Raw genomic sequence first — 60,948 nt, 5'->3', positions numbered from 1 at the left:
GGTTCTACTAATGTTGAATTAATATTTCGTCTTGTGTCATAATTATGTGTCTGTAATACAAATTTATTACGATTTTTATGATAAAATTTTAACAGCGTATACTTATAAATTTGTTCAATATTAAATACATTAAATTCAGAATAAATTAATTTAGTCGGATAATCGAAACGTTTCTTCAAACAAATTTTAATTATTCGTTTTTGTAGTAAATTTAACGGACTAAGATCAATTTTTGTACTTCCACCCCAAACAATTATACCATATTGAATGACTGTGGTTATACTCACTCACTCACTCACTCACTCACTCACTCACTCACTCACTCACTCACTCACTCACTCACTCACTCACTCACTCACTCACTCACTCACTCACTCGTTCTTGTTTTCGTCAATTTGTATATTTCCCAGTCTTTCTCAATGTAGGCCTACTTATTTTAATTCACATATTTATTCAACCACTCATGCATTTGTTCTTATTTTCCTTCATTCATTAATTTATTCACCCATTCTTCAGTTCAGCCTTGTGTATTCAATCTATTTGTAAGTACACTCCTCAATTCGTCCTTATATTTAATTATTTATTTAGTCAACCACTCCTCTATTTGTTGCTATATATTTGCTGCGCTGTGCAATGCCGCTTCCACTGAACTTCAGCTAGCGTTGAAAAATAAAATGTATGGATTGTGTTAGATGAGGCTATACAGGCACAAAGTCTGCTTCAGGGTGGAATATTTCTCAAAATAGAAAATAACTGTAAATACCCGAATGGGGTGCATAAACATATATAATCTTTTATTTTCTCAGAATAACTTCAGGAATAAGATCTGTAGCTAAATGTAGGTGTATTATGGTGAATGACATAATATATTTGTATATACGTTTTTTAGTCAGTCTTTCAAAGGAGCGATGATATCAAATAGTCCGACAGAACATTTCGGATAAGATCTACGACAATCTAAACCAGATTTTCCACTTTTTTCGGCCAAGGAAAAGTCAGGATGAAGATTTTCATCTGCTGAAGAAGATGGTCTGGAAAAAAACATAAATCATATTCTTACAAATACTTTCTAAGTGTAAACACTTCTAAAAATATATTTGAAAATTTAATATAAAATATCCCTAATCCAAAACACAATAATATACTGTACATGAGATACTGAATTCTGAAGGTTAGAAGGTTGGCCCAAATCACTGATTTTTCGCCTTGGAGAGTCAGGTTAAAGTTTCAGTGAGCCAGAAATTAATGATTTACTTACGTAAATATGATATGCAAAATATCACCAAGAAGCCCGTTGTGACGTAGAGAGCTTTCAGACGCTTCACATATTGTTCTCAATAGACATTCTCTGCCTTGCAGTCCGTAGCTGTGAATAGAGTGAAGTGCAAAGAAATACATTAACCTTTCTTCCTAGGTCTAGTTTTATCTCGTCGTTTCATACCAAATTGAAGAACTCATTTCAAAAGTGACATAAATTCATGAAATATAAAACCTCAGAAATAACGTATTTTTAATTTCTTACACCGGTAACTAAATTCAGATATGATTGTGAATATAATATAGCTTCATTCTTTACTTGTATACACATCGTGACACTGTATTTTAAAAATCTCGTGTCATTGCAAATGATAATAATGTAAACTGGAGTTACGACCTTTTGGAACTAAATTATTTATCTAAATATGTTTTGAGTGACATTTATGAACAGAGAAACTAAATTTATACTAAACAGTAGAGAACTTAAAAACAATTCCCATTGTTAATTATCAAGTGATTTTTCGATGAAAATTAAGGCGACCTACAGAAAGTAACTCATAAACTAGAACAGATAATTTAGGGCATAAGTTTAAACATTTCTTCAGAGAAAAGAAAATTAAGGCTTTTAAAGAACGGAATCCCATTCGTCGAAAAATAATAGACTAATAAATGGAGATATATTCGAGTAAGTGACTGATTGTAACTATTTGTGCTACAAAGTATCCTTCAATCAGAATTAGGCTATGCCATATATTTTAAGATCGGAATATTTAAAGAAATTGTGTGGAAATAAAAGAACGACTTCAAAGAAAATTTTAGGCTATAAAACAATGGGTACTCCAATATTAACACACATTTGAAAACAGGACAATAAACAAATAAAATTATACTATAAAATAAAATAGAATCTATAGGCCTACAAAATACATTATTATGATCAATAGTTAGACATTCCTCGTTAGATGAAAAGGATGCACGTAAGTAGACGTAAAATATAATATATATATAATACTACATATTGATTACACACATTTAACACTTTGCATCAATTAGGAATATGGTTATATTAATAACTTGCTTGTGTTAAAATTTGTTAACTTCTACATCGGACAAAGTGGGAGATCATTTCAAATATGATACAAAGAACACATCGCAGCCTTAACCAAATCACACAATACCTCCAAATACGGAGAGCACATCACAAACATCAACCACACCTACAGCAACATTGAAACAGACATGGAAATCCTACATATTCCAACCGAAAATAATAAATTAAACACGAACAGAATGAAATAGACAGAGACACAAAAAACACATCCACAACACATCCTCAATACACAACTAGATTTCAGAAGACACATCATATTCGACTCCACACTACCAAACACAAACGCACCCCCAGCAAAACAACTGAATAAACCGGAAGAAGCAAGGATCACACTAGTTCTGATGATGTCTGATATAAAGCTGAAACTAGTAAACTAGATAATTTACAACTTAGTTTTCATTTTAACACGTGAAAGTTAATATAACTATATTCCTAACAAGGGAAGTATCACACCCAGCATGCCGAAATTTTTCTCGAAACTTTGGTGACATAACCGATGTCACGTGAAAAATATTAGTTGCCTGTTTCCACTGCAAGGCCCCGAAATAAACCCCGGAATTTTGCATGTAAGTAATAGGGAAGTGGGTACTAGTCGCTACTAGTTGGAATGGACAGCCCTTCCTGTGGGCAAGCCAGTGGCAATCAGCAGCGAACAGACGTACGTGAGTCAAGGTCAGTAATACAAGCGGACGACTACAGGGTTATAGGTCTCGCAAGCACGGAATACCGACGGAAGGAATGCGAATCAAACACTGCGATAAGGAAGAGCGGGCGACAGGAAAGGTCACGAGATAACTTTAATGATATTCAATCGATACCAGTCACTTCTGTCTCTTGTTTATACTTCATTGAGAAGATGGGACGCGAGAGAGTTTACTCCATTTCACACACGCACTCCACTCCGCTCGCCAGTGAGGCAGGGATGTCCAGCTGCGCCACGTTATCGTCTGGCCACAGAAGGATTCCAGCTTCGATTTCGGGGCCTTGCAGTGGAAACAGGCAGCTAATGTTTTGAACGTGGTCTTCTCGTAGCACATCGGTTATGTCACCAAAGTTTCGGCATGTGGAGTATGATACTTCACTTGTAAGTAATGATGTTACATTAGAAGAACTCTTCCCGATATGACCATATAGAAGGAATGGGGGAAAAAAGATTGCCAAAGATCTCAGCAACAATACTGACCAACACTGACTCAAAAGGTGAAGAGATACATTCTCTTCAAGTCTGAACAGTCCACCAGGCCTAAATCTGAAGTTGATAATGATGACTATTACACTCTTACTACGTCATACTACTTTTGACCAATAAAACGGTACGAAAGGACGTATTTCAACCAATCATGGCTGCTTATCGCACAATTTTATCGCGTCCCTAGCATTTGTTTAATTTTATCGCGTCCCTAGCATTTGTTTCTTTGTTTGCCAACATTTGAAACTGCGCTGGTCTGGACGTCAAAAAAAAAAAAAAAAAAAATATATATATATATATATATATATATATATAATTACAAACCACTCCAGTTGATGCACAGCAGTTTCAAATATGACTCGCATTGGCATTCAAGAACAAGAATTAATAAAAATCACTGATCATACCTATGCATCTTCTGAAATCCGATTTACAAATAAATGAAGAGCACCATTCGGAAATCCTGAATAAGTTGAATACACCATGCGGCCCTAAATCAACGAGTTCCACTTCTATTACGCACACGTCCAATATAACATCAATTGAACCACCAATCACATTCAAATTTGGAAATTGTACATTCAATAATTATTCCTTTTAAAATTATTCATGTTTATTTTTTATGTCATCGTCGTTAATTAAAACTTTTCTAACACTTGTGTATATTAGGTTATGTTATAGCTTATGCTATATGATATTATGGATAGTCACGTATCAGAGATTGTTTAATATTAAGATTTATTGAAAATCATCTGTCAAGCGACGTTGATTACTGGGATTCGGATAATTGAAGTGGAATGTTGCATTTTAATAAAAATGAAACTGAATCAACAAAGCCTTCTTGACTAGTAACATTGCCATCGTGTATAATAGATCGAAAACTTCTCGACGAGAGGGCATTGCTCACTACTGCCATCTAGCATGCATCTAGCGTAATATTTGTAATGTTGAGATGGTACAATAGTACATTTGAAGACAGTTGTATTTTCGTAAGTCAATTAATATTTTATTGTATTGGAGTACTTCGTTACTTCTAATCTTTATATACTTTCTTCTAATCATGTAATAGTCAATTAAATCCCACTCGAGTTTTGATTTTCTCTAGAAAAATCAAAACGTCTAGCTGAGATTACTGTTGAGAAACACAAACCTGTTAAATCTTTCCTCCGCAAACTGATACGCCCAACGTCTGTTAATTTGTTTCCCAGTCTTGGCCACCCCTGAGACTACGAAAGGAAGGACGAGCTCCGTGTAGTTGGACGGCAGTAGGTAGTTGGCTTCAACATTCCAAGACAAAGAGACGTCGTACTGGGAGTCTGGGAGCGGCATAGCGACGGCCAGATACAGCTGAAACGGCAAATGATCTTACTGCTATTATTACTACTGTTAATAATATTATTCTAATATATTATATTCAGTGAAACCTCGCTAATTCGGAGTTCACTAGTTCGTAGCGCGTATGGGTAAATCCAGAAATGCATATAGTGTTTTAATTGGGAGGCCGAAAGGAAAACGACCTTTGGGGGGCCGAGACGTAGATGGGAGGATAATATATAATTTGATTTAAGAGAGGTGGGACATGATTATAGAGACTGGATTAATCTTGTTCAGAATAGGGACCGATGGCGCTTCTGTGAGGGCGGCAATGAACCTCAGGGTTCCATAAAAGCCATTTTTAAGCAAGTATGCTTCCTTTCTGAGAGAAAAAAAATATTTTTTATGAAACATTTCATAGCGTATTTTGGGAAAACTTAATTACTTACTGGCTTTTAAGGAACCCGGAGGTTCATTGCCGCCCTCACATAAGCCAGCCATTGGTCCCTATTCTGAACAAGATTAATCCAGTCTCTATCATCACTAGTGGTTTGTGGAGCAAATGCTGCAAACTAAGTTCATTAGAAGTTCAAATTAATTTTTTTCAAATTTATTTCCAATGAAAAATACTAGACATTTCGGAAGTTATTTGCTTCCATAATAATGAAACATAGGTCTAACCCTCTGAATGGTTTTCTTCATGCTAAATACTTTTTATTTAACCTATACATCTTCAGTTCTTGAGTTCCAATGCGAAAACGCAAGTAACAATGTCAGAACGATCAGTCGGTTTTACATGTGGGAGTGAAGCAATAGCTATTTCAGGTTATTGTGGATTGTAGGTTAGAGTTATGAAAATATCCTCTCCTCTCCTCTCCTCTCCTCTCCTCTCCTCTCCTCTCCTCTCCTCTCCTCTCCTCTCCTCTCCTCTCCTCTCCTCTCCTCTCCTCTCAGCCCTCTGCCCTCTGCCCTCTGCCCTCATGCCCCCATGCCCTCTACCCTCATGCCCTCATGCCCTCTGCCCTCATGTCCTCTGCCCTCTGCACTCATGCTCTCTGCCCTCATGCCCTCTGCCATCATGCCCTCATGCCCTCTGCCCTCAAGCCCTTTGCCCTCATGTCCTCATTCCGTCATGCTCTCATGCCCTCTGCCCTCTGGCCTCACGCCCTCTGCCCTCACGCCCTCATGTCCTCATGCCCTCAAGCCCTTTGCCCTCATGTCCTCATGCCCTCATGCCCTCCGCCCTCATGCCCTCATGCCCTCTGACCTCTGCCCTCATGCCCTCTGACCTCTGCCCTCATGCCCTCTGACCTCTGCCCTCATGCCCTCTGCCCTCATGCCCTCATGTCCTCATGCCCTCTGCCCTCATGCCCTCAAGTCCCTTGCCCTCATACCCTCTGACCTCTGCCGTCATGCCTTCATGCCCTCTGCCCTGATGCCCTCTGCCCTTATGCACTCATGCGCTCTTCTCTTCTCTTCTCTTCTCTTCTCTTCTCTTCTCTTCTCTTCTCTTCTCTTCTCTTCTCTTCTCTTCTCTTCTCTTCTCTTCTCTTCTCTTCTCTTCTCTTCTCTTCTCCTTTCCTTTACATTTTCTTTTCTTCCTGTTTTCTTGTTTTTTGCGTTCTTTCTCCATTCGCTTGCTTTCTACGTGATTCTCAATCTCTACTACTGTATCTTAGATCCTTGTCATTGTCACAAGTTTCATATTCAATCTCTACATTGGCTTCAGTGTCATCATCTGAACTTTCATCTATGATATGCAGAGTAGTGTCGATCACCACGTAAGTTTTCATCTAGTGTTACTTTGTTAGATAAAACACAGTTAAAGGAATAAATAAACTGCACTAACAGAAAATTTTCTATTAATACTATTGATACGTAAATCTGACGTACACTTCCAAATAATTATATATCATAATAAGTTGGCCAAGTATGTAAGTTGCAACCTGCTGTCACGACTACTATAGTCAGCAACTGAAAGACGGAGGCTTAGCTAGAAGAAGGAGGTGCTCTCTTGGCGGGAAAAGTAGTGATGATCAATTGTTTATCCATTATACGTCAAAATTACGTACGGCAGAAGTTTTAAACAATGACATTACTTCCTTGTGAGCAGGAAGAAAACAACTGTTTGATCACAGTATAGAGATATGTTCTCTATACTGTGGTTTGATATCCACATATCTTATGTACAAGTAGTGTCAAGTTCATAACAATAACCTTAGTATCTCGTTATCATTATATTACTCCTCTTCAAATAATTATCTACAGTCAGATGGAAAGAAGTTTATGAGATTATAAGTTCTCGTGCATAAAATCGAAACTTCACGTTGATGTCGATGTTATAGGCATTCCTAATTTATAGTCTCAACAAATGTTGACGCAACATCCGTCGATCGACCACGCTGTTACTTAAGTTTTATAGTTTTCAGTAATATATATAGCCATTACTCAGTATATTATAGAACTGAAGATCTAATATAAAACCTTCTTTCTCTGCTTCTACTTACTTAAGGCCCCAAAAGATTTCACTTTCTTATCATCAGTATATCATTATGTGTTGCATTAACTATAATAATATTTCATTTTTAATGGTAATAATGTCACCGAACATTCTTAAGTTTTGTAGTTCTTAATATCGAATACACAGCTGTACTCGGAAAACTACAGACCAGAGAATCAGACCTGTAAATTATTTTTATACGTTACCAAAAATTTACACAAATGAAGATCGACATATTGGCATTATGATGTGAAAGAATCTGACCCATCTGAACTCTAAGTATGTCAGCAATCCTGTAGGTCATGGCCTTCGTGTAATAGTCTATTGTTTATTGTAGTGTGTGTATTGTTTTATTCTGAAATGCAATTAATTAGTTCTCAAAACTGACGATAGATGGATTTTGGAAAATAGGAAAATGATGTAGAAAAAAATTCACATTTCACTGAAAAATACTATTTTTATGAAAAACTTTGGGTTCCAAGCTTCAAAATGAGGGGTCATTTATTAAAATCCGTTCAGCCATTTTCCCGTAATTTTCATTACAAGTTCAAATTATATATATAGATATCCCACCTCCCTTAAATCCATTTTAATATTATCTTCCCATCTACGTCTCGGCCTCCCCAAAGGTCTTTCTTTCCTCCGGCATCCCAACTAACACTCTATATGCATTTCTGGATTCGCCCATACGTGCTACATGCCCTGCCCATCTCAAACATCTGGATTTAATGTTCCTAATTATGTCAGGTGAAGAATACAATGCATGCAGTTCTGTGTTGTGTAACTTTCTCCATTGTCCTGTAACTTCATCCCTCTTAGCCCCAAATATTTTCCTAACAACCTTTTCTCAAACACCCTTAATCTCTTTTCCTCTCTCGAAGTGAGAGTCCAAGTTCCACAACCATACAGAACAACCGGTAATATAACTGTTTTATAAATTCTGACTTTCAGATTTTTTGACAGCAGACTGGATGATAAAAGCTCCTCAACCGAATAGTAACAGGCATGTCCCATATTTATTCTGAGTTTAATTTCCTCCCGAGTGTCATTTATATTTGTTACTGTTTCTCCCAGTTATTTGAATTTTTCCACCTCTTTCAATTTTTATATTTCCATTTCGTACAATATTCTCGTCACGAGACATAATCATATACTTTGTCTTTTCGGGATTTATTTCCAAACCTATCTCTTTACTTGCTTCAAGTAAAATTCCCGTATTTTCCCTAATGGTTTGTGGATTTCCTCCTGACATATTCACGTCATCCGCATAGACAAGCAGATAATGTAACCCGTTCAATTGCAAACCCTGCCTGTTATCCTGAACTTTCCTAATGGCATACTCTAGAGCAAAGTTAAAAAGCAAAGATGATAGTGGATCTCCTTGCTTTAGCCCACAATGAATTGGAAACACATCTGACAGAAACTGACCTATACGGACTCTGCTGTACCTTTCACTGAGACACATTTTAGTTAATCGAATTAGTTTCTTGGGAATACCAAATTCAATAGGAATATCATATAAATCTTCTCTGTTAATCAAGTCATATGCCTTGAAAACTTTGGAAACCTTGGGAAAACTATACAATTAATTCCCAATATGTTTAGCCAGTTTAAGAGAGGAGTGTATTATGATGATAAATGATTGAAATAGTTTTAGTTTTGTCCTTTAAATGAGCAGAAATTTGATTGAAACCAATGGAAGTTTTCGATCTGTAAAGGAATTTTAAACTCTGCTGCACTTTGACAAGATTGTAAAGCTGCCTGGACAGATGCAGCTCGCTTATACAAGGACTGGGTGAGACAACGATACTGATTACTATTTTAAAAATTAAAATGTGAGGAATTGAGAAGAAGGGGATAAATAAAAGAGATCTAGACAATAAATTATTTTTAAAAAATATTTGAAATTTCTTGTCCTTGTTGTCATCATTATGACCAAAGCTCGGATCTTGGGGACTTGTGTGTCGTGTGCTTGAGTAAGGTTACAGGCATAACGTACACAAAGCTCACGCTTCAAGTGCTCAGGGACAGTCGTTTGTACTAAGAAAGTGGTCACATCGAATGGCAAGAAGACGAACGAATAAACTGTGTCACGTCGAAGCCAATGACATTAAGAGAATTACAGGTAAACGGTCTGTTTGAGGAATTAGAAAATACGTGTTATTCGAATGGGTGTTATGGAAGTTTGAAAATGCATTTCTTAAATTTTAGGTACAGAATTTCGTGGAGGAATTCTGAGGAGATACATTATTTTCTTCTAATGCAGAGTTTATATCTTGTAAGTTGTACCACACATAAACTAGAGCTGGAAACGGGCATTCATTGAAAGACATTGCAGTCCTTTAAATTGATGGAGAATTTGTCCATAGCCATGGATCAAGTCCCTAGTAGTGATACACTAATTGAAAACTATTTGCGAGAAAAATTTAGGATATACTTATCTTTCTCAGATACGAGATCTGCTGAAAATCGAACAGGAAACAGTGACAGTGAAATATTCAGTATTTTATTTAGGCCCAAGACTTTATAATAAAATTTCAAACCATTTTCCAAATTTGAAATTTTTTAAAATTGAAACTGTTAAAAAAGAATTTTGTAAAATTATCCATGATATATAATAGTAACAAATGTACTTTTTTTTACCTTTTATTTCTATCGACTATATTCATGTTTTTATTGAATATCACTGGCTTCTGTCGGATTGTCAATTTATATTAAATGTGTATTTTTCTCTCGTTTTCCCTTTCTTCTTTATTCTTGCCCTTGTGTTGTATTTATTGGTTTGAATTAAGTTAATTACTGTATTTAGTAAACTGTCCTTGTAAATTTTATGTTATATTATTCACTAAGACCACACCGTACACGAGCCTGACTCTTACGGTAGTGGCTAGAAACATTTTTATTTTATAAATGCAATTTGTACTCACTAGGTAGCTAGTTAAAATAAATAAAATAAAAAAATTAAAGTTTGCTCCCGTCACTTCATGTGACGTGGAAATAAGTTTCCTTCGTTTCAAATCATGTTTAACTAACAGACGAAGAATTTATGGGTTCGAAAATCTTCGAATGCATGTAGTCATACACTGTAATGAAATGTACAGAGCAGAACTATAAATTTGATGTATTTTGCATGTTTATTTATATACATGCTATAAAATTAGATGTTTCAACCTATCATAATATTATCATTATGTTGTTCCAGCCAGGAACCACTTTTATAGCAGACCTGACAGTACCTCCGTGCTGGAAGCGGGAGTTTGTTGACATTGAAGTCCGGTCGCTTAGCCACGTTCAAAGACACAAGTCCCCAACTTCCGAGCTTTGATTATGACTAACAAGGAGAGGACACGATCTGTATATCACAGAATTAAATCAGATTTTGTGACATGAAAGTACAAGACGTACTGTTTAAAGTCATACCTGGTATCGGTGGCCAATGACCTCTCGTTTTGAAAATATTGGCTATTGTTTGTGACAAACTTCCGTTAGGTGTCTAATAGGAAAACATTAGACTGTATAACGGCGTTGCTCATATGGTTGGATGCTGAGTTGTCATCCAGGCAACTTGAGTTCGAATCCTAATGCCTTCTCATTTTTTAAAGTTTAATATTATTATTATTATTATTATTATTATTATTATTATTATTATTATTATTATTTATTTTTTTTTATTCACTTTCAGTTGTCAGCTCCTATATTCAAAGCCATGTTGAAATATGCGTGGTATGCATCAAAATTAATAAACGAATGAGAAGTGTTTGTGAATGTGAATGATATCTGTTTCGCAGCAGAAGTGCGGAAAAATGTGTGTGACTGTGGACAACCTTCTTTCATTTGCTGTGCATGGTGCAGGAAATATGTATGTTTGTGTGTTTTTATGACATTTATCATAATGAATCGGGACACAATGAAGTGGAATAGTTGCTACAGAAACAGAACAGACACCAGTGACACATTTTACCTGCCTACATGAGCAGTATTTCATTGTTTATCCTTTACAATACAGTGATAGCTAATTATAATTTGTTTAAAACATGATGAAGCGTTCAATACATTGAGAAATATGATATAGGTATGTAAATAGATTACTGTGATCACAATATTAATCATTATTAAAAGAAAAAAAATAGAACCAGTTAACATTCGAACTTAGGTTTTCTGGATAAAAACTCAGCACCCAATCATATGAGCTACACTGTTACACAGTCTAATGCTTCCCTATTAGGCACCTAACGGAAGTATGTTACAAACAATAGCCAATATTTTCAAATGAGGGGTCATTGGCCACCCATACCAGGTATGACTTCAGACAGTACGTTTGTACTTTCATCTCACACAATCTTATTCCATTCGGTGATATACAGAGCGTGTCCTCTCCTTGTAAGTACAAAACACTTTATTATCAAGAATTCTTATTACGAGTATCTTTGTTGTATACAAACCCCCATCGTAGTTGGATCTGGAAATAGAACATAGCGGAGCTGTCGAGATAAGACAGACTTATCGACCTGACAGAAGCTTTGTCCTACGAGTTTCGATGCCAGAAGTATCATGGGCACCACTCTGAAACGAGAACCAGAAATGTTTCTTATTCTTAGTAGTCCATCATACGTGGCCCATTAAGTTTCACTACAAGCATGCAAATAATTAATTACCCTTAAGATATGTACAAGCGGAAAGAACATAAAATTTTGCTATTAACACACATTAGCTTAAGGAGAGAGGATGGTATATTTTGGTGAAAAATGAGTAAATTTAAAAAAAATCTTTAAACTACTCTGTTATATGTGTGGAATGCATAGCATAACATTTTGTGGGTATTTGTGCCCTTATCGGATGTTGAGTCGCCATTTTTAAACTTTCTGCGTTATGGATTTTTAAATCACTCGCCCACTTTTATTGTTGTTTCCGGTAAATTAAATTGTCAAAAAAAACTTTTTTTCCTTAAAATACCCTTTGAAATGTGTGGAATACATTGCATAATATTTTTTGGGTATTTGTGCCCTTATCGGTTGTTGAGACGTCATTTTTAAACTTCCTGCGCTATGGATTTTTAAATCACACGCCCGCTTTTATCGGTTTCCAGTAACTTAATTTTTTTTGTTACATTGCCAGACAAAACTGAATATAATTTCTGAACTATTAAAGATACATGCACGAAATTTAGGACACACATTCTTTAGACTATTAGGGAACTTTTCTCTGTAACAGAATTTTGTTAATTGATTTTATTTAAAAAATACGTCCATTTGTTTGCAAGAAAGGAAATCAGAAAAATGTTATTAAATTTTAATTATTTATTTTACAAACGTAGGGACTAATATCAAAATTCTGTTACAGACAGTTTGTAGAACATGCTTTTGCAAATACATTGCAAAAAACTGTTTGAATCTATCTTTAAAAATGGTTTAGATATATCGGTTTTAATACAATCCTGCATTGGGTATATTTTTTTAAAATTTGGGCCCCCAAATAATTTTTTTTTTCCAAAATATTTTTATTTGTTTGAGTTGCCACAGCTATGAGCTCTCTACATGAAAAAATTAATATTTTACACCAAATAGGAAAAAAGTAAAAAAAAAAAAAAAAAAAAAAAATACCATCCTCTCCCCTTAAATCTTATTGCCCGAAGGGCCTCGGTTTTCAAGCATTCGAGATGAGACAAGTCAGTTACAGTTTGCGGCTTGTGAATAACATTTTGCAATATACATCTTGATTATACAACTTTTAACACTATATCACTTCGGAAAACGTATTATTTGTCTTTCTTGTGTTAAATTTTATATTACCTTGTTAACATGTTTCAGCCTGCTATTTGACCATAATCAAAACCGGTTGTTGCTGGTCTTGGCGCTTTTGTTTTGTTTCCTGTGGGGGTGTTTGTGACTTCACATTATACTACACAAACACACCCCCACAGGAAAAAACAAAAAGCGCCAAGATCAGTAACAACCAGTTTTGATGATGGTCAAATAGCAGGCTGAAACATGTTAACAAGGTAATATAAAATTTAACACACGGAAGACAAATAATACGTTTTCCGATTTTGCAATACTTGAAATAATGCAAAAAGTAATAGTAAATCAAAATTGCATTTCTAAATTTTCAATAGATTTATTAATTCAAGTAACGCACGACTTGGTTGCTATGTTACTTGTTTATATATCGGACTTTAATGTTTTAATGTTTAATAGTTATGAAGCAGTAAAATTTGACTAAAATGTTGTAAAAATGAAATTGAAGAAGCTGAGGGTATAGCATGTGTATCACTTTTACCGGAAAAATCAAAGGAAAAGTATGAAGTAGCTTACAATGTTTCATGAAAGTGATGTTTAGATAAAAACGTTAATATTCATACCAGTGAAACAGACTGTGTTATTGACATATTTTCTCGAGAACCCTAAAAATATTGTGAATTTTATTTAGTAACAACAATGTAATTTATTCGTCACAACAATAATTCCTTTCTACAATTCACCTTAAACGCTCTCGTCAACAATGGGATCCTCACTCACACAGCATTCGTTATAGCACTCCACCGACGACAATGACAATTGACTTGGACTATTACGCACAACAATGAACTGTTAATCTTAACTAATATTTACAAAGCACTATTTACAAATCAGAACTACCAGTTCTCAGTTCACAGTTCTTCTATCTCAGTCACTCGAGTTCACGGTATCTCGAACCACAGACCTTCAGAGACAGTTCACTGTACTCGAACTCGGGTCCCTCCAACTGCGGTCCACTGCACTCGAACTCAGGTCCCTCCAACTGCGGTACACTGCACTCGAACTCAGGCCTTCGGATGCTGACGCAGATGCGGACGCACACTCGAGTCGAACTCCGGCACACAAGTCTGGCTTGCTTGCTCTGGCTTTCTCACTACTGAATAACTGAAAAACTCGAAACTCCGCTCTAGTTCGCTGGCGCTTCTTCTTTTATAGCAAAATCATAGTTGCGAGAATTTTCTACAGGTGTGTAGAGAATTATCTCGATATCTCTACATCGACAGACTTCTGGAATAGTCGGGAAGGTCGTTCCACATTCACTGCGTTAAGTAGCAGCTGCGCGCGCAGACTCGTCGCGTTGACGTAATACACCCTCTCTCTTCTCTCCACCGCGCGACGTCACTCAATGTTCCGTGGAGCCTGTGCGATCTGCTTTCTTGCGGGACGCTGGTCGTGAGTTCGATTCTCACGTCGCTGTCACAATATATATCTGCGATTATTAATGTTAACAACATGCCAGATTGCACATTTCACATTACAATCAATAAATTTGTAGATTTTGGTAAAGCTCCAGTAATTCCAGGTTTGGTTGTTAGGTTACTATTACAGTATGCTGGGTGCTAAATCATTTCCAACTCGTTCTGTAATTATTTCAGACCTGTTCAAGAATTGTTGCCATGATAATTAAGAAATGAATTGTAAATTTTTCTTTCACTGCCAAATATATGTTAAAAATAATTAACTTACGTCTTATCAAGTATTGCAAAAAAATACATATCGCACACTTGTACATACAGGGGTGTTTCCGAGGTGGTGTTACCAAGTTTCAAGGATGATGGCGAATGACACATGTATCAATTTGAGATAAGGAACCCTGGTCCGGAAATGACCGAGTCGAAAGTTACAAGCAAAAATAGTTCTGTGGAAATGAAATAATTGTTTCGGAATATGTATGATAAGAACTTTCTTGTATTAAATTTTAACGTACTTTGTTAACATGTTTCGACCTATTTTCGGTCATCTTCGGAATTGGTCTTGTTGGTCTTGGCGCTTCTTGTTTCCTGTGTGGGTGCGTTCGTATTGTAGAGTCAAAGAGTGTATGTGTTTTGAAATTGAGTTGTGTGTTGAGAATATCGAGACATCCGGCCCATACCATCTTTCCACGACTGTTCTAAAAGTTAAGGGAAGGAGGGCACTGGTGCCAAATTACAATTCCATTTCCATACAGCTATTTTTGCTTGTAACTTTCGATCCAGTCATTTCCGGACCATAGTTCCTTATCTCAAATCAAATTGATACATGTGCCCTTCGCCATCATCTCTGAAAGTTTGTAACACCACCTCGGAAACACCCTGTATATCTGGATGAAGAATAATGCAATTTTAATGTCTCAAAATTACAAATATTAGCTCTGAATGGATGGTGACTGTAAAAATGAATTTTAGTATTGTGCCAGTGCGTGTTTTTCATGACAGATTCCAGAACCACCATTGCCACCATCTTGGTTGCAATGGGGTTGAAACTTTAGAACATGTTCTGGGTTTCTGTCCAAAAGAATAACTATTGCGAAATGTTCGACAACACGTAGCCCGGAAGATTCTTTCAGAAGAGCTAATTAGAGTTCTATGAAATGATTCCATGCCTCTTCGATATGATATAGGGCCCTCTGTTTGGTGCCCGTAGAACTGTTATCGTTTTCATTGTTCATGGAAATGCAGTGCAATATCATTTTTATTTTTCCATTTTCTAAATTCTACTTCTATGACTGATTTGCTATGCAGTGTCTATTGGAAACTTACACAAAGCAACAGAATAATATTTTTAATGAATGGATTTTCTCCCTATGATTTATTTTAATCAACATTTGACATTTCAAGTGTGATATTGTTAAATATCGGTAACATATTATATAAACTCTTATACCCTACTTCAGAATTAACATATTTTAACAAAGTTCATTTAAATACCATGAAGGGACTTTTAATTGCACTTCCATAAAATGACAAATGCTAAAATATAAAATGTGTTAGGATGTAAGTTCGTTAGTTTTTGTCTTTACTGTTAGGTTTAGTTGAGAAAAATATATGACGTCACAAAACAAATATTTACACAGTCTACTTACTTACATCATGTAATCCTGTGTTGTCATGTTGCTTCGAATTAAGTTCCATAAGAACGATGAAATTATGAAATCAGAAACACACTTTCCCGCACCTAAATGACTGTAACATACTTAAAATTGTATTCGCCAGAAAGAGGAAAAAAGCTTGTAGTTGCAGTCAGTAGTAGAGAACAGTTGCCTAACATTGCTGTACGGTAGTGTTAAAAACAGTTACAATTATCACGTTGCAGATAAGTGTCAAATTTATGAACTTCATTACAACCATTTAACGATGCGTTACGAAATTCATATCTCAAAATCACATTTTAGTCTTACATTTTCAGCACACATTTCTATAGAAGTTGAAATCAGGAGACAATGCGAATTATCTCTGCTTCATCAAATTAAATATTTATAAATTGTACTGCCATACCTGGTGTAGACAATTGCGTAATAGATGTTTTGAAAGTTTAATACTAGTAGGAGGGATAATATTAAAATGGATTTGAGGGAGGTGGGATATGATGATAGAGACTGGATTAATCTTGCACAGGATAGAGACCAATAGCGGGCTTATGTGAGGGCGGCAATGAACATCCGGGTTCCTTAAAAGCCAGTGAGTAAGTAAGTAAGTAAGTAAGTAAGTAAGTACGAGTAAGTAAGGGAAACTTCCTGTGGACTCCATGGACTCCACCAAGTATTGGGAGTTTGGAACGAATATCATACATGATTTGAAAGCGAGAATATTAGTTGCACAATTTTAAAATGTTCTGTTAGGGTCAAGAAACAGATGTTCCGAATATCCTTTCAACGTGAAGTGTAGAATTACATGCGATATTATTGCGTTTCCTTACTGGCCTACTTGTATGGATTTGAGAGTTATTATTATGAAAATACTGCCATACAGTTAAAAAAGAATGACGAATGGAATCTTGTTCGAGGTGAAATCTGGCTTGGTCAAACACTATGAATGAATATAAAGAGATTGTTAGTAATAAAATTAAGTCTTGAATGTCAGCCAGAAATTAAAAAAGTATAATTACTGTTAGAAAATTTATTTATTTATTTATTTATTTATTTATTTATTTCATCAATCTTTGTTCACGTCATGGCGGATTAGATGTGTTCCAGTTCTTAATCCGCCATCACTCTCTACACAAACATTACAAGTACTATTACATATTGAATCTATAAATATCATCCTCTATTCACCATAATAATAATAATAATAATAATAATAATAATAATAATAATAATAGTAACACTTACTTACTGGCTTTTAAGGAACCCGGAGGTTCATTGCCGCCCTCACATAAGCCCGCCATTGGTCCCTATCCTGAGCAAGATTAATCCGGTCTCTATCTTCATATCCAACCTCCCTCAAATCCATTTTAATATTATCTTCCCATCTACGTCTCGGCCTCCTCAGAGGTCTTTTTCCCTCCGGTCTCCCAACTAACACTCTATATGCATTTCTGGATTCGCCCATACGTGCTACATGCTCTGCCCATCTCAAACGTCTGGATTTAATGTTCCTAATTATGTCAAGTGAAGAATACAATGCGTGCAAGTCTGTGTTGTGTAACTTTCTCCATTCTCCTGTAACTTCATCCCGCTTAGCCCCAAATATTTTCCTAAGCACCTTATTCTCAAACACTCTTAATCTATGTTCCTCTCTCGAAGTTAGAGTCCAAGTTTCACAACCATACAGAACAACCGGTAATATAACTGTTTTTCTAACTTTCAGATTTTTTGACAGCAGACTAGATGATAAAATAATAATAATAATAATAATAATAATAATAATAATAATAATAATAATAATAATATTAATAAACTAATACAGACGTGGACAAATTATTAGCAAAATTGAAGATTTTTACAATATATTTTTACAAAATATGATTCTTCAATTTAGACTACAGTTGACATTTTTGCGTATTTCCAAATTATTAGCAAAATTGAAGATTTGTATTGTATATTTTTAGAAAATTTAACTCTTCAATTTGGACTACATTGGATATTTTTGTATATTTACAAATTATTAGCAAAACTGAAGGTTTTTATTATATATTTTTACAAAATTCGATTCTTCAATTTGGAATACAGTTGACATTTTGGATATTTTAAAATTATTAGCAAAACTGAAGATTTTTATTTTATAGTTTTACAAAATTTGACTCTTCAATTTAGACTGTAGTTGACATTTTTGCTAATTTATAAATTATTAGCAAAATTGAAGATTTTTATTATAAATTTTTACAAAATTTAACTCTTCAATTTAAACTAAAGTTGACATTTTTGCATATTTCTGTCTATTGTAATGATAGAAATATGCAAAATTACCAACCGTAATCTAAATTAAAAAGTCAAATTTTGTGAACAGAATTATCATAAAAATCGTCAATTTTGTTAATAATTTGTCCACGTCTGTAATAAGTATAGCTCTTGTATTTGAAACTCTTACTTTAACTTCTATCGTGTGACTACTCAACATTTATAATTCCATATCCGTTAGAGCTTTGACTTTCTCTTCCCATCTAATTTTAACTCTAAAAATAAATTTTCCTAATTAAATTAGAAAATATATGTATTACATATATTATATGGGGAATATTGTTTTTGAAGCAAATAAGATGAAAACCGAGACGATCTGGCCATTAATATAATGGAATTTCTAGTCACAAAATTAAAAAGAGGTTTAGTAAAATATAAAGACAATGAAGGAGAAGATCACCCAAAGAGCCATGGATCGATGAATATAAGATAAAGATGTTATCACTGTGCGACAAACGTAGAAGTTAGTGATAGAGGTTTATGTAGAACCAAAATTAACTGGGCAGTGGAAAACAAATTATTAATAATTAGGCGTAATTCTATTAAGTTATATTTCATGTTAATAAAAAATCATTATTATTATTATTATTATTATTATTATTATTATTATTATGACTATATTATTACTCCGTTTAATGGACGAATTTCCAATATTTTTAATGAACGTTTCGTCTTTTAAGTTTGTTTCGTTTGCTCTATGAAGAAGCGATTTTCCAGTCTGTTACCTTCTAAAGTAGTTTATTTTCTGAAGTAATACGAATCGTTTCATGACACAGAAAAATGAAGTAGCATAAATATAACAAGGAAACTTGCAAGTTGTTGAGTTTGTTTTAGAACTTCTTGGACAGCAGATGTTGTAACTTTCGCCCGTGTACTGAATTAGAAATAAGTTAAAATTTCCCTTGTTTTAACAAGTTGGCTCTCAACTTTATTTACATTTTATCAAACATTGATACACATATATTTATAACTATTTTACTTCGAGGACAGAAGAAAAATTATTTTTCCTGAATACAATTTTTCATGCTTTTTGTTAATGGTTATTTATTTAATGAAGTACACTTTTTGACACGAAATTATCTCATACTGCCACTTAAATGCTTGGTCCGATTCATCTCTTTGCTCCATTATTAATTTCTTTTGTTATTTTTCACTTTACTTTTGCTTTCTTATACTTGATTAATTAAATTAAACAATAAAATAATTATTTTTGTGCGAGATCGTGCGTATTTGCTTGTTTTCCGCACAGAACCAATACGCGGTAAGTATGAAATACCACATTCAGTATTCCCAACCTAACACACATAACAATTTCCCTCTTCTTACCGCTTAAGCGCGACATTCATTTTACTGCTTTAGGCTTTTAACATATTATTTTTAGAGACGTTTAACATAGTACCTAATAATTATAAATTGGAAACTTACCACTGCAATTTCACCTAAATTGCAATGTTAATTATTGTTTTTAAATATTTGCAAAAATTAAGTAAAGTCTATTACTCCACGAAACTTATTGCATTCCTGATACAAGTAACATTAAGGAAGCCGTGAAAATATCAACAAGATTCCAGATGCCGATGTTATTACTGCAATATGTTATATAAATAATATTGTTAAAATATTAAAATGAAAAATGAATCACTACATAACCTTACCGTTTGTTTTAAGTTCGCATTTATAGACTGGGAGGAAAAAAAGACAGACGTATATCACGGCCTGCTGGAGTATAGTAAACAGAGAAGACATTTTATAGCAACAATGTTGAAGAAAGATATTTTGGGGTTCCGAAGTTGGCGTCATTAAACAGACACCAACATGGAGACTTCATTGCAACTAATTAGAAATTCGTCTTTCAGGTATGTAATAAACGATCTTCGCACAAAATAATGTACGATACACGAGCGGTATGTTTGTTTTCATGTTCTCGGAAATTAAAAAAGCTCAACTACGTTTCGCTTTTTCAATCTTTTCCTCGATCATGAAAACGTCAACATACCGCTCTTGTAACGTATATTACTATTGTGTAGGTTTTAGCGTGTAATATTACTTTTTCATTATTTAATGTAAACTCCACTCCCGGCCACAAGCTTTTGCTTCATCGGGAGTACAATCTTTCAAATAAAATTATTATTATTATTATTATTATTATTATTATTATTATTATTATTATTATTATTATTATATTACTGTTATAACTTGAAAATCCAATTAACTAAAAAGCACTTTCAATGCAATACACATAATACATACTTTACAGGAACCTCACCATTCTTTCACGGAGACTTTGTATCACAAACGAAAACAACTAGCAGGGAACGGCCGAATAGAAATAGCAGAAGTAAACCTGAGGAAAATAATGCTTACAACATTTTATCGTCTTCGTTAGAGTTTATCTGTAGTAATGTCACGTGAGGTCTGAGATTTATCTGGGAAATCTCAGACCTCGAGTGACATTTATTAGGACTATTTCGTGAATAAAATAAAAATATAAATAATACATTCCTAAAATTCGATCACAAAATGTAATAATTGTATATTTACGAATACTTAACGTCTTAACCTATTCAGACATTGTGAAGTCGAAATAGATGAATATCGATTACTGCAATAAAGAAATTCGATATTATTATTCAGTAATGCCAATTGGGAAAAGCGAAATACAGGTTTAACAATGTTAATTATATGTACTGCACTTTTCTCTTATTATTATAACATAAATAAATTTTCATTATCTGCTGAAATCATAATTTAATTTAAAATCTTATAATATAATTACCAGGGAACGGATTTATATGGACTAAAAATATATGAAATATGTAAATATATATGTAGTTATTTTTACCAAAATATGGAATTAAATATGGATTTTTACCAAAATATGGAATTAAATATGGACTTAAAATTATAAAAAAATGACTATGTACGTTAAATATTGGTACATTTTAATCAAACTAAACAAAAAATATAATGGACGTACCTTATCTTCCAATGTAGTTTCAACAAAACACAATTTTTATTGTCTGTTACCATAACAATAGGTTACAAACATTTCTTTCAAGTGCTGAAAAGTGAATCTTCTTCTATTGTCTCTGAGGATAGATTTATACTGACTAAAAGAGCGTTCGACGTCACAAGAAGTAACTGGTACATAATTCAATTTCACAATGTCTGCTGGGGATAAGTCCAAGTTAATCTTCACTGTTGATTCACCACTCATCACAGCAACAACCTTTTGTAGTTCTTCATATCCAGGGTTTTTTGAAAGTACAGTGTCCACCTTAGCTCTTACTGCATCTGCAACTTTACCTCTACCACGATTCAGTTGTTCCACAGTACTATTTATAATTTCAAAACTTTCAGATAGTGAAAGGTGCCTATTTTGGAGACTTTTGAGCGTTTTTATGATGCATGAAAATGTATGCTGAATGTGAGCTAAGTCATTCTTCACACTTATGTCACAGGTAACTGTTTTCGCAGTATCAATTGAGACTGCATCTTCAGAGTCCAATGCAAGGAGAACATTGTTAATAGAGTCTATATGTTCGGCATAATATTCAACTGCTTCTAGCCATGTACCCCATCTAGTTAAAATTGGCTTTGGTGGCAATGGAATTTCAGGGTACATTTCTTTCAACACGTTAACTCTACTGGGAGCTTTGAGAAATACTTTTTTCACTGATGAAATCAACAAATCTACTTTAGGGAAATTGTCTCTGACCACTTCTGCCACACGATGAAATGCATGCGCCACACAAGTAAAATGAGTCAATTTAGGATATACAACAGATAATGCTTGTCCAGCTTTGACCATATAAGGGGCAGCATCGCTAATAAAGAATAACACATTATCGTACATAATACCCTTTGGCCACAGGATACCCATAGCTTCGTTGAACAGTTTAACTATAGTTTTGTTATTGCACTTTTCTAGAACATCACAATGTAAAAGAATTCGTTCAGAATATTGTTCACTTAACAAACCGATAACTACATTACCAACAAGTCTACCTTCTTTGTCGGGAGTCTCATCAATGGAAACCCAAATTGAACTATCTTTAATTTCATCTCTTATCTTCTGTATTGTCTCATCGTAGATGGATGGAGCATACGTCTTCCTAAGTGTTGACTCATCCGGGATTGTATGTTGAGTATATTTTTCAAGGAATTCCCTGAAGACCTTATTCTTTAGTTTGTAGAGAGGAATATCAGCAGAGATGAGAGAACGGCACAGGTCGATGTTAAACTCAGATCTTACATTCGATGTTGTTGGTTGTGTTAAAAACAATTGTCTCTGCTTGGAATTTAGTTGTTTGTTGGCCTGATGTTTACTAGTTGTAAAGTGTTGTTGCACCAGGAACTTTTGTGTAGATGATACTGCACACTGACACAAATTACAAAATAATATTTTATTGTCAGTTGATAAACCATCTTCTTTAAATTCTGAAATGTAACTTGTTAGTTTTGATTTTAAATTGACTGAATGACGTACTTTTGGCATATTTACCGTCTTTATAGTATGATTTACAAAACTGAACCTATGTGTACTCTGACTGGCATTTAACTGTTGAGCTGCACAACTGAAGTCTGTTAAAAATTTTAAATTAAATTAATACAGTTTTGTAACTTACTTTCCCATTGTTGATAGGACTGCTAATTTTCAAATAACTCTGATGTTAAAGGGATTACTGAACATGTGTTTAAATCTCTATTGTTGAAATGTATTTTTAAAAGTTAATGGAATTTTGTTTTGTTTTATTGTTAAACCTAATATAATATGGACTGTTTTATATGAAATATGGAAAATATATGGAAATTAACGAAAATATGTACTAAACTCTAAAATATGGAAAAATATGGAAAATAAAAGTAGGATTTTTCAACCCTACACATTGTGAAACATAAAGATAATGCAAAATATAAATTATATTAGCTTTATAAGTAAATATGTATTTACATATAAATCCTTTCCCTGATAATTACAGTAACCTGATTAATACATTAATTAAATGAAGAATTGTTGAAAACGCAGTTATCAAATCTGAATGAAGGAATGTAATTTTTTCAGATAGCCTATAATGGACATGGAATTAGAAGATGAAGATGTGGATGTGGAAGTTGAATTTCGCACTTTATTTAATACTTCATCGTTACATTACACACTACACCGAGAAACAAAGAACAGTGTGGGGACAGCTATATAGGAATTCTTATGTATTCACAGCGAGACATGTTGCTACATAGTGAAGCCATATTTATATTACTATACAAGGTCTTTGTGTTTGATATGCGATGATGTTACATAAATTTGAACATCTGACTTTCTATTAATTGTTTAATTTCATTCACAAAATACAAATTTTATAGGCTACAATTATAGGTTAAGTTACCTGTGGGAGCAGGACCAATGTCAACTAAGCCTTATTTCGACCGTTACTCGTGCTACAGGAAAACATTTTTTATAGCTCGACAAACGCATTCTTGCTGTAGTGTGTAACGGAACTAAAGCTGCATCTATACAGTTCAATATCACAATCGCGTATGCGTGCAATGTGGGAAGAATATTGAAAGAATCAAGTTTAAAAGGTACGTTAAATTAAGATGCATGAAGATTTTGTGTCTACATGGCGCGCCGTTTTGAATGTCATCTTCACTGTGTAAATATATTAATTAATATTAAATATTAATCTTGCATTCATTGCTTTAAAGTTGAAAGAAATGTTCAACCGTGTAGTTGCATCTTAATGTATTCATGATCATCAATTCACGGAAAAACAGTTGGCGACAAAGACTAAACAAAAGAACGACCATGCGATAAATTGATAGCGATAAATCTAGCTGCAAAAATTATCGCAAAGTGTGACTGTGATTGGTTGGAATTCAAAATTTCATTACACTTCACTGGTTGAAAATGGAATGACGTCATATAAACGAAATAGTAGTGAAAATCTGCGATCTATTGAAAGCCACAATTTTGCTACTAAAGTGCAACATTTTAATGTACGTTTACTTGTAGCATTTAGCCCAACAACATTTGCAGTTTATGTTATAAGATCTTGGAAAAACGACCTGACATTAACTAGTTAAACATCAGACGGAAAGCAAATAGATTGTGTTGTTTACTCAATAAACAAACAAAACACAGAGAGCAGTGGAAGACATGACGTCACAGTCTGAATCTGTTATCAAGTTGAGAATGTCAAAAGTCAATAAAATGTGTTTCAACTTTCAGATTTGATACTTTGAACATAGAATATATTTCTTTATTCTCTGGACAACTTTCGATAATGTCAATAATACGTATATGCGGAGTAGCCGAGAGATGGATTTACAGCCCTTTATTTTCGACACTATGATGGTTGTGAATGAATACTTGATGCTTACCTGATGCTTAAAGATCCCGAACTTCGATAGACCCTTACTGTCGTAGCACAGCTGAATTCTGCATCACGTTGTGGCGAATGTTTTGCAGAGTTAATCTGGGGTCAGATGCGTGAACACATCTTCCACAGCTAGTCGTAACTCTTCCGTTATGCGATACTGGTTATGACTCCCACTACATGGCTACTAAGGTTACAAGGTTACCAACACGCCAACAGAAATCTTAGTGAAATAAAGGGGAGTACGTCCACTTCTCGGCCACACACTATACACCAATTTTTTTTATCTGCATACGAACCTATCAGGCTATGTAATTATCCAGCTATTCCACATTCAAGTACTGTCTACATCAGTCATGTCAACTGATACCCATAGGCGCAAGTGCGCGCTTTAGAGCTCAGGAGAGCCTGAGCGCTTTACAAGGGAAAGGAAAGAGACAGATGAAAGAGGTGGTATATACCGCTTGGTCGAGCTATATTCAGGATGGCCAGCACTTATTAAAACTGTATCCATGTTAATTTTTAGATTTGTCTGAGGAGTATAATTCCATTATAGGAATGTAAGTTTTAATTTTAATGCTCATTTTTCACAAGTTTGTTTTTTATTCAAAAGGAATATTTTCTCAACTTATTTTATAGAAAAGTGAAATTTTCAGATATGTTTATTTAGTAGCCTTACAGGTACTGAAGCGATGTTTTCGTAAATCTAATATAAGTATCGTAAATACGTATTACTGAAGATAGTGTATTGAGAATTTTGAAAATATTCGCATTGAAAATGTTTCTAAGGAAATGAATAAAAGAAAACAACTACTGTTACATCATAAACAAAAGATATGTGCCCATGTGTTGTAAAAACATCAGCTCTATAGCTTCAGAAGATTTCGAGAAAATAATTTAATATTCTGGTGGTAGGAAGTTGCTCAAAAATATCACCTTAAAAGCATAATGCGATAAGAGTTTTGTTATGTAATATTAGTTACAGTTAAAACATATACAGCACCTAGGTAACTTTGCTTTCTACTATAGCATTGTTTTGATTAGTTTATTTATTACTTTTATAAGGCTAAGATACCATCAATATAAATTCCAGCTTATGTCATACTCAGTCTCTTTTTTGGGATATCACTTTCTTTATGAATGATGTGTTTCATCCATTTAGTACAGTTTAGTTATACTACTATGGAATGTATATGAATATTCCTTTTTAACTCTTTATTATGTTATTAACTTTTAAAACACAACTGCAATATTAAGAAATTGGTGTTAGTACTATTTTTCAGACAATATACGTAATATCAAACAGAAAGAAGCCATATAAAAATAACGACATAAAATTTCATGTTCCATTCGAAGTTTGTGCAACACTGTTTTCTTAATCCAACAGGCTGCTTATTCATATACGTAGCCTTTCCTCCTTCCGTACCTAGCGCTTGATGCCCGCGCACGACGTCAAGGTCAGAAAAATGCGCTTGCTTTGACATCGCTGATCTACATATTCGCTCGTTTATCTTGTCATCTATTCAGCTGTCTATTTATCCCAATCACATAAAATTGTCGTCGCATTTAGGTTTTCAATCTTTATAATCTCTCTCTTGAGTTTGTTTTTATTTTCCTCCTCCGCTTCAAATATGTTACCAAACTTATTTATCCTACATGTTACTCTTTATGGAATTGTTCGTACAAGGCAGGAGTCGTAGAAAGAAGGCCTGAACAGCAGTACATGCAGTCATGATAGCAAGAATTTTAGACCCAGATCAGTGGTTGAAGACATCGGATTATAAAGGTGGAAGATTTTCAATGACAGTAACGTCACAGAGTGAATCCGTAAGATAAAAGAAACAAAACTTTTCTTTGTATAATCAGATTTTATTTAATCAGAAAGACTTAGAAAATAGGAACTGTACATGCCAATACAATATGGTGAAACAAGTAAGGTACTTAGATACATATGTTTCACTCAGTCTATGAAAGGAGCGATGATATCAAATAGTGCAATAGGGCATTTTGGATAAGATATGCGACAATCTGAACCAGATTTTCCACGTTTTTCAGCTAAGGGAAAGTCAGGATGAAGGTTTTCATCTGCAGAAGAGGATGGTCTGAAAAAACAAAACAAATAACGTTCTTAAAATATGTACTAATTTAAAAAAAAGCTTGCTAATACATAATTGATATTTTAATATAAAATATTCATTTTTTAATCTGGAAACACAATAATGTACAGGAGGTAGAGATACTTGAAGAATAAAAGTGAGGTTAAATTTTTTCTTTGATGGCAGAAAGTCAGGTTAAAATTCCAGTGTGCCAGAAATGAAAGTCATTTATTGAAAGAAAAACGAATTTTGTTTCAATGTTGAGTTGCTTACGTAAATATTATATGCAAAATATCACCAAGAAGTCCATTGTGACGTATAGAGCTTTCAGACGTTTCACATATTGTTCTCAAAAGACATTCTCTGCCATCTAGCCCGTAGCTGTGAACAAAGTAAAGTACAAAGAAAATATATTAATCTTTGTTCCTTTGTTTAGTTTTACATTCTCCTTTGATACCGAATTACAACGTATTGTGGTGTAGGGGAAGGCAGATTCTTGCACCAACACCTGAAATAACCACAATATGGGTCCTCTCTAATCCTGTGGTCAGCATGGCGTAAGTTTACCATGGAGACGACGACACCTAATCCCGTGGACAGAAGGTAAATATCCACTGACCACGTCGGGAATCAAACCACAGATCCCATGGATGAAAAGCGGGTTCGCTATCTACAGAAGGCACAATTATTGTAATCGGAGTACGTTAATACATGATAAAATGGTTTACAGTTTATCCGAATCAATCTATACAAAATTTATTATACAATTTAATCGCGAATGAGAAGATTTATATTTATTTATTGGTAACTTTTGACATATACTACAGGTACACACATATGTATACGAAGAATCCCAGTCAGGTATCTCCCGGTTTCACGCTAGCAAGGGGCAACAGCTACCGAAAGACCAAATACCGGCAGTATCGGTCCATTATCTTCTCGTATAACTTATTCAACGCTCGTGCAACTTGATTAATACAAGCATGCACATCTATATTTATAATTTGAATTGGTAATGGAAATTATGAGAAAACGGCCGCACGGATTTTAATAAATGACCCATCATTTTGAAGCTTGGCATCCAAGGATTTTCACAAAAATAATAACTTTCAGTGAAGCCTTAGTTTTCCTTCACAATTTCCCTACTTTCCAAAATCCATCTTTCGTCAGTTTTGAAAACTAATTGCATTTCAGAATAAAACAAAACACACACTACAATAAACAATAGGCTATTACACGAAGGCCATGACCTGCACGATTGCTGACATATTTAGAGTTCAAATTCAATTGGTTATTAAAAACTTCAAGACTTACTAAAAATAATTTACAGGTCTGATTCTGCAGTATGTAATTTTCTGAGTACAGCTGTGTATTGGATATTAAAATCTGCAAGACTTGAGATGGTTTGATGACATTATTACCATTAGAAATTAAATATTATTATAGTTAATGCCATGATGCTTATATAGTAAACTACAAAACTTGCATAAGACAATAATATTGTTATTAAATATCAAATATTTTTATAGTTATTAATCAAGTGGGGTTGGGTATTTTTCATTTACTTAATGGCGGTGTGGTGTAGATATTTATATGCGTCATTCTCTTCAGTATTGGCTCGAGAGAGCGCAAAAATTACAGTTCCTAAGGAAAGACGGTATTACTTACTGATAAAATAAGAGGCCCACAAAATTTTGTAGTCTCTCGATCATTTCGGCAAGATCTCTTAGCAGGATAAAGTGATTTTATCCTCTACATTTCAACTCTACGTGCAGCAGCTATACCAAGATGCGATGTCTATTGTTCGAAAGCATAGCAAACCTGACTTTTTTTTTTTTTTTTTAACTTTCACCTACAATCCACAATAACCTGAAATAGCTATTGCTTTACTTCCTCATGAAAAGCCCATTGATCGTCCTGACATTGTTACTTGCATTACTTTTATTTTATTCTTTATTATAATGAATACTAACCTGTATCATTCTTTTATTCTTTATTATAATGAATACTAACCTGTATCATGTCATAATTGTATCATAGGAGTTGTTTAAAATATTACTTGCTTTCATAACCTTTTGATTTATTATAAAGCAAGCTATAACGAATTTACCAAAGACAGACATTTCTTAATTTGTTTCTTAAAAGTGTGGCACTCCAACATTTACCTGCAAACCTGTAAAAAGGGATGTTTTATTACCGAAGACATTTCCCTACATTATAAAAATCAATGCAAAATGTTTTTAGTCACAACCGTAAATCAGGCACAACCAGTTCTAAGCGTGAAAAAAGTCGCGAAGGGTATATTGTACAAACGGTAACATCGGCGCTCTTGATACATCTAAACTGGCGGTTTCAATGAATTATAACAGCGTTTCTCAAACTATGGTCCGCGGACCACCTGTGGTCCTCGAGGTCTGCCCTTGTGGTCCTTCAAAAAAGACAGAAGAAAAAATAAAATTAGAACGAATTGCATATCACACTGTAGCTTAAAATCTCAGAGTTTGGAAATGACACATGACAATCGAATTTCACTTTTTCTCCCAGTACTGACATTTTATGAAATTTGTTACCCTACCCGTCTATCGACTTCCGACTCTACTCTCAGCAACAAAAGAGGGATTTAAAGCATTATGAACATAGTGTTTCTCGACATCTTTTCCCTGCACATCTGTAACCCAGCCAGGGACCACCCAAATTCATAACAGAAGACCAAAGTACCGAACCTTAATTCAATTTTAAAATATAAGTATACTGGCATTAAAATATGCTATGAAAACGAACAATTTGCTTTCGAAGGGAACAAGAATAAGGTGGTCCGCGGAACTGTCCTGACTTTAAAAAATGATTCCCACTTCAAAAAAGTTTGAGAAACGCTGAATTATAAATATGGAGCTTCTTGTAAGCCAAAAATGTACATTTACGCTTTCGAATAACACTGCTTGCATCCGTGTAAGTATTCTTATGGAAATTCAATAGAAATTAGTAACAAATTCTGGTCTCAATGTCATCGCTCTGATGATAATACTTGGATAGCCAGTAATCTTGATTACGAGAAATATAATATTCCATTTGTATAATTATGCTTTAATATATAATACTATGGGGGTTTTAATTTCACAGGTGATATAAAGACAAACCTATTAAATTTTTCCTCCGTAAATTGATACGCCCGACGCCTGTTAATTTCCCTCTCCGACCTGGCCACCCCTGAGACTATGAAAGGAAGGACGAGCTCCGTGTAGTTGGTCGGCAAGTGGTAATGGGCTTCGATGTTCCATGCCATAGAGACATCGTAGTTGGAGGCTTCTAGCGGGATGGCAGTGGCTAAATACAGCTGAAAAATATTACCATTTAATAATAATAATAATAATAATAATGATAAAAAATGATTTATTACAAATATAAAATATACCATGGTGGAACAAAGGAAGAAAAATGATTAAGAATTTATGAGAAAATACAATATCCATTTTAACTGGGTAATGAAGAAGGCTGTTTTATGCTTGGATAGAAGATAGTTATTTTCGAGCAAAGACTTGAAAAATGTGGCAAGAGGACATGACAGATGAGAACTTCTAAAAGAAGAAATAAGAGTACAGTAGAACCTCTATTATCCGGGGTAATGAAGGGGGTGAACTGAACGGTTAATCGAAAAGATCGAATAATCCGTACCATAAAATATTTTCGTAAATTAAGGGGAGAGGATGGTATTTTTTTAAACTTTTTTCCTATTTGGTGTAAATTATTACTATTTTGTATGTAGAGAGCTCATAGCTGTGGAAACTCAACCAAATATAAATATTTTGAAAAAAAAAATATTTGGGGGCCCAAATTTGAAAAAAAAAATATACCCAATGCAGGATTGTACTAAAACCGATATATGTAAACAGTTTTTAAAGATAGATTCAAACAGTTTTTGCAATGTATTTGTAAAAGTATGTTCTACAAACAGTCTGTAACAGAATTTTGATATTAGTCTCTACGTTTGTAAAATAAACAATTAAAATTTAGTAACAATTTTCTGATTTCCTTTCTTGCAAACAAACTTCGTATTTTTAAAATGAAATCAATTAACAAAATTCTATTACAGAGAAAAGTTTCCTAATAGTCTAAAGAATGAGTGTTCTAAATTTCTTGTTTGTAAATTTAATAGTTCAGAAATTATATCCATTTTGTCTGGCAATATAGCAAAAAAAAATGAAGTTACTGGAAACCGATAAAAGCGGGCGTGTGATTTAAAAATCCATAGCGCAGGAAGTTTAAAAATGACGTCTCAACATCCGATAGGGGCACAAACACCCACAAAATATAATGCAATGCATTCCACACATATCAAAGGGTATTTTAAAGAAAAAAAAATTGAAAATTTAATTTACCGGAAACAAGAATAAAAGTGTGCGAGTGATTTGAAAATCCATAATGCAGGAAGTTTAAAAATGCCGATCCACACATATCACAGGGTATTTTAAAGAATTTTTTTTTTGAAAATTTAGTCATTTTTCATCAAAAATACTATCCTTTCCCCTTAAGTGGATAATATTTGCACTTTTTATATTTCCTTCATGATCTATTATTTAACACTCTAGGTAGTGAATCAGTATTTCTCTCATTTAAGTCTGATTGTCAACGACGGGTTTTTAAGGGGCAGGAAAATTCCTTGTTGGATGTCAGGAGAAAGATAGGAATAGTAGAGGTCTCGTGTTGTAGATTTACGTACTTTTTTATCTTTATTAAATCTCGCACAATTGTAACATCAATCTCGTATTCTGATGCGAGATGAGAGACAGCTTCTCTTTCCTCAAACAACTAAATTATTTGCACTTTTTTCGTTTCTTAGCACAACACGTTTTTTTTGTCGCTCATGGAATATATTTTATATACAGTAGAAGTTGTACAGTACGGCGACTCAACAGTAGACCATACTGTGTAAGTGTCAAGGCTTGTAACAACACTCTCTAGAAAAAAATACGTACTGGTACTAATATAACGTACTGTAATATTACTTCATATGTTTCTGTAGCGAAAAAAAGGAGAGAGAAAGAAAAATAGTCGGATAATCCGGCAATCGGTTAATAGAGTGACGGATAATCGGGGTTTTACTGTATAGTAATACGCATAAATGCAGAGAAGGGAGGCGTGGAGAGCAAAATGTATGGGGGGCAAGTGAGACGAAGAGAAGTTCAGAGTGAATATTGGCAGGAGCAGAAGAATTAAGAGAAGAAACAGTAGAAGAAAAATAGAGAACGAGTGTAAAAGAAGAATCCAGAGCGGGGCAAATGGAGAGAATTAGAAGAATATGAAGGTGAAAAATTAAAGAGTTCAGAAGAAATACGAAGAAAATTAAGATCAGAAGCTAATATGAAATAATGAGAAGGAAGAAGGAAGAAATACAGGAATATCAAATACAAAGGAGGTGGAAGAAGATGAATAGGTTGCTTTTGGAGAGAAAATTTAGATGATTAAGAAGAAAGAAAGGAGAAGGATAGAAAGAATATAAAATAGAAAGATGGAGAAGAGGATTGCAATTTATGTCGGAGGAAAAAAAGAGAAGAGAGTGAGGATGAAATTAAAGTATAAATAATTAAATAGTAGAGAAGAAAGAAGTGAGATTTAGAAGAAGAATTGATTCAATAAAATATGTGAAGTTTTATATGGCCTTTATTAATTACAAAATACTTCATTTTTAAGAATTCACGTTATCATTGTAATATACTAACCCCCATTGTACTTTTATCTGGAAAAATAACGTAGCGAAGTTGCCGAGATAAGATGGGTAAGTTGTTATCAACCTGACAGAAGCTCTGTCCTATGAGTATCAATGCCAGAGGTACTAGAGGCACGGTCCTGAAACGAAAACACAAAAGCTTCGTATTCTTATAGTCTACCATGCAGGGCTCATTAAGTCTCTCTGTAATAATTGAGACGTCTAGAATCAAAACCCTCCAAGTCCATAAAACAAAATTTGTGGGAAAATGGAAAAAACTGTTTCCATATAAATAAACATTCTTGGGATATAAACAATGCTTTTATCAAGTATTTTATTATCATTAAAAACGTTCAAACAAATTACAGGATTGCCCCTTAATTGAAACTAACAAATTCGTGAGGTTAAATTAGCACCTAACTGATTTTGAAACTGAAAAGTGTATTTGGAGGCTTTTGAAAGTAAGAGAATTGGTTCTAAGCATAAAAATGAGTCAAAAAGGAAAACATTTTAACTTAAACCTTAGAAGTTATGTAGGCAATGAAACCCAGACATGAAATATGATTATGCACATGCTTTAAACATAACAGCAGTATAAATTTGAATATATGTTGCACTTTTTAAGTTCATACAAATTTTACACAATATTGTCACATTCCTCTTCCTCCAGATTAACAGTTTCTTCTTCGTCTTCTTATTCTTCACGTTCAATTCTATTGTTTTTTCTTGTTACTACCTTTGCAACAACGGTGTCAGTTCTATAGTTAAACTCATCTTACACTGTTATCTGTTCTTTCAATGCAGATCGTCTTAAAATAAATCTTTTACAGGGACTGAACTTAAAATAGCAGGAGATCTTAAAATTATGTCTGGAACGGAATGGAACTTCTTTATGTCCAACAAACTTAAACTGTTGGATTTCCATTTACTGCCAACAGCATTATTACAAGCTGGTATAGCAGGAGGGCACAAGAGGAGTACCGACAAAATTATGTAATTAATTATTAATTGGTAAGAACATTTTTGTAACACACTACTCACTCTATCCACCATTTCACTGAATATTATTAGAGCAGAAATTAAACTTAACAAGGCTTAATAAGAGCTTAACCACACAAATAATAAATCAACATCGCACAGCTGAGGAATGCTGGGTAAAGCAGTCCCACAACCTGATTGGCAGAAAGGGACTTGGAGGTTTTTGAAACTAACAATGGCCGAAATTCAGTTGGATCTAGCGGATATTGAAACTAACCCTAACTTTTGTCCAGCATTTTCAGAGGAATCCAGCGGATATTGCAGAAAAATAATGCCAGCATCGGATTGCCCATGCGAAGATACACAGAAAAATAACCTTATCTCATTTTTTTCCTTCGAAGGACTTGGCGGGTTTTGATTCTAGACGCCTCAGTTAATCTCAAGTGAACTATAAACAGAAAGGATATAAAATGTTGTTTTCAATAATGCATAAGCTTATATCTGACTGCTTATAATATTAAACTCAAATTGTTGAATGCAATGTTACATGCTTGAAACTGTATGCATCTCAATGAAGAAAAATACGTTAACTATTCAAACTTGCAAATGTTATAAAGTAACATCTTATACTAGCTTCAGGTATCCGGGGTTGCACAGTCAATTGACATTAATTTATATATAAAGTCAAAGCCATTCACCATTGATTCATTGATTCTCACCAACTGGTATTTCTAAAGTTTTTGATAAAAGTGTAAATAGAAACGTTACCTTCAAGGAATATTCTACGATTTTAAAACAACAGCACACCTCTCGGTCCGTTTACGCCCTTTTAGCGTTGACTGAATGATCCACAATGATTTGAGGGAGTGTTGACATCCATTTCATATAATGTCATGTTCACCTTTGCTCTCACTTGACCTTCATAGACAGCTGATGATAAACAGGGAATTCCCTTGTTCCCACTCGAACCCCATTGGGTGTCATAATGAGCTAAACTTTTCCTCATTACTGGTTGCTTGAAAGAATAATTTTTACGTATAATATAAAACTTATTTATATTGGAGGACTTTGGATCTCCAACCCTTGATTCCTATACGAAATCTGAGGTGTTGAAGTAAGAGTAAAATACACAAATCAATTTCATATTCAAATTGGTGTCCCAAAAACCCCAGAATATCAAATTGTATTTCGATTGGAAGACTTCGTCTTAGCCCACGGGATGTCATGGTGAGTTAAATCTTCCTTTTTAATCAAAGAACAAAAAGAAATATAAATATGTATATATTCCTCCTTATCGGTCATCTACCATAACCAATATTATTGCTTTTAAGTAACAGAAGGATAAAACCAAGGGAGGGAGGGTTGTTAGGCACTTGGGAGACATACCAAGGAGTGTCATGGTGAGCTAAAATCTTCCTTATTTTAATCAAAAAACAAAAAAAGAAATAATATATGCATATATTCTTCCTTATCGGTCGTCTACCAGAGCCAATATTACTGCTTTTAAATGACGGGGGATAAAACCAAGGGAGAGAGTTTTTTCGCCCTTAGGAGACATCCCATGGAATATTATGTTGAGCTGAAAATTTTATTAATTATTTTTCTTATAAAAAACAAAGAAAACATACTCTTTATCTTTAGTATTCCGAAACCAGATATTACTGCTTTTAGGTGGTAGGTGGTAACACCAGGAGAGAATGTGATTCGACCATATTTTAATAATTTTATTAGTCTATTTTTTCCGGATTTTGAAGCCTGTGTGTGTAAAATTTGATATCAGTCAAAACCTGTAGATTTTGAATATAAATAAAACTTAGTCTATAAAAAGGAACTGACCATCCTACCCTATTATGTCCTGCTTAATTCAGCTAATTTCATTATTGATGCTTTATTGGTGTCACTTATGAAGTTCCAGTTTTCGGACTGTTCACTAAATATACATGCAGTTCAAATGGGTAAACACGTTGTGGAAATGGTAGGTAATTACACTCAAAATAAAATTACAATAATAATAATATTAATAATAACAGTAATAACAATACTTACTTACAAATGGCTTTTAAGGAACTCGAAGGTTCATTGCCGCCCTCACATAAGCCCGCCATCGGTCCCTATCCTGTGCAAGATTAATCCAGTCTCTATCATCATACCCCACCTCTCTCAAATCCATTTTAATATTATCCTCCCATATACGTCTCGGCCTCCCTAAAGGTCTTTTTCCCTCCGGCCTCCCAACTAACACTCTATATGCATTTCTGGATTCGCCCATACGTGCTACATGCCCTGCCCATCGCAAATGTCTGGATTTTAAGTTCCTAATTATGTTAGGTGAAGAATACAATGCGTGCAGTTCTGTGTTGTGTAACTTTCTCCATTCTCCTGTAACTTCATCCCGCTTAGCCCCAAATATTTTCCTAAGCACCTTATTCTCAAAAACCCTTAACCTATGTTCCTCTCTCAGAGTGAGAGTCCAAGTTTCACAACCATACAGAAGAACCGGTAATATAACTGTTTTATACATTCTAACTTTCAGATTTTTGGACAGCAGACTGGATGATAAGAGCTTCTCAACCGAATAATAACACGCATTTCCGATATTTATTCTGCGTTTAATTTCCTCCCGAGTGTCATTTATATTTGCTACTGTTGCTCCGAGATATTTGAATTTTTCCACCTCTTCGAAGGGTAAATCTCCAATTTTTATATTTCCATTTCGTACAATATTCTGGTCACGATACATAATCATATACTTTGTCTTTTCGGGATTTACTTCCAAACCGATCGCTTTACTTGCTTCAAGTAAAAGTTCCGTGTTTTCCCTAATCGTTTGTGTATTTTCTCCTAACATATTCACGTCATCTGCATAGACAAGAAGCTGATGTAACCCGTTCAATTCCAACCCTGCCTGTTATCCTGAACTTTCCTAATGGCATATTCTAGAGCGAAGTTAAAAAGTAAAGGTGATAGTGCATCTCCCTGCTTTAGCCCACAGAATAGTAATAACAATAATAATATTAATTATAATAATAATGTAAGAAAATCATCTTTATCTGCCATATCCCACAACAAAATATTATTGTTTTTATGTGATAGGGAATGCAGCAAGGGAGAGTTTTTTTGTCCATATATTTATGTAGCCTATCTTTTCTTCCTCAACGTAGAGGTTATGTGTTCAAAATATGGTAACTATCGATCTACGTATATAAATTTTAATTTATATGGAAGAACTTTCGATTTTTCAAGAGTGTTCCCATTATGTCAGCTTAGGGGTTGAAATCTGGGAGAAAACAGACAATTCAACCCCTTAATCGTATTATTGACCAAGAAAACACCAGGATAACAAATTACATTTCGATTAGCAGATTTCAAATTTGTTTCTCCTCTTAGAAGCCACCCCATACGGTGTCATGGTGAACTAATTATTTTTTGTATCAGAGAACAAAAAGAAATCCTCTTTATCAGTTGTATTCATTAATATTACTGCATTTATGTGATAGGGGATGAAACCAGGGGAGGGATGATTTGTCATTATACTCATTATCTTAATGTGGCCTATGATTTTTCTTGGTTGTGAAGACTATTTTATTTTATTTTAGTTGGTTATTTAACGACGCTGTATCAACTACGAGGTTATTTAGCGTCGATGAGATTGGTGATAGCGAGATGGTATTTGGCGAGATGAGGCCGAGGATTCGCCATAGATTACCTGGCATTCACATTACGGTTGGGGAAAACCTCGGAAAAAACCCAACCAGGTAATCAGCCCAAGCGGGGATCGAACCCGTGCCCGAGCGCAACTTCAGACCGGCAGGCAAGCGCCTTAACCGACTGAGCCACGCCGGTGGCTGTGAAGACTATGGTGTAGAATTTCGTGAATATCGGCAAAAGCATGTAGATTTGTATAAAGAAGGAAAATACACACACAGACATTCACATGCACATAGACAAACAAATATACACACATACAGAATGAATCAGTGGCGGCCAGTGAGGAATTCTGGTGGTGGTGCCAAAAATGAAAAAAGTTTGTACGCAAATTACCCTAGTGAAACTGATAATCGCAGCTCACGTTTGCATTGTGTTAAATAAAACACATTAATTAAAACAGCTATTTTACCAGGTGTACAGTTAATAATGCAGCTAGTAACAGTTACAATAATATTTCCGAAACTAATAACGAAATTTACAGATACAGATACAGATAATGCAAAACTTTCACAGTATTGTTAGTCAAATACAAATAACTTTTATAACTAGTAAAATTACTGGCAAAAACACACGAGATAAACAGTAATATAGATAATAAACAAACACGTTTGCACTTTATTTAACAGGCCGATGAATCCAAGGCAGCTGCCTGAATAACACATGTTCATGTCCTGCATAGATCTCATGTATCGTTAACAAAAGCATCAATACTATTGCAACAGTGTAGCGATATTTAGTTGCCGCAAAATAAAACAAATATTACACAACATTAACAAACAATGTTACGTAATATGAAAAAATATTTATCTTTCTAAAAAGAACCATGACTATCTCTGCATTCAATATAATTAAACGGATAATACTTTACACATTCAAATTCAAGTTATGTGCATTAGTTTTGAACTGGCAACATTACATTAACATTTGGCGCGGAACTTTAACTTGTGTTTTTGTGCAAGCCTGCGCTTGATGGTTCCCTTCCTAATGTCTCCAACAATCCTGCCATCTAGCGAAATTTCTGCATTACTCTGCTCTAGCGGGCGGAATATTAACTACTGAGTCAAATTGAATTCGGCTCAGAGTCTGCCATAAGAAACGCATATAAACTAGAATCAGTAGCCTTTTGTACAGTGTTATATGGACGTAGGCAGTGCCACACCGAACTGGCTCCAACGTTCGGAAAAACGCTGCAAGAGTGCGTTCCGATCTGTGCGCGCGCTCGTTCAGATGAAATACGAATAAAAAACTGTAGAAATAAACTATTACAACTGCTTTCTAGGATATTATTTTTTGTTTATTTCATTGGTGGTGCCATGGCACACTGGCACTACCCCAAAAGCCGCCCCTGGAATGAATCGTAAGTAAGGTCATTAATTTCAGAGGGTTATTCTTTGAGATATTTCAAGCAAAAAAGTTTAATATAACTTTGCTTGTTTTTGCTTCCTTTTCGATATACAAATTGTTTTATGTGAAATATTTCATTGCGTTTTATAGGAAAGTCATTGATTTAATTCCCAATATACTCAGTCAATTTAAGAGAGCAGTGTATTATGATAATGAATTATAGAAAGAATTTTAGTTTTGTCCCTTAAATGTGCAGAAATTTGATCCGAACAAATGTAATTTTTCGTTCTGTTAAGGAATTTTACAATGTTAGATTTGTTCAGATCAAATTTCTGCGCATTTGAAGGGCAAAACTAAAATTCTTTCATTAATTTATTATCATAACACATTGCTCTCTTAAATTGACTGATCATATTGCAAATTCTATCAGTGTTTTTCCCAAAACATGCTATAAAATGTTTAATATAAAACAATTTTTATTTTGAAAATTAAACGAGAACGAGCAAATTCTATTAAACTTTTGTTTGAAATATCTCAAAGAATAACCCCCTGAAATTAATGACATTACTTACGATTGTTCCTGTATACACATATACACACATGCACACAAATATATTTATATATATATATATATACCTTGACTTTTATATGTAAGATTAAACAAAGCACTGTAATTTTATCTATTTATTTGCTATTTATATAACTTACAAAATCTCATTCAAAGTGTAAAATTACTCTTAATTATATTAGTTACATTAAAACGTAACGTACTTGAATGTGAAATGTATTGTGACAATTTACAACATACAAGTATTGTTCAACATACAAGTATTGGGAGAGCGTTGGTACGTTTAACCAAGGGTCCCGGGTTCGATACCCGGCCCCGGAACAATTTTTCCCTTGAAATTATTCAAATTAACTTTACAGGGAGTTATTCCTGAAAGCTTAATTTGCATAATACACGTCGCTGTACGTAACAGAAAACCACAATTTAAAGTCACACAGAGTTAGTGTGCACTCAAATGTTGGTTGCTTGACTGTTGTCAGCCCACTTTGAGGTCTGTGGATACAGAGGGAAAAATTGGATCGGTGTCGGCTAGAGTTCCCGGGTAGCTCAGTGGGAGAGCGTTGGTACGTTTAACCAAAGGTCCCGGGTTCGATACCCGGCACCGGAACAATTTTTCCCTCGAAATTATTCAAATTATACAAGTATTGTTTTTGGACAATCTAGTTCACATCTATGTGCGATGGGGGAATTTTGTTTTCTTAAATAAATACTTTGTTATTGTATTTTCCATTTTAATTTAATATTTGACTTAACTACATATTTTTAAGGGGAGAGGATGGTATTTTTTAAAACTTTTTTCCTATTTGGTGTAAAATATTAATTTTTCGTATATAGAGAGCTCATAGTTGTGGCAACTCAACCAAATAAAAATATTTTGAAAAAAAAATATTTAGGGGCCCAAATTTGAAAAAAATATACCCAATGCAGGATTGTACTAAAACCGATATATCTAAACCATTTTTAAAGATAGATTCAAATACTTTTTGCAATGTATTTGCGAAAGCATGTTCTACAAACTGTCTGTAACAGAATTTTGATATTAGTCCCTACCTTTGTAAAATAAAGAATTAAAATTTAATAACAATTTTCTGATTTCATTTCTTGCAAACAAATGGACGTATTTTTAAAATGAACTCAATTAACAAGATTCTGTTACAGAGAAAAGTTTCCTAATAGTCTAAAGAATGTGTGTTCTAAATTTCATGCATGTATCTTTAATAGTTCAGAAATTATATCCATTTTTGTCTGGCAATGTAGCAAAAAGAATGAAGTTACTGGAAACCGATAAAAGCGGGCGTGTGATTTAAAAATCCATAGCGCAGGAAGTTTAAAAATGACGTCTCAACATCCGATAATGGCACAAATACCCACAAAATGTTATGCAATGCATTCCACACATATCAAAGAGTATTTAAAGAAAAAAAATATTTTGGAAATTTAATTTACCGGAAACAACAATAAAAGTGGGCGAATGATTTAAAAATCCATAACGCAGGAAGTTTAAGAATGGCGACTCAACATCCGATAAGGGCACAAATACCCACAAAATGTTATGCAATGCATTCCACACATATCACAGGGCATTTTAAAGAATTTGTTTTTTAATTTACTTATTTTTCACCAAAAAATACCATCCTCTCTCCTTAAGTTATGTTATTTTAACATTACACACCTTTATATTTATTTTATTATAGTTCTGTAACTAATGTCAGGAGAAAAAACTATTTTTACTAAGTTCATTTAAACATTTAAGAGAAATAAAATTATGAACTGAGTGCCAATTACACAAAATTAAAATGTGAAATGTTAAAACATAAAGTGTATGAAGACTTCGTTAATTTTTTTTGTCTCTACTCTGTTAATTTTAGTTGAAAATAGATACAGACGTCACAAAACAAAAGCTTGGACCGTGTACTTACTTCACGCACTCGAGTGTTACCATGGTGATGGGAATTCAGTTCCTTGATATGTACGAAATAATAAGATCTTCAACACACTTATTCCCAAACAAATGACTGCAACATGCTTAGAATTGCATTCTGAAAACAAGGAAGATTGCTTCATGTGCAGTGGCACGGAATAGTTACGGAATATTACTGCAATTTATGTCTGAGAAGAAAACAGTTACAATTATTAACACGTTGGAAATACGTGTCAGATCTGTGAGCTCGGTCATGAACTACCATTTAACGACGTGTTATGAAACGCCTACAAGGGCTCTTGGAACTCACCTTAACCTTTATCTGAGCTCCTATATTAGAACTCATGGTGGCCATTTTGAGTAACATATGTGAAATTGAAGACATCTCCGGAAGAAGGATGTAACATGTAAATTTTTTAAACATGTGATGTACGTGGAAAAAGTAATTCTAAATTATTTATTTACTAGCCATACCCGTACGCTTCGCTGCACTTCTTAGAATTAAATATTGACAAATCTAAATACAGTTTTGTAATTACTTAGCGAATAATAGCTTTTTGTATGTTGTAAGTCGTTTGCTTCTGAGTCATTTTCAAAGTTGTATTTAAAACTATGAATTTAACTGTTATTATCATGCAATACTTCCTGGAGTTGTTCAGTCAACTCTGCTTTTAAGATTGATGCTATCCCGGTCGGGGCACATTACCTGATTGCGATTTTTTCCGGGGTTTTCCCTCAATCCAATATGAGCAAATGCTGGGTAACTATCGGTGCTGAAACCCGGACTCATTTCACCGGCATTACCACTTTCGTCTCATTCAGACGCTAAATAACCTAAGATATTGATACAGCGTCGTAAAATAACCTACTAAAAAGTAAAAGATTTGATACTATATTAAACCTAATAGACAATTGGTCAGCGTCTGAAACGAAATATACTTCAAAGAACTGAAGGCTCTTACTCTCAACTGGAAGAAGATTTCCAATTAAATGACAAGCCTATGCTTGAACTTTAAATGATGGAGTAGAATTGACTTTATGTATTTATTACATAGTTTATTGATTTTATCTATTTTAACACAATTCAATTAGGTATAGCGAGTTAAAATAGCGGAATGCTAAGTTAACGTACTATTACTGCGTACTAAATCAGCACACTCTCGTTGTTCGTTAATTCTCTGAGATGAAAATGAATGTGTACATAAACATTATTTTAAGAAATATAGGAAACGAATAATATATATATATATATATATATATATATATATATATATATAAAGTTTTCTGTGCATAAGAATCTATTTTAATCTTACCTGTCCTCGATTCACTCAGAAGTTACTGTAATAACATTATAGCATTATGTCCATCTAGAGAAACTACACTTTCCAATGGTGAAATAGTAATTATACAAATCGGTTAATTAGCTTCTGAGATTACTTCATACAAACACAGAAACATGTTAAATGAATAGTTTCCTTTGTTGTTGTCCAAGGTCCCTTACAGACGAAGTCTTTAGTTTTCGTTTCATTACAGCCCATTATGTGGCGAAAATAAAAGGAATTGTTATTTTAGCTCATTAAATATCAGTACTATCAAAATTTTGCATAGAATAAAACTTATCGGAAATGATTTTTAAAGAAACTTTTTTATGTAACATTTTTAATGAAAATCAATAATGAGGGAGATATTTCGATTTTTTTTATTCAAGCCCCCTTATAAGCCCCCTTTTAAATAACGTATTTTAACGTTTGTTAACTTTTGTACACTCTTCCTGTCCCCACATGATTTTCATTTCTTATATCTTGATCTGTTCGCGCTTATGGGTTCTGTATTGCACGTAACATTTTCGCGCTTTTATATTCTGCAGTCGGTAACTTTATTTTGGTAAAAGATAGCATGTATATAACATCTTTATTATTTTTATCTCCAACCAGTTGTTATGAAACATGACTTCTATGATTTTATACGTTCGTTCAAACTTTAAACGATCTCTCTTGAAAAACTGCAAAGAAGTGATATATCACATTTTTTTTCCTGGATCCACAGAATTGCGATACTTTATTTCATCGACTTCTATCTACCAGTAGAGGACTAGAAAAAGCATGTTGGACGCATGGCAGCCACAAGAGCGTCTGAAAGAGCAATATATTACCAAACTACAAGCAATGAATAGGAAACGACCAAATAAAAATTGTAACAACAATTCCGAGGGAAATGATGGCAATAAATTTTTTATATTCCTCTTTAGGTTTTGAATATGAGAATCTCTGACGCACTGGAAAGAGTGGTAAAAATGAATTTGCTGTTGAAGTTGTAAATAGTAATGTAAAGTTTGCGTGCAGCGTTTAGTCAAACAAAATTTGCTGTTCATATTATGAAATCTTGGAAAAAATAACTCGAACATTAAGCAGTCAAACATCGGATAGAGAGCAAACGTATTGAGATGTTTATTCAAAACACAAACAAACACAGAGAGCAGTGGAAGAAGTGACGCCAAAGTGTGAGTCTCTCAAGAAGTCTAGAGTGCCAGTTGTCAATAAAATGTCTTTTAATTTTCAGATTTGATACTTTCTACACAGAATTAATTATTCTAACATCTTGCCAGCATCCGATAGTGCCAATATTTTTTATTATAAATTATGGACTGAAATAAGTAGGTAAGAAATATAGTCTGTGAATATAACTGTGATATATATAGCGTAATGTGTTGGTGTTAAATTCAACACAAAGTAGCAATAAGGTAAGATAATTCCGTATATTAAACTCCTCTCATCCTGTTAATAGCTGGTTCGATGTTCATTTAACAAATCTGACTCTAATAGTAATATACGTTACTTAATTTTTGCAAATATTTAAAAACAATAATTAACATTGCAATTTAGGTGAAATTGCAGTGGTAAGTTTCCAATTTATAATTATTAGGTACTATGTTAAACGTCTCTAAAAATAATATGTTAAAAGCCTAAAGCAGTAAAATGAATGTCGCGCTTAAGCGGTAAGACGAGGGAAATTGTTACGTGTGTTACGTTGGGAATACTGAATGTGGTATTTCACACATACCGCGTATTGGTTCTGTGCGGAAAACAAGCAAATACGCACGATCTCGCACAATAGTTATTTGTTGTGATTTTTCATCATTTCTTGAGAAAAATTTCTAGACGATGTTTAACCTTTAAATTGGCAAAACTTCATTTCTCACACTAGTTAATTAAATCGTGTTGGACTATAAAGAAAACAACTATCGCAATGTCCATAGTTTATATGTTGTGCAATATTATAGTGTTGTGAAATTTTAATTTGTGCGAGATCGTGCGTATTTGCTTGGTTTCCGCGGAAAGTCTAAAATTCCACATTCAGTATTCCCAGCCTAACACACATAACAATTTCCCTCTTCTTACCGCTTAAGTGACATATTGATTTTACTGCTTTAGACTTTTAACATATTTTTAGAGACGTTCAATATAGTAATAATTATAAATTGGAAACTTACCACTGCAATTTCACCTAAATTTCACTGTTAATTATTGTTTTTTAATATTTTCAAACATTAAGTAAACTCTACAACTCCACTAAATTTACTGCATTCGTGATGCAAGTAACATTAAGGAAGCCCTGAAAAATCAACAAGATTCCTGAATCACCATAGACAGGGGGGGAAAAAGACAGACGTATATCACGGCCTGCTGGAGTATAGTAAACACAGAAAACATTTTAAAGCAACAATGTTGAAGACAGATATTTTTGTTTTGCAAATTTGCCGTCATTGAGCAGAAACCAAGATGGAGATTTCATTAGATATTTTTGTTTTTCAAATTTGCCATCATTGAACAGAAACCAAGATGGAGATTTCATTGCAACTAATTAGTAATTCCTCTTTCAGGTAAGTAATAAACGATCTTCGCACAAAATAATGTACGATGCACGGGCGGTATGTTTTCTTCCAATTCTCGGAAATTAAAAAAGCTCAACTACGTTTCGCTTTTTCAAAGTTTTCCTCGAACATAAAAACTTCAACATACCGCTCTTGTAACGCATATTACTATTTCCTACCAATTTTTTTTCTATTGTTCTATTAAAATTATAGCATTTCGCCTCTTAACCTGTTGTATACTATAGGATAAATTGCCAATTTAAGGGTTAAAACATATTATCCTTTATAGTTTCAGGCCATCAAACCAATATCAGTTCATAATCTCATTATCAATAAATTTTGTCTATAAATAAGATTTTGTTAAGAAATGCATTTACATATCCAGGCACTTACTGCACTAGCGTCTGAGTGAGATGAAGGTGATAATGCCAGTGAAATGAGTCCAGGATCCAGCGCCGAAAAATAGCCAATATTTGTTCTTAATGGGTTGAGGGAAAACTCCGGGAAAAACCTTAACCAGGTAACTGGTTCCAATCGGAATTTGAACCCGGGCTCACTCGTTTCACGGCAAAAAATGCTAAACTTTACTCTATAGCGATGAACCCACTTACTCTATGTAACTGCTAGGATATGTAAGTAAATAAAAAAGTAACGCATTGAATAAATGAATAAGTAATAATAATAATAATAATAATAATAATAATAATAATAATAATAATAATAATAATAATTTTATTTTCCCTCACGCTTCACCAGATTGAAGGCATAATATAAATAAATAAGTAAATGAAGATGATTGCAATTGTGCAAATAAAATGAAATGATACCGAAATGAATATTAAATAATTAAACAATATATTAATAAATAGAAAATGTGCAAGTGAACAACGAATTTAAAATTTAATCAAATACACAAAACGATAAGCCTTCAGGAATAAATAAGTGATAAAATAAATATATTAAACTCTGAGATAGAGTGAATTATTAGTACATTATGCAACGACCCTATAATTACCATTATAGCAAAGTTTCATACGACTTTTTGTGCTCGACCATATTTCTAACTTGAAATTATTCATAAGTATTCATGTTATTCTTATCTGAATGGGGAGCGTAACTGACCTTATACAATATCTCGTAAATTGTGAGATATGCGCAGACGCGAGGGTATTGATTTTTTCCGAGAAACAAATGTCATTGACCTTGATATAATCTAGAGAGTAAAATAAACATTAATCTTGATATAACATTGAAATTGATTTAGACATTGAAAAACGAGGCGACAAATTGAATTTATTTGAATATTATTTACAATTAACGCTAATCATTATAGTAACAGAACATAACCTTCTGCGACAGTATTGGATTTCCAGACTCCGTGACGTTTCGCTAGTTGTCTTTCGATTACATATCCGAGAATAATCGATACTTGCTCTTTCATATTGCTACAATGGTGATTTCTGATTGGTGGAACACCTGAACTTTAATGAATAGGTGTACTTTAATGATGTCCATTAAAGGGCTGCTACCAGGTGTATAATTACTACATTTCGGCATGGTCGAGCATAAAATATTATAATATATCACTAACTATTACGTAAACAAATATGCATGACACAATCAATAAGTAAATGGAATAAAGACATTCAGTCATTTGCTGTCATAATACACTGCTCTCTTAAACTGACTGAGCATATTGGCAATTTTATTAGTGAAAATACGGGAATTTTACTTGAACCAAGTAAAGAGATAGATTTGGAAGTAAATCCCGAAAAGACAAAGTATATGATTGTGTCTCGTGACGAGAATATTGTGCGAAATGAAAATATAAAAATTAGAAATTTATTCTTTGAAGAAGTAGAAAAATTCAAATACCTGGGAGCACAGTAACAAATACAAATTATACTCGAGAGAAAATTAAACACAGAATAAATAGGGAAATGCCTGTTATTATTCGGTTGAGAATCTTTTATCATCCAGTCTGCTGTCAAAAAATCTGAAAGTTAGAATTTATAAAACAGTTATATTACCGGTTGTTCTGTATGGTTGTGAAACTTGGACTCTCACTTTGAGAAAGGAACATAGGTTAAGGGTGTTTGAGAATAAGGTGCTTAGGAAAACATTTGGGGCTAAGAGGGATGAAGTTACAGGAGAATGGGGAAAGTTACACAACACAGAACTGCACGCATTGTATTCTTCACCTGACATAATTAGGAACATTAAATCCAGATGTTTGAGATGGGCAGGGCATGTAGCGCGTATGGATGAATCCAGAAATGCATATAGAGTGTTAATTCGGAGGTCGGAGGGAAAAAGACCTTTGGGGAGGCCGAGACGTAAGTGGGAAGATAATATTAAAATGGATTCGAGTGAAGTGGGATATGATGATAGAGACTGGATTAATCTTGCACAGGATAGAGACCGATGGCGGGCTTATGTGAGGGCGGCAATGAACCTCCGGGTTGCTTTAAAGCCAGCAAGTAAGTAAGTATATTGCGAATTGAAATGACTGGCTTTTCCAAAGTACACTGTTTCATATGAAACAATTTTTATCTCGAGAAGAAAGCAAAAACGAATAAAATTGTATTCAACATTCTGGTTTGATATATCTCAAAGAATAATCCCCTGATCACATTACTTTCTTTTTACTCTGTGTTTATTTCACTAATTTGATTTTTAATGCGGTTATTATAAAATTCTGTTTTGGTTATGAGGGTGAATTTACAACTTACTCTCATCAAATGTCTCCACTTTTATTAATGCTTCGAACTTACAATCATCTATCAAATAAAGAGGATTTAGATTTCTCGTTATCGTACAATATGTAGAAGAAAAAGTTATATACAGCAATAGTTTCATGATATGTTGGATTCTAGTTGCATGTTAGTTGTAGTTGTAGTCAGGTATCATGCTGGTTGGAACACGTGTTCTGTAGTAGTGAATTTCTTAAATAAATTAATTAAGCCTATTAGTCCTACTATATTATAATACTGTATACTGAATTTATTAACATAGTGTTATATTTACTCTGTAATTTGCCAATTATAGCTACATTTTACATTTTTGGCTATGATATCTATACTTAACTCGTTTTAATTTTTTTTGTATTTTTCATTTATATCTATATATGTGTCTTTTATTTAGGTAGTACCTATTTGTTTTTTTTTTATTTTTAATTTGTAATTACACTTGTATCTTGGATTTGTTTCTGTCTTATCATTTTTTTCATGTTAAATGCAATTCTGTGATTTTTTAAACAAATCTGTACTGTCTATTGTAATTGGGGCTTTGCCCTGTTATAGACATAAATAAATAGACAGACAGACAGACAGACAGACAGACAGATAGACAGATAGATAGATAGATAGATAGATAGATAGATAGATAGATAGATAGATAGATAGATAGATAGATAGATAGATAGATAGATAGATAGATAGATAGATAGATAGATAGATAGACAGACAGACAGACAGACAGGCGGGCAGGCAGACAGGCGGGCAGGCAGATAGATAGATAGATAGATAGATAGATAGATAGATAGATAGATAGATAGATAGACAGACAGACAGAGAGACAGACGGACAGACAGACAGACAGACAGACAGGCAGGCAGGCAGGCAGGCAGGCAGGCAGGCAGGCAGGCAGGCAGGCAGACAGACAGACAGACAGACAGACAGACAGACAGACAGACAGACAGACAGACAGACAGACAGACAGATAGATAGATAGATAGATAGATAGATAGATAGATAGATAGATAGATAGATAGATAGATAGACAAATAAATAAATAAACAAATGAATAAATAAACTTTGTAACTATGGCTAAAATTATGATAGGATGTAATCACTGTAACGATGGAAAAACCTAAATAAAATGGCGGCATTAAAAGTATCGCCAAATTTTGTACCAATACCAATAAAAATAAAATTTTGACACCAATTAACAAATGGAGTATATGAAGAACACTGTAACGTTAGGAAGCAACATGCAGGAATGAAGAACGGCGTGTTTGTTTTTGTGTGCAGGATAGCCAACAGTGTCATAATGAAGGATAACGGATTCTTCCAGCGCTGCGTGCTCATGGCCTGCTGCATGACGGCGTGGCTGTTTGATGAGACGTCGAGCAGAAGCGACGTCGCGACGGCCAATAGAATGCATCGTTCATCTCACAGCCGGAAGCGCCGCTTTCTGGTCTACCCAGAGGGAGGAAGCTACGTGGAGGTAACTTGTCGTATCACGCCCTGTATCAGTGTGAGCCTGATAGATCTTCATGCTGCACACATCTCTTCAGATCTTATATGGACGTCACAAGCTTTGTATTATTTTTACGCTGTACGTACGTACATTCATGGAAAGAGGAAGTGGCCCATTTAGAAATGTTTCCATAGCAGCCATGCAGTACAGCTGTATCGGAAATTTGTATCAGACTGTCTTTATGATTCCATTAAACTCTTTTCTAGCTGCACACGTTTAGGAAAATGATGCTAATCCGTCCTTTCTCCTACTCAGAAAATTTTAATTAACGGTATTATACCTTTACTCCATATAATAAAATGTACAACACTCCCCCATTGGCATTAGAAAACGTTAATTCCCACTTTTGGTCTCTTACAATATTTCCATTTAAAATCTCAAAGATAAATGCAACACGAAATGCAAGCAGTTCCCTACCATTTGCACTAACTGCCTTATCTTTACTGCATGTATTCGCTTTTCTCTTTTCCTGTTCACCATCCACTCAATTCCAGAAGAAATATTTTCTATACCGATCCTCGAATTACAAGGGGCAGTAAAAAGTTTCCGGACTGCCCTGAATGTAGGCAACACAAAGGATATGATATGATAATGATATTATATGATATATGATATGGTATGGTATGGTATGATGTGATGTGATACATGATATATGATATGATTTATTATATATGATATATGATATGATTATGATATGATATATGATATGTTATATGATATGATATATGATATGATTATGATTATGATGTGATATGATATATGATGTGATGTGATATGATATATGATGTGAAATATGATATGATATGATGTGATACATGATATGTGATATATGATATGTTATATGATATGATATATGATATGATTATGATTATGATGTGATATGATATATGATGTGATGTGATATGATATGATATATGATATATGATATGATATATGATATATGATATATGATATGATATGATGTGATGTGATACATGATATATGATATGATATGATATATGATATGATTATGATTATGATGTGATATGATATATGATGTAATGTGATGTGATGTGATATGATATGATATGATATAATATGATATGATGTGATGTGATCTGATCTGATATGATTTATGATATGATATATTATATATGATATGATATGATATGATATGTGATGTAATGTGATCTGATATATTATATGATAAGATATGATACGATTATGATATGATATTATTATGATATGATTATGATATGATATATGATAGGATATGATTATGATATGATATATATTAAGATATGATATTATTATGAAATGAGATATATGATATGATATAATATGATATGATGTGATGTGATCTGATCTGATATGATTTATGATATGATATATTATATATGATATGATTATGATATGATATGATATGATATGATGTGATGTGATGTGATGTGATCTGATATATTATATGATAAGATATGATACGATTATGATATGATATTATTATGATATGATTATGATATGATATATGATAGGATATGATTATGATATGAGATATATGATATGATATGATATAATATGATATGATGTGATGTGATCTGATCTGATATGATTTATGATATGATATATTATATATGATATGATTATGATATGATATGATATTTTGTGATGTGATGTGATCTGATATATTATATGATAAGATATGATACGATTATGATATGATATTATTATGATATGATTATGATATGATATATGATAGGATATGATTATGATATGATATATATTAAGATATGACATTATTATGATATGATATATGACATGATACGATATATGTTATGATATGATATGATATATGATATGATATGATTTATTTATTTCTACAGCTCTTAATTTAGTAATGGGTCGCCACCACATCTCTGTATTCGTACTCCCCATCACCTTCTAATTACAATAACACATACAAACTTTCATCGACGTGTACAGTCATTTTATTAGCTAATCCTATTACTATAATACATACCCTCAATTTGCTCTCTAACCTCTCACCTTAAAATTGTCCCTTCTATCTAGTGAACATCTCACGACTTTTATTGTTTACTTATATTTGAAGCAGGCCTACTTCCTATTGTCTAAAATTTCCCTAATTTTAAACTAACTTTTACTAACTCTACTTAATCAAAATCATTCACTTTCATCTCTAATTTACAATGAGTTCTACCTCTCCTCACTTCTGTCATCACCCTTATCCCCTATTTCTCCATTAGTCACTGAATCACATGTTTATTTGTTCACTTCTACTATTTTTGTAAGTCAGCTCAACCTTCATTTGTAAACTTACTTTGAAACACTTCCTCTCTTCCTATCATTTTAATTTCTCTGATTGTACGCTAACTTACACATAGGATATAGGAAACGGAGAAGTTATCTAGCACCAGGGAAACATCTGGCATATATACAGCCTACTAAATGCAGCAGTGAGTATAGATTAATTATTGAAAGTAAACAGTACAGTCACTATGACGGCAAAGGATGCATGTCAAAAACCGATTCTGACACAACCTCGTTGTCTTTGCAGCTGATAATGGGGTTCGGTCTGCCCATTCTGGTGCAAGAGCAGAGCCTGACGATGGGCACAGTGGTCAAGCTGCTGTACTCCGTGCCGACCAACTCCACGCATTACACAGATCCTGCCTTCAGGGAGAGGCGCGCTCCGAGGACCTCTCGTTGGGACATCTACTCTATGTTGGAAGCTACCTGCGACAGGTACGGTCTGTTCAAAACCAGGGACGTATTTACAGGGGGTCCAGGAGGTCAGAAACCCCACCCCCCAAAGTATTGGATTTTCAATTTTGGATGCATAGTTTGACAACTTCATGTGAAACCCCGTACAACACGCCAACTTCTGGAAGCTCTCTCTTTCTTCTTCTCTCTCCCTCGCTCCTCGTCATTCAGTCACCAATCACCACGTAAATATCTGAGAGGGTGTGTGTGGGCATCGCGACCAATAGAAGAACCACTCTCCAGTATTACCACAATAACGGATTCTTCATTTTTGCCTCGACTGTCGGCTAGGAAGGTTCCATTATGCTAGCATTGCAGGCAACTAGTCAACCTTTTAATGCTTTTGTTAGCAGGTTTGACAAACTGTGAGTGGACCTGCAAGTACATAGTGCATAGTGCTCCCTCCCTTCCCCCCGTGCTTTCTCACTTGCTCCTCCCCAAGACAGCCAGCGCTCACGTAGTAACTCGGTCAGGGTTTCAGTTCGATTTGTCAATCTATAACAGGTGATGATTAAATCGTTGATATATGGTGGTGGACTATTTATTGTTGAATAAGATAATTAATTATCGATTGATTGTAAAATGTGATTTGTTGGTTGTTGTTTGGTGTTGGATTATTAACGTGTTGGAGATTAAAAGTGTTATTTGTTTCATTGATAAAATAATGATGAATGGTTATTCAGGTTATGAAGTAATTATTGTTGATCTTTACAGACTCGGACTAGACGGCCGCGCATGCGTCTTGAGAGCGATATGTGAAGCCGCAGACGCCACTCTGCAGTATAACGGGCTGGCAGGGGAGATTATTCACGTCTTGCTAACGTGAGTAATTTACATGACTTTTTTGTAGAATCTACAGACTATTTGAAAAGAACAGGGGAAAAACAATCAAAGTGACAATTCTCATAAGGGTGATATCATCTAATTCAGTAAATTACTGCAGACTTTAGTGTTTGTCTTATCACAACTAGTAAAAGAGAATTGTCACCATGGATACAGCCATCCTTTCCTACTTTTTCATTAGGAACAGAAGTAAATTTTGCAGTAATATAGTAGTATTAGTATTTATTTATTTAACCTGGTAGAGATAAGGCCGTCAGGCCTTCTCTGCCCCTCTACCAGGAGGTTCCAACTACAATATCAACAATAAAATTACAATTAAGTTAGTATTAAATTTACAATTACAATTACAAATAATATTACAATTAGTATTAAATTTACAATTACAATAAAATCAAAGTACGAAAAGATTACCTGAATAATTAAAGCTAGATAATTTATCATAGAGAAACAAAGAATATTTTATATTTACTGAATTACAAATTAAATCTAGAATAACAAAATTGTATAGTGATGAAATTACTGAATATTGAAATATTTTGTGATAGATTAAAGAAACTATTTACAAGAAATCAATTACTGACCAAGTGCCTAGTAAGTTTTCGTTTGAATTCAATTTTATTTCGACAGTCCCTGATGCTAGCAGGTAGCGAATTCCAGAGTCTTGGCAGGGCTATTGTGAAAGAAGATGAGTATGAGGAGGTGCGATGGGATGGTATTGTTAGTATTGTTTCATGACGAGAGCGTGTGTTCAGATTATGGTGGGAAGAAAGGTAAGTGAAGCGAGACGACAGGTACGAAGGAATAGAAGAGTTCAAGATTTCGAAGAGAAAGAGAAGTGAATGTAAATTTCTTTTCTTATCTAGCTTAAGCCAACCTATTGCTTCCAGGGATGGGGTAATATGATCATATTTACGAACATTGCTTACAAAACGTACACACAAATTATGAGCACGTTGAAGTTTCATTTTGTTGTCGCTGGACAATATACTGAATTAGATGACATCACCCTTAAGAGAATTGTGACTTCGATTGTTTTCTCCTGTATTCTTCATTTGTCCTCATGCTTCAGATAATAAATTACAAAAAGTTATAAAATTAAATATATAATTTTTCCATTTGGACAAGTGCTCTAATTCAGTAAGGAAAATTAAAAATATAGAGATTTTTCAAATGTAAGAGATAGGTACATCAAAATACTACAACTTTAATAAATGCCGAGTCTATTTGGAAAATAAAACATTACTTGAACACACATAAGAGGGGTTTTGTTTAAACATTCATGCTGAAACTGCCCGGGTAGAGAAAAAGGAATTGGGTGGGTCATTGACCAAGAAGAAACTGCCTACTGAAGGATGCACTGGAAGGAATGGTGAACGGGAGAAAAGTTATGGGTAGAAGAAAATATTAGACTACAACGACATTAAGATAAATGTGTCATATGTGGAGACCAAGCGGAAGGTAGAAAATAGGAAAGATTTATGAATGCTGGGCAGTGTAAGACCTACCCTTGGGCAGAAAACTATGAATAAATTCGTGGTTAATGCTACGTAAACGTTCATAAGAAATATTGATGAAACAAAATGAAGAGGAAAAGCATAAATCATGAACAATTTTATTATTGAAACATAAGATTTACAAAATCATTAAAGTTATTAAAACATCAATAACAATCCCTATACGTATCCTCAAACTTGTACATATGGGATCTCTCTGCAGATCTGCAAACGTGCATAGAACTATTTTTTTTTTTTAATAAAGATTCATTTCTTTAATAACTTAACATCATGTATTCTATACATAGAAATTGTTTCAAGTAAAGTCATACACAGGGCTAATATCTGGCGACCTTGAAGGCTAAGGTACAAGAAACTACTATAACACAGTCGCGAAAAGTGTTGATTATAAATTCTTTTACAAGTCTAAAAAAAATCATTTATTTATTTATTCCATTTTATTTATTTATTTATTTATTTATTTAGCTAATAATTGTAACATAAAATGTAATAAAAACAGAAAAAAAAACTTTTGTTCACTCCTGAAAGAGTAGAACTTGAGCTTAGGAGAGGATTCCAGAAAATTAATTAATTAATGATATAACATAAACATAATATATATTCAGAATTACTGTCTTATGTAACATCATGCACAGAAATAAACAGGACTAATATCTGGCGATCTTGAAGGCCAAGTTACAAGAAACTGCATATTATGACAATCTCGAAAACTGTTGCTTAAAAATTCTTTTACAGGTTCAAAGATGAGAAGAAATTAACCATTCTGTCTGAATGTGTTTTCAGTGTTTTAATATCGTAATAGTGTACTTAAATTCGAGTCATTCAGTATTTGGATTTGCTCTGAGCTCCTTAGCATGTAAATTGTAGAAGTATGTCTATCGTATATAAAGGTTAAAGATGGAATGCAATGTGAAAGCCTAATGCACAAACGGGGAGAAAGGAAATACAGGCAAAAATCGCAATTGGATTTGCTCACCATTAATATAAAATTGATGTAAATTTTCAAATTTCAAAATAAAAAAAAAAATAGCATCTCGAAATAAAATCATTCAAATTCTTCCGTTAGTTTATGAGAAAAATTGGCACTTGTGTCTCAGTGTTTTCTATTTTATTACAAGGTTCTTTTTTATAATATTTTATTAAAATTATTATGTTTTTAGTGGTATATCGAAATTACACCTAACGTTCACTAGAGTTTCCTTAAACAGTGTTAGAAATTTCAAACAGATAACTTTAAAAGTTGAAAAGATGAGAAAAATATGAACTGTTGTATTTTATAGTAGATTTACACTACCTTTTCCTTAATTATTACTACGCAATTGCAGGATCAACATCGACAACCCCTTATCCGTGAACACAACATACAAACCAGATATTTTATAAACAAGCTTATACAGTGCGTTTCAAAACTTATGCATATTTTCTGCTACAGCTGAATGGAAATGTTTTTATAAAAACGCTCAGACACATCGAACAGTATATTTTAAAAGACACTTTTTCACAAAAACAAATCGTTCTTGATATCATTGTTGTGCGAGTTGTGATGTTATCGGAAAACACTTTTAAATAACATCCTGTATTTTTTTGTATGCCATCTGAAAGATTTTATTATTCTCAACGGTTACACAAGCTATCAATTGTTTTATACAACAAACGTTGCTATGGTAACACTGAGCAAGAGTTCAGTTACCCACAAACCAAGAGAGCATTTCACGGGATTTTCTATTTCACCATATTCTTTTCTGGATTTGCACAGTCAATTTATTTAAACCTTTGAGTGTTCACACTTTTGTTTATTTTATTTTGTGCACGTGTAAGAAGACTTTGATTTTGACAACGTCCTAATGGAGGTAAAAGAAATGAAATTTATTTCATATATGTATAAGAATCTTGGACACTACCAATTTTGTTGCTTAAAGAAGTAGAGGAAAAATTAATTCAATTTAGCAGAGCGAGTTAGTTTAGGAAATTCTATCAACTGTCCAAAACTTAATGTTTTAATATACCGTAGAACTACTCGTACTTTCAATTGTTAATACTTAAATACTCTATTACAACAGTCTAGTATGTACAGTCACGAAGCTCAATACGTAGTAAATATGCATCCATAGATAGTTGCTAACCACTATGATCGCTACTATCGCCTCATTACAGACAATGCGAAATAGTCGCTGCACAGTCTATTGTTCCTAGCACCCTCACAACTCAAGCTTCGTGACTGTATATACAGGGTGCGTCAGAAAGAACGGATGGATTTCACATGGCAAGAAAATTGTAAAGATTCATCAAATCAAAAATTTATTGTTATCAACATATTCACCAATACATGCAGTTTATTTATGTAAAACAACATTATCCATATGATGTCCTTGGCTTTCAATACAGGTATCGAGGCGTTTTCTGATGTTCGCCATCACTTTCACAGTCATAGCTGGTGCAATTGCCACGATTTCTTCACGAATCGCTGTCTTCAGTTCGTCCAGTGTATGTGATCGATGTTTACAAACTTACGCCTTCAAATGGTCCCAAAGAAAGAAGTCGCAGGGCGCGAGATCTTACCGTAGCCTCGGACAATCTCAGTGCAATAGAATTTCGTCCAGGTGATTTCTTCTTTAATGTTGAACCTGTGATACGAAATGAAGCCTCCCACCGCAAAATTGTATTCCGAGTTGGAATCCTAGCGTGACATCCGATGTCGAAATGAGTCCTGAGTGGCGGTCACAGACTCTTCATTTTTCAAAAATGTCTCTACGATGAAAGCACGTTGCACACCAAACCAACACCATGTTCTCAACTGAAACTGCATTCTATGGCTGACCCAACAGTCGTGGTCCCCCCTCACTATATCTCTCTCCTCGTCGCGTATCGATAGTTTGAAATCCATCCGTTCTTTCTGACGCACCCTTTACTAGACTGTGCTATTACAGCACAAATTTGATGACTTTCGAAATTCTACATATGCCCAGCTTAGGAACGTTTGCAAAAAGAAATGTATTCATTCGCGAAAAATGAAGTAGTTCTTATCATTTTCGTAAATTACACAGCTAGTAGAGTTTCCCTATGAATTTCGTTAGCAAAATTGTACTAAGCATTCAATATTCAATATATTGATACATTATATGTAGGGAATTTTTTTGAAGAATTAAGAGAGTTACTATTATATTATATTGACTGAAATAAGGAGTGTTTTGATGTTTAAATTTATAACGTGAATAATAATGCTGATTTAAGGGTAAAAGACGAAAAACACTGCCCATCTTTCGTAATGTCACATGTTTCGTGTGAATATTAGTGAGAAATAATGAAAAAAAACTTTCATGCAGTATTTATGTGGTCTCAATTTTGTATTCCAGGCCCTCGTCTACAACTGAGGAAAGCAGGAGTTACATGGACAGCGAGTATCACGCCGCAGAACGTCTGGGCAAGGAAATATCCGGCAGTTGTCATCTGCTGTATTCGGAGTGTGGCGTTGGACTTCTTGATTTCATATCTAAAATTGAATAATTGATTTCTGTATGACATTTTAACACTGTCGTTGATGTTCGCACTATATATTAATACGTAATAAACACAGATACTTATTGAACGGATGCAAACTGTATAGAATTTAAGATTGAAATTTAAGAAATTTACATACAGCATGAGTCAGGAGGAAACGTACTGTCTTCGCGCTACGAGTTGGCGCGGGGAGTAGATAGGCGGGACGGGGGAACTTTACGCTACACTCTGACCTGAAAACTTCGTCCACTTACTTGGCTACACGGGAACGGAGTCAGACATAAAAGATTCCGCATCTTCGGTGTTGCCGCTATGACTATCATTACCGAATCTCTCAACAAAGCCATTAGCCCCACCGCCCCCATCCTGATGAACAACAATGAGTGTTCTGGACAAATTTACGGTAGTCAAAACTCCCGTAACATTTTTATCGTGCCAGAACTTGGGAAACGTTAAATTGGTAGGCCTATCTATCCGCATTTCGTCCAGATACAAAATCGGTTTTTCCACTTTCCTAAGCTTTCTTATTTGCTGTAGATATCTTCACGTATTCCAATTTACAGTGTTTTCCTCAATTTTTTTGCTGCACACTTCTTCCACCTGAAATCCTTTTTCTTCAGTATTCGTCTTAATATTGTCTTTCATTTCAAATCAATTCTCTCTTGTAGCAGGGGTAAAAGCTTGTTACTACTTTTTTTTTAGTTGGTTATTTAACGACACTGTAATAACTATGTACTAGCTTCTTCAGTGTCGATTGAATTGATGATGGCGAGATGGTATTTGGCAAAATGAAACCAAGGATTTGCCATAGATTACCTGACATTCGCCTTCCGCTTGGGAAAACCTCGGAAAAAACCCAACCAGGTAGTCAGCGCAAACAGGAATCGAACTCACTCCCGAGCACAACTGCAGATCAGCAGGCAAACGCGCTACCTCCTGAGCTACGCCGGTGGCCCTCTTTCTTTTTCAAATAAAAATTCTCAATTATATCTTTTTTGTCAATCTCCCGTCGAAGTCATCTACATTTGCGTTTCGGTAGTCTGGACGTTTGCATTTTTTTTCTCCTTCAGGTGTCGACAACGCATTTTCTTCTGTGCAGTCTTTCATTTCATTCCTTATACGCTGTATTGTTCTTGTGGATAGATTAGAGTACTTTTCTACCTTTGCTATAGGTTTCGTAAGAGGAATGCAAAGGTACTGTTGTTCTTTTTCTTCATCACAGAATTATTTCGCACTTATAATAATATTCCTTTCTTCGCTATAGATTGTCAGTCCTTGTTTCCTCTTTGTCGACATATTTACAATAAACAAAAAACTGCTATAAACCTAAATAACAGTATACAATAACATAAATTCTATTAACCGTATTATTATCAACACTATTAACACGAAAAGCAAAGGATAACTAAAGCAATACATGATCTGTGGTATACTGAAAACAATTGTCTTGTTGAAACTAATAAAACACTACAGTAAAAACCCCACTATTATTTTCACAAAGTCGCAAAGACTCATAGACACGTACAGTAGATGTTTGTGAAACAGGAATATTGCAGTGAACAGCGCGGTGCGCATGCGCGACTGTTTCCCCTCCGCCCCGTCTAAGTACTTCAGCCGCCTTCTCCTGGCGTGACAACAGTACATGGTGTGAGGGTGATAATATTGGTGATTCTGAACAAAAAAGTTTCTATGAACATATGCCCTTTTCTTAACAAAATCTGACATAGAGCTGTTTGAAAATCAGTCTCATGTACTTCATCAGCACTCATAAGCGGACACAACCAAAACAACATTATTTTTTATGCTCGACCATGCCGAAATGTAGTAATTATACACCTGGTTGCAGTCCTTTAATACATGTCATTTAAGTACACCTACTCATTAAAGTACAGGTCTTCAGCCAATGACAACTCAGCTTACAGGTGTTCAGCCAATGACAAGTCAGCTTTGTACCGTTATAAAACCGCAAGTATCGATTATTCTCGGATATGCAATCGAAAGATAATTAGCGAAAAGTCACGGAGGATGGAAATCCAATACTGTCGCAGAAGTTTATGTTCTGTTACTATAATAATTAGCGTTAATTGTAAATAATATTCAAATAAATTCAATTTGTCATCTCGTTTTTCTTTGTCGAATTCAATAATCAAGGTTATATCAAGTTTAACGGGATTACATCAAGGTCAATGACATTATTGTTCCTCGGAAAAAATCAATACTTTCGCGTCTGCGCGCATCTCACAATTCACGACCTAGAACAAGGTCACTTCCGATCTTGTCAGATACAAATAAAATGTATACATCTGAATAATTTCAAATTAGAAATATGGTCGAGCATAAAAAGTCGTATGAAACTTGCCTATAATGGTAATTAAGACGCTCGTATGAATGTTATGAAACTCGCTTGCACTCGTTTCATAAACATCCATACTTGCGTCTTAATTACTATCATTATAGGCTCGTTGCATAATGCACTATTATTTATTTATTTATTTATTTATTTATTTAATACTTTACACTTGAGCTACATTAGGCATTGCAGCCCGAAAGAGCAGAAGCTCGTGCTCGGGCGCAGTTCAGATCAGTTATACAAAATATATCACAAAATTAAGACAGTTCATTGAGCACAATAACATTAATAAGTGGTAAAATACATACAGCATGTAATAATAGGGTCTATATACAAATAGAAAATACAAAAGTACATGAATATTAGAGTAACAATTTTAACTCAATTAGCTTAAACAATTAAATAATTAATCTGATTTGTTTCTTAAATCTATGTGTGTTAAGTGTACTTAGCTCAGGGTAAGCTCTAATCAATGCATTATATATTTTGGGTCCAAAATTTCTGCTGTGTTTTAATCCAGCAGTTGTGTGGCATTTGGGAGTATTTAGAAAGAAACTGTAGTTTTATCTCGTATGGTATTCGTGAGGATCAAATTTAAATTTATTGTGGTTTTTAT

The 60,948-nt window shown here is 34.0% G+C and overlaps 3 protein-coding genes across 11 annotated transcripts; 1 reads left to right on the top strand and 2 right to left on the bottom strand.

Annotated features, from left to right (window-relative positions):
* Positions 1–768: 768 nt before the first annotated feature.
* Positions 769–25,142, bottom strand: LOC138709635 (uncharacterized). 3 transcript variants are annotated; one of them, XM_069840556.1, is made up of 5 exons: positions 24,925–25,142; positions 11,814–11,934; positions 4,708–4,904; positions 1,259–1,366; positions 769–1,031 (listed from the first exon to the last, which is right to left on the bottom strand). In XM_069840556.1, the coding sequence occupies exons 2-5, from the start codon at positions 11,922–11,924 to the stop codon at positions 890–892; spliced, it is 558 nt and encodes a 185-aa protein (XP_069696657.1). In that variant the 5' UTR covers positions 11,925–11,934; positions 24,925–25,142; the 3' UTR covers positions 769–889. The 3 variants fall into 3 exon arrangements, with proteins under 3 accessions (XP_069696657.1, XP_069696664.1, XP_069696648.1); XM_069840563.1 differs by lacking the exon at positions 24,925–25,142 and adding an exon at positions 16,228–16,401; XM_069840547.1 differs by lacking the exon at positions 24,925–25,142 and adding an exon at positions 16,232–16,401.
* Positions 25,143–26,774: 1,632 nt separating this feature from the next.
* LOC138708078 (uncharacterized) lies at positions 26,775–41,443 on the bottom strand. The gene is made up of 5 exons (XM_069838233.1): positions 41,238–41,443; positions 32,734–32,860; positions 30,154–30,350; positions 27,290–27,397; positions 26,775–27,022 (listed from the first exon to the last, which is right to left on the bottom strand). The coding sequence occupies exons 1-5, from the start codon at positions 41,258–41,260 to the stop codon at positions 26,881–26,883; spliced, it is 597 nt and encodes a 198-aa protein (XP_069694334.1). The 5' UTR covers positions 41,261–41,443; the 3' UTR covers positions 26,775–26,880.
* Positions 41,444–43,619: 2,176 nt separating this feature from the next.
* LOC138708050 (uncharacterized) lies at positions 43,620–58,074 on the top strand. 7 transcript variants are annotated; one of them, XM_069838195.1, is made up of 5 exons: positions 43,620–43,739; positions 49,142–49,337; positions 51,922–52,109; positions 52,842–52,949; positions 57,838–58,074. In XM_069838195.1, the coding sequence occupies exons 2-5, from the start codon at positions 49,161–49,163 to the stop codon at positions 57,986–57,988; spliced, it is 624 nt and encodes a 207-aa protein (XP_069694296.1). In that variant the 5' UTR covers positions 43,620–43,739; positions 49,142–49,160; the 3' UTR covers positions 57,989–58,074. The 7 variants fall into 7 exon arrangements, with proteins under 7 accessions (XP_069694296.1, XP_069694322.1, XP_069694313.1 ...); XM_069838221.1 differs by having other exon boundaries at positions 43,644–43,739; positions 49,185–49,337; XM_069838212.1 differs by having other exon boundaries at positions 43,692–43,896; positions 49,185–49,337.
* Positions 58,075–60,948: the final 2,874 nt, after the last annotated feature.

The sequence above is a fragment of the Periplaneta americana genome, chromosome 1 (genome assembly GCF_040183065.1).
Source record: "Periplaneta americana isolate PAMFEO1 chromosome 1, P.americana_PAMFEO1_priV1, whole genome shotgun sequence".
NCBI lineage: Eukaryota > Metazoa > Arthropoda > Insecta > Blattodea > Blattidae > Periplaneta > Periplaneta americana.
The sequence above is the reverse complement of the archived record's forward strand: the minus strand, read 5'-3'. Positions and strand labels throughout refer to the sequence as shown.

Excerpts from the sequence above, each read along its gene's own strand:
- LOC138709635 (XM_069840547.1), bottom strand. The coding sequence starts at position 16,254 with ATGACAACACAGGATTACATGAT. Across the intron at positions 4,905-11,813 it reads CAGATCCAACTACGATGGGG|CTGTATCTGGCCGTCGCTAT; the intron begins GTTTGTATACAA and ends TTGCCGTTTCAG. Across the intron at positions 1,032-1,258 it reads ATTTTGCATATCATATTTAC|ACCATCTTCTTCAGCAGATG; the intron begins GTAAGTAAATCA and ends GTTTTTTTCCAG.
- LOC138708078 (XM_069838233.1), bottom strand. The coding sequence starts at position 41,260 with ATGGTAACACTCGAGTGCGTGAA. Across the intron at positions 32,861-41,237 it reads GTAACACTCGAGTGCGTGAA|GACCGTGCCTCTAGTACCTC; the intron begins GTAAGTACACGG and ends TTTTCGTTTCAG. Across the intron at positions 30,351-32,733 it reads CAGATAAAAGTACAATGGGG|CTGTATTTAGCCACTGCCAT; the intron begins GTTAGTATATTA and ends AATATTTTTCAG.
- LOC138708050 (XM_069838169.1), top strand. Across the intron at positions 52,110-52,841 it reads TTGGAAGCTACCTGCGACAG|ACTCGGACTAGACGGCCGCG; the intron begins GTACGGTCTGTT and ends TGATCTTTACAG. Across the intron at positions 52,950-57,837 it reads ATTATTCACGTCTTGCTAAC|GCCCTCGTCTACAACTGAGG; the intron begins GTGAGTAATTTA and ends TTTGTATTCCAG.